General features: G+C 34.4%; 2 protein-coding genes across 2 annotated transcripts in view; both read left to right on the top strand.

The window, feature by feature from the left end:
* The first annotated feature begins 9,187 nt into the window (after positions 1-9,187).
* LOC138305654 (lysosomal dipeptide transporter MFSD1-like) lies at positions 9,188-27,353 on the top strand. Its single transcript, XM_069245951.1, has 11 exons — positions 9,188-9,203; positions 14,950-15,056; positions 15,828-15,937; positions 16,264-16,319; positions 18,763-18,912; positions 20,418-20,573; positions 21,283-21,404; positions 23,845-23,985; positions 24,554-24,693; positions 26,194-26,296; positions 27,252-27,353. The coding sequence occupies exons 1-11, from the start codon at positions 9,188-9,190 to the stop codon at positions 27,351-27,353; spliced, it is 1,203 nt and encodes a 400-aa protein (XP_069102052.1).
* A 42,311-nt stretch (positions 27,354-69,664) lies between these two features.
* The window catches only part of LOC138306152 (uncharacterized), a 90,869-nt gene continuing 88,444 nt past the window's right edge, over positions 69,665-72,089 (top strand). Inside the window, exon 1 of the mRNA XM_069246539.1 lies at positions 69,665-69,735. The gene's annotated coding sequence lies outside the window, so the exon portion shown is untranslated. The remainder of the gene's footprint in view (positions 69,736-72,089) is intronic.

Genomic DNA, 72,089 nt, shown 5'->3' on the forward strand with positions numbered 1-72,089 from the left:
TTTAAAACATTTAGGCCTACTATCAAAACTAATTTGAGGAAAGCTGAAATAAGGAATGTAATTAATAAGACAATTTTGTTGACAATGGCAAATTTGACTCTAGTGCATTAGATAGTATAGAGGAAACAGTCACTTTCAGAAATTCAAATTAAGACAAATGCAACTTGAACATGAAATGAAACTAAGACAAATGGAAATAGAGAAGGAAATGAAAGAGATGGAGTTAAGAGAAAAAGAAAAAGACAAAGAAAGAAAATTAAAAGAAAAAGAGATCGAGAGAGATCATATGTTAGAACTAGAGAAGCAGAAAATTCAAGCTGAAACAGAACTTAGAATGAAAGAATTAGAGCTAGCTTCTCAAGACAGTTCAAGTAATCTAACTTTTAGGGGTTTACAAGGAAACAGAGGTTTTGATGTCAGTAGAAACATTAGGTTAGTTCCTCCTTTTCAAGAGAAAGAAGTTGACAAGTATTTTCTGCATTTTGAGAAAATAGCTGATAGTATGAAATGGCCTGAAGATAAGCTTACAATGCTTCTTCAAAGTGTCTTGATTGGTAAAGCTAGAGACATTTATTCTTCTTTATCTGTTGATGACATTTCAAATTACCAAGTAGTCAAGAAAGCTATTTTGAAAGCTTATGAGTTAGTTCCTGAGGCTTACCGCCAGAAATTTCGAAACTCGAGAAAGAGAGATGAACAAACTCATGTAGAATTTGCCAGAGAAAAAAGAACAATTGTTTAATAGGTGGTGTGATTCTAAAGAAATTGATGAGGATTTCGGTAAATTGAGGCAATTATTGTTGATAGAGGAGTTTAAACGATGTGTCCACACAAACATAAAAACTCACTTAGATGAGAGAAAAGTTGAAACACTTAGTGAAGCAGCTACAATGGCTGATGATTACGCTCTTACCCACAAAGGCTCATTTGCTAAAAACAGTTCTCAAGACAAAAACAGTACCACAGGTACTAGTAAATTTGGTCAGCCTAGGAACCCAACCTTTAGTGGCCCTTCTAACGACAAACCTAAATTAGGTGACAAGACTAAGTCTGATTCTAAAACAGATCATAGGGCAGGTGTGGGGTCTCCTTCTGGTCCTGTTTGTAATTACTGCAAGAAAGTAGGACATATTATGTCTGAATGTTTTTCTCTCCAGCGTAAGGAGCAAAGGCGTAAACAGTCAGTTCCTTCTGTGTTAGCTATGTCAAAGCCTAGTCAGAAACTTAGTGATATTGTGGAAGATTCTAAAGGGTCTGTTGAGATTAAGAGCTCAGAGTCTGATAGTGTCTTGGAGATGTACTCTCCCTTCATTTCTGAAGGTTTTGTTTCACTTACTAGTGATATCACCAACTTGAAACCTGTGAAGATTTTGAGAGATACTGAGGCTTCTCATTCTTTAATATTAGATGGTGTAGTGCCTTTGTCTGAGGAGACCTCATCTGTGTGCTTCCACACGCTTTCCTGAAGCCATTCCACTAAGAAATATTAAGGCACCTAACATAGTCAAGGCTTTGGTTAAATTCTTTACATTGGTTGGTCTTCCAAAAGCTGTCCAATCGGACCAAGGTTCGAATTTCATGTCTGGTATTTTTCAACAAGTCATGTACCAGCCTAGATCAAGCAGTATAAGTCTAGTGCTTATCATCCAGAGTCTCAGGGTGCTTTAGAACGTTTTCATCAGACATTGAAGAATATGATGAGATCTTATTGTTTTGAAAACAAAAGAGATTGGGACGAAGGTATACACATGTTGTTGTTTGGCGTTAGAGAATCTGTACAAGAATCTCTTGGCTTCAGTCCCTTTGAACTTGTGTTTGGACATACAGTACGTGGTCCTTTGAAAATTTTGAAAGACAAAATTTTGGACGAAGATTCTAAAGTGAATCTCTTAGAGTATGTGTCTAACTTTAAGCAAAGGTTGACAAGGGCATGTGAACTGGCAAAAGAAAATTTGGCCGTTACTCAAACCAAAATGAAAACATGGTATGATAAAGATGCCCGTGCAAGAAGTTTTTATCCAGGTGACAAAATTTCGGCTCTATTACCAATACCGGGTCAGCCTTTGCAAGCTAGATATTTTGGACCTCATGTTGTTGAGAAAAAGGTCGATGATGTTAACTACATTGTACAAACTCCAGGGAGGCGCAAGAAAACTCAATTATGTCATGTTAATAATGCTTAAGAAATATGTAGATAGAGAAGAGAGCAAGACCTCTCAACCTATTGCTACTTTGGCCTCTGTACCATCACAAAGTGAAAGTACAGCTGATATTTGTAAATTAGACTTAAATGGTGGTGTACAAGATGTAGGTTTAGACTGTGGTCTTAAGTTACGGAACTCAGATGTGCTCGCGAACTTGGACAAGAAACTATGTCATCTATCAGAAAAGGAACGCAATGAACTGAAAGATTTGATACTTGAATTTAAACATTTGTTTCCGGATACACCAGGTAAAACAGATGCTATCTATCATAACGTGGATGTAGGCGATGCGGCACCTGTTAAGCAACATCCTTACCGTGTCAATCCTTTGAAAGAAGAACACTTACAGAAAGAAATTCAATACATGTTTTACAATGATATTATTGAACCAAGCAAAAGTGAATGGAGCTCTCCATGTGTTCTGGTGCCAAAGCCAGATAAGACATACCGGTTCTGTACTGACTTCAGAAAAGTTAACTCTGTCAGTAAAACAGACTCTTATCCAATTCCAAGGATTGACTCTTGCATTGACAAAGTTGGCAAAGCCAAGTATGTTAGCAAGTTGACCTGTTGAAAGGATATTGGCAGGTGCCATTAACAGAAAGAGCCAAAGAAGTGTCTGCATTTGTAACTTCACAAGGTTTGTACCAGTACAAAGTTATGCCGTTTGGTATGAAGAATGCCCCGGCAACATTTCAACGTCTTCTTAAACAGCGTGATATCAGACCTGGAAGGCTGCGATGGATACATTGATGACGTCATCAACTATCACGACACGTGGGAAGACCATCTACACGGGATTCGCGAATTCTTCGAGAGACTCACTACCATGAAATTGACTGTAAACTTATTGAAATGTGAATTTTGTCATGCAACTGTTGAATTTTTAGGCCATGTTGTAGGACAGGGGCAGGTTAAACCTGTTCAGGCCAAAGTAGAATCAATTATAGATTTTCCAGCTCCTGGAGGCAAGAGAGAGCTGATGAGATTTCTTGGTATGGCTGGATACTACAGAAAATTTTGTCAAAATTTCTCTGTTATAGCAGCTCCACTTACTGCTTTGTTGAATGTCAAATGTCAAATTTGTTTGGTCAGACGAATGTAAGTCTGCATTTGAGAAATTGAAAGCCATACTATCAAACTCACCAGTTCTGACTGCTCCAGATTTTAATAAACAGTTTAAACTGTTTGTTGACGCCAGTGATGTAGGTGTTGGTGCTGTTTTGATGCAGGTACTGAACAAATTGACCATCCAATTTGTTATTTCTCGAAAAAAATTGACAAACACCAGAGAAATTATTCCACCATTGAGAAAGAATGTTTAGCATTGATTTTGGCCTTGAACCAATTTGATGTGTATCTCTGCACTACAGTTGTGCCTGTGTTGGTCTTCACCGACCACAACCCTTTAACATTCATTGGAAAAATGAAAAACAAAAATCAAAGAATTCTCAGGTGGAGTTTGACTTTGCAAGAATACAATCTTGACATCAAACATATCAAAGGGAAAGACAATATTCTAGCTGATGCTTTATCAAGGATTTAAATATGACTTAATATGTCAAGAAAGTTTCCTTTTCAAGAAAACTTTCTTTTCTTTAAGGAGGGGTGTGTTATGTATGACACTAAATACATGTAGCTATGAGATAAGGGAGATAACTCCTATAGCTTTTTTATCAATACATCCTATAAAGGTCATATCATTAATCTAGGTTATAGAACTTTCTAGAATATAATCATGTATAAACAAATATGTTTGTAAACATGTTGATTTTAAGTAGAGATCTAGAATGATCTATTTCCAGAAAGTTATGTGTGTTTATTTGTTTACTGCTTTTAGTTAGATATATCTAGAAGTAGAAGGTTCTCCAATATTCTTGAATTAGGATTTAGCTATATATACTCCAGCTGTCCAAGGCTAATCAGAACTGTAATGAGACCTGTAATAAGACATATCAATAATTGTACAGCGCAATATAAGATTCTATTGGGAGAGCTATTGTGACTTTATCTGTGGATTATTACAACACTTTGTGTGGATTTATTCATATTGCCTGGAACTTTACAAATCATCGGTGGACATTCAATTTCCTTGTGGATTTGTGATTATTGTTAATTTGAAACCTGGAAGGTTCAAGGATTATACTAGGACATTCGCATACAGATAAGTAACACTTTAAATCATCGTACTACTCTTGTACCACCACCAATTACTTTAGACATTGTAAACCATCTCTGTATAATATTGTATATATAATTAAATTGTGTTTTGAATTTAGCTGCTGGTTTCTCATTTCTGTTCTTCGTTCATGTAACAATGTAATCATGGTTTGGCAGTAAATTAGAAATGAAAATGTCACTTATTAAATTTTTAATCTAATAACCTTTAGAACTACAGGGCCCTATTGTTAAAACTAATTTAATCGAAAAATTGTGTACTCTCTTTTGTGCAGCAGATGTCAGAAAATCATTTATGTAGGGGAAACAGAACGGGCGGTAAGAGAACGATTTAGTAAACATTTAAGGGACGTGCGGAATGGGTCTGACAAAGCAATAAACAGGCGTTTTGAGGGTCACTCAGAGTTTGACATCAAAATAGCAGTATTGTTTGTACTTAAAGATCCCAGCCGGGCATACAGACAGTTTCATGAGGAGAAGTGGATTCATATGCCAAATACAAGACAGGCATATGGATGCAATGTGAAGTTCATTTCTCCATAAAATGGAGAGTCCAGAGGACGATCTTATGTCTATTTTATGACGTCACAATACTTTTGACGCCATGATGTCTATGGCGTCATTATATCTATGACGTTATTGTCGTGAATTGTAACGTAAACAGATGCTAGCGAAATGTATAAAGAAGTCAACGATATACAATAGCGACGAGAGTTGATGTGTATGAGAAAGGGGAAATAACTCAGCATTAATAATGTGCTGCGAACATATTGATTATTAAACACAGCTATACATTAGACTGCAGCTTCATTCAAAGCTGACATTCTTCACTCATGTGATGTAAATTAATTTCCAATTTTAAGATTTGAGTTATTGATACATAATAGAATCAAGTACATCAAAACTATGCCCATAGATATGGTCCAAATCCTACCTGGTACATCCGTTCTGATGACCTCAACCCATCAAACGTTAATATTGCGAGTAAGGTTTTCAGAGACATGGATGCTTATACAACAATGGGAAATTACACAAACATCATAACCAATTAAAGGATGCGTTTTTGGTAAGTATAAGGTCACTTTTTAGGCAAGTATTATGGTCGTTCGAACAGTTCTGTGTATTTGGAACGTTTAATCGATGTGATATCTAGTGGATTATCGTTAGAACGAGTTTTTGTGTACTTAGATGATGTTACTACCTTGGGAGGAAAATTATCCATGTCACTCGGTGATTGTCATTTATCTGTTTTAAGGCACTGAATTGAGAATGGACCCACAGAATTGTGCATTTTCAAAAGATTATGTATCGCATCATGACAAGTACCAAAGGAAGGGATATTAAATTTTAACTCTGACAAAATTGAAACGATCCCAAACTTGGAGAAACCATACCTTGTGATACGGATATTGTTTGGCCGATTTTGAACCTCATTTTCAGATTATACATTTATCATTTATAAAGTATTATTTTCAGACTTTAAGACTTGAACGTTAATCTACTATTAGAATGTATGGCTTGTATGTATGGTAAAATTTATATCAAAAGAATCGTATTACGGTTCACTATGGTTTGATGTTGGGCGTGGCTCTTTCTCTGTGGTATTCAAAGAAGGTTTATGCAGATTTTTTCTCCTAAACTTCTTTCAGTGTTTGCATTAGATAGTTCAGTGGTGGATATAACGACAATGAAAGTAACCCCTGAGTACCGAGAATGTCGTTCCTTGGTTTCCTTTCTTCCTTTGGTCAAAGATTTGACTGCTCGCAGTACCAGCTGTATACGATTGTTATAAGATATTTAAAATGAAATATTTGAAAAATATACATTGGTAATACTATGAGACAAACAGCTTGTGACATTGCGAATACGACATGCGAATACGTTATGTATTCAATATCTCTCTTCGATAGTTCAACATTAATATTCATAAGTCAATGTAATGTAAATCCTTCCACTTGTAAATGGCGACATATGTAATCCATATATGAATTTCTTCTTTCTGCAACATTCTCAGCATCAGCCATGGTTAAACTGTTAGAGGAATATTAAGGTAATGAACAAATTTTGTATTAATTTTCTCTTAACATTGTTTTTGCATATATACATGCATGGGTGATTCTATTTGCTTTTATGTCAAGAACGTTAGCACACAGAATACATTCATACAATGTTTTTTTATCGCCAAATTCCTTTTTGTAAGGTACGTTATTACACAAAATGCAATCATGTGTTTTATCACCAAATTCTTTTTATGTAAGGTAAGTTAACGCACAGAATGCATTCATTCAATGTTTTCCCCGCCAACATTCATTGTTATACACTGAAATAGCTGAAAGTTAAATGTTAACTTTAAAAAAAAAAGATATACACTACGTGGGTGTTCAGTTCACAAATCGTTATTACATATATAAAAATACATAGGTGCTTTTATTTACTTTAATTTCGGGTAGGTTAAGACATAGATCCAGAATATATTCATTCGTTGTTTGTTTGTTTCGCCATTTTTTTTCTGTTGAAATTGCTTGAATTTTAACAGATGCTCTATATTAATATATAGATCAGTGAAATGTATTCAATCGTTGTTCGTTTTTCATTAAATCTATTGTAATCAACTAGCATTGCTTACATTTTAATTTAAGTTCAGCACGCTATACGACCAGCGAGTACTCAGTTTTGTTCCGTAAATCTGATATCCGTCCAGCAAAAATTAATCATGCGTTCGATATATATGACATTGATCCACCAAATATTCATTAAATATATCACATTAATATTTCCCGATAAAAAAAATATTTGCATATATAGCGCTTACGTTTGATTCTACATTCATATTAATATTTTGCACTTGCCTAGCACTTCTCATTTCATTTATATTTAACTATAAAGGTTTAGTGCGATGGCCCGTTTCAGTCTGGTTATTTAATTTTATAAATTGACACAATTTACAAAATTGTTTATCGTGGGCAGGGCAAGGTATCGGCGTGAGTTTTTGTCTGTAACAACGCGGGGACGTGACTAACAATGAAACATAGACCATCTCCCTCCGTTGTTTTCCGTATACATAAAATTATACCGGCTTTCAAGACAACACGTAAGTTTCATTTGCAGTAGTGGAAATGAAATTTGAAGACCAAATACCATATAACTGACTGTATTTACATTGAATGTCGAACTAATGTCTGCGTTTCATCACGTTATCGCTGCAATATCAATCAAAGCTAAACCATAGTTTAAGACTGGAATCTAAATAATCCATTCCCCAGTCTCCCGACAACTCACGCCCTGCTCACCGTAAATGGTCATTTATACTTTGTCAATTTACAAATGTACAGTTTCTTCAATAAGGTAAGTAGACAGCCCCAAACATGCAATCCTAGTATCGGCTGTACTTTGACTATTTATGTTATCTGAACAAAAGCGATATGTGAATGTAAGACGCGTTTGATATTTCGTAGAATCGCAAAAGGTATTAGCTTATCGTTGATAATATACTTCTCAAATTACAGTAAATCAAAATTAATTTTCATAACGCGGGTCATCTTATGTTTCTTTCCGTCGTCTTATTCAATGGGGTAGGGGATGGGCTACTTCATTATCATTGCATAAGACGGCGAAACAGCGAATTGAATCTTCATTGTTAACATAGATCACACCGGATATCTTGCATTTGTTTGGTATTGTAACCTTACCCTTGTCCATACCTTTCTTAAAGAACTTTATTGTTTAATGTGAGACTTTAAGTATTAATGCTAACTTCATGTATCCACACATGGGCTCTATCTATTATATTCTTCATATGAAGACATCATGCTACTAGTATTCATTATTGTATTGTCTTTTTGTTTTATGCTATACTTTAAGTATTCATGCTAACTTCATGTATTCAAATATGGGATCTATCTATTTATTCTTCATATAAGACACTTTATGTTTTATGCTATACTTAAGTATTATGCTAACTTCATGTTCAAATATGGGATCTATCTATTTATTCTTCATATAAGACACTTTATTGTTTTATGCGATACTTTAAGTATTCATGCTAACTTCATGTATTCAAATATGGGATCTATCTATTTATTCTTCATATGAAGACACTTTATTGTTTTATGCATACTTTAAGTATTCATGCTAACTTCATGTATTCAATATGGGATCTATCTATTTATTCTTCATAATAAGACACTTTATTGTTTTATGCGAGACTTGAAGGATTTATGCTAACTTCATGTATCCACACATGGGATCTATCTATTTATTCTTCATAATAAGACACTCTATTGTTTTATGCGAGACTTGAAGGATTTATGCTAACTTCATGTATCCACACATGGGATCTATCTATTTATTCTTCATATGAAGACACTTTATTGTTTTATGCGATACTTTAAGTATTCATGCTAACTTCATGTATTCAAATATGGGATCTATCTATTTATTCTTCATATAAAGACACTTTATTGTTTTATGCGATACTTTAAGTATTCATGCTAACTTCATGTATTCAAATATGGGATCTATCTATTTATTCTTCATATAAAGACACTTTATTGTTTTATGCCAGACTTCATTTATGCTATTTATGCTAACTTCATGTATCCACACACGGAATCTATTTATCTGTTCTTCATATTCAAGTTTTAAATCTTACGTTTATCGTTCAGTCAACGAAAATAATTAATGCATTAATTTGATAATGCAAATAATATACGTCAAACAAAAATTTCGCAGAAATATTTTGTTTTTATTTACAGGTGATCAACATCACTAAGTCATTCTCCAATCTGAATTCTATTCACACAAATATGAAACCAGAACAATGCAAGTATATCATTTAACTAATATTACTATTTATCATTATAATTATTTTAGTACTAAGCAGCCACTAGCCTTCAATATGTATATTTTGTGTAAAAAGTACATCGACATAATGGATTTAAGGTACACGGTTTTAAAGGGACAATTCGCTCACGCTAATTCTTTTACATAACCATGAAGCAAAATTGTGCATAAATGTATTTTTCTACATTTCTTATGAAACATATAACGTAAAACATTGACAAATTCCACGACATTGTTAAGTATTTTAATTATTATCGTTGAAATATCAAATCGTTGATCAATACAATTAAGCAGGTATAGCATGGACGCTGTACCCATACCCGAGCCAAAGTCACGCACGTTAAACAAATAAACTACATAACCACTGGGAAGGTGATAAAAAAGGATTTTTAGACAAGATAATTCACCTAATAAGGTAAACATACTACTGTCAGAGCGATTTGAGCTGTTCTAGACAAAAGTTGCATTACTCTACGAGCAAGGGACAGGGTTCGGCATACAAGAAGTTCGACCACAAGTTTTAATGGCGGACAGCGAGCGCGTTTGAACATCTACACACATGTCACAATCATGGGCTTTTCTGGCATATCACAGTAAAACCAACTGATCTAATTTCCATTAGAAAAAAAATAATGTTCTCTTAGACTGAATTGTTCCTTTGATTTTTTTGAGTTGGGCGTAGCTCTCTGTTAATCTTCAATGGTGATACCTATATATTTAGGTTTGCGATTGGTCAGCTAATTTGCGCTGAAAATGCCGTTGGTTTTGTTATGCCATAGACCAGAGATGGCTATAGTGATAGTGATAGTAACCCCTGGCATATCGAGAATGATAATGACAATTATATTAATCCTTTAGGTATTGAGGATGAGAAAGAGTAAGAATTGTGTTTGTTATTTTCTCTTATTTACCAATATTGAAAACAGATTTCTTTTACATCATAAAAAATATCAAAAATATTTTGATTACGTTCGGACACCTGTCAGTCCTACATTGAGTATGTTTATCCCATAATTACGGTTTAGTTAATATCGTAATTATCACTTAGCAACAAAAGAAATGTCCTTTAGGACGGTCTTCCCATCTTCTCTTTACAAGGTGTTTGAACATGTTAGGATATGTGTGAATGGATGTCGTATATGGTTGTTGTGTCTTCTTGGGAAAGTGATGTTCTCACATTTAAGATCCAATGGTCTTCAGTGATCATTCTTTACCTCTAAGTTGTTCTAAGTTAAATAACACTAATATAAGCTTAACATTTACTTGTATTGTAATTATGTATTTTCATGTTATAAAGTTATCTGTCCTTGCGATTCACAGGCAATATATATTCAGATCAATTTGACATAAAAAAATGTTTTAATGAAATTGAGGTCAAATTGATCTGAAATGACTTTTGCTCTTTTAAAGTAAGTTTGACTTGAAAAATGTCACCTGAAATTGACCTGAATTTACCTGTAGACATAATGTCTGTGTAGGTATTGATTATGACAATATGCGTTTGCGAATGTAAAATGCCGACGTCACAATCGATACCTAAGGAAGGTAATCATGTAAGACGGGATAGTCAAAAGCTATTTTGTAAAACATTCCTCAACAATATAAACTACCATCAGCCTAACAACACATTCATCGGTAATTTTCATCATTTTGTCGAAAATTAAAAATATTTTTTTAGCGAATACGATTTTTTATTCATTAAACATACTGAAATTATCATAGAGAGGTTCCAATGAAAACGTAAAAAAATGATGGAAAATGTGGAAATAATTTAAATCGTAGTATATATATCTACTGATCGAAAGAAAAATTGGTGTTGTTAGATGTCAGAAAATCGATAAAATGTGTTGCACGTTAACAGTTTGTTACGAACATTTTAATGAAATTAGCATCACGTTGAAAAATATTGTGAATAATTTTATCCTAATCAATATGTTTATATCGTGAGGTGATTAAGTCCTTACAATTTTAAAAGTTACTGTAAACGTGAATATATTCGCAAGTGTTTAATTTCGCAATTTAAAAATATTTGCGATGATAATATATTCGCGATAAATACATCTGTTCGCATCTTGTAACATTGTTTCATATCTACACCAAGAATTTACGCGAGTGGAATACTTGCGCTTATATATCCCTCGCGTAATTTGCGTCATTTATTCTCTCGCGTATACTTCCACGCTTTTACAGTATTTAATTACATGCTGATATATACAGTCAACCATCAAAATATAAATAATTGCAATCAAAGAGTTTGTGCTGAAGTATACTCAGCGACATCTTTATAAATATTCTTAATGTAGCACGTAATAATAATCAATATCTATTACATTTTTTGTAAAGTCGGCTATTACGTGGATTTCGCGATTTTGACATGTTATAATCCAATAATCTAACTCTCAGTCTCAAAAATTAACGATAGAAAGATTTTACAACATCATCAGTGCTCCGCGAAAAGCGAAAAAAAATACAAAAAGCAAAAATTTCATCCGCTTAAAAAACCCGACTGCACAGTATGAAGTGGTATGGTTGTATTTTCAATCTAGTTAATTATTCCGTGGTTCCGTGTGAGGTCTCCCTAGGCTATTCAAAGTAACACAAGCTATAGCCTATTCAATGGGACGAGATCGTTTCAACTAACGACATGAATTAGGTACATATAAGTTCGTATGTTACTCCATTACATTAAAAAATATCTATGAACTTTCAACTAATATGCACCTTTCAAATCCACGTTTAATCACCTGTCTACATATGTAATGTGCACACATATTTAACTGATAAATGACCATGAACGAACAGAGGCCACGCATCCTTGTTTCTGAACTAATTTTGCTGCATTGTTTTAAAAGACAAGTATCAGATCTCTACTTTATTTATATCTCCACACATAATACATGCAATGGTTCCTTATTTTAAGGAATGACCGTCGACACATGTTTTGCCAATGAAATCAATTCTAGGAGAAGATTGTTCATGTGCATCAATAAAAAAGAACTATTTCATTCCGCTTTCGTGACGGTGTGATATAACTTGAAAAAAAAATCATACACCTAGTGTAATTATATGATGTAAGATGTGTTCTAAAACTAAGATAAAAAAATCCATGATTGTAATGTAATACAATATTCTGAATATTGTGCCAGCTTTTATATCATATGAAAAACTTGAATGTGTAAAAAGGAACAGAAAAATACCCTGTCCAACAAACGTTCTGTTACATATGTTAAAATTTACTGACAATTTCTCTCTGAGAAAACTTTAGAGAATGCAATTATTGGGTTAGAGAAAATAAATAAGTGGATAAATAATATATACTGATGCTTGTATCAACAAGGTTTGCTTATTCTATGTTTTATGTATATTTGAAATATTCATGTTGTATAACAAAACTTTTAGAGGGAAGTGTAAATGATCAACCAGGTTCCCATTATATGTATTATACATGTATATATGCTAGGCATACTATGGACCAATGTAGTTCAAAGTTTGTTTAAATAATTAACGTCCTATTAACCAGCTAGGGTCGTTTAAGGACGGACAACCATTAATGTGGTTTTTAGTGTATATGCAGTGCGAATGTGTCCACTTGTAAAGTAGAACTGTTGCCGTTTCATAGTGTTATATCACTGAAGTATGCCGCTGAAGACACCAAGCAACACACTCCACCCGGTCACACTCCACCCGGTCACATTATACTGACAATGGGAGAACCGCGTCCCACTCCCTTTATGCTGAGCGCTAAGCAGCAGCAGAAACTACCACTTTATGATAAATAAAGGTCATAATGAAGTTTTTTTTCCACACACTCAAAATGTTTCAGGTTGGCAAATTTTCCATTGTAAAAACGACGGAGAACAATTTTGTACGCGGAAAACTCGACGGCCTACAATAACAAACAAGAAACTTCTTGTTAGCTGCTTCATTCTTAACCCCTATTTTTTTCCTTTTATCGTTTTTCAGCATCGATAGCTTTCCGGGTATAGTTGATGATTATATTGTCTTGATATTTCCTTTTCATGTATATGTTTATCTGCTTCCTCGTTTTGATTATGTAATAAAATAGGGTCCTTTTACTTTTAAGTAATGGCCGGAACCGGAGTCTGGAATTGAAATTCCGACTTTTAATAAAAAAAAAAGATAAAAATACGGAAAAAATAGGGTCGGGGTAAAAAAAATAGGATGGGTCGTCGGGTAACACTAAACAGACATATTTTTACAAAACGACCAAGGAAAAGAACGTCCGCATGCAAATTTGGAAAATGCAAATTTTCACATTCGTTTCGGTTCTTAAATCTGTATAAGGTTCAGGGATACTGGATATTGCCAGTTGTTGGAACTAAAAAAAGGAATAACATCACCACTGCTACCCTCTAGAAACCAAATACATGTATGGCAAGCTTCCATGCCTTTGAAGCAGTATGTAGCTAGGGGATTAACAGGGTGTAATCGGTAGATACGCCAAACCTTACATCTATATTATAACAGCTCATCCAGGAGATATAATTGTAGCTTACAGTACAACAGCGTCATAGTGACATAACCTTAGCTATCTCTCCATATCTGTTGAATATTATTTCCTGATATTCACAATAAATCAATGTGTTTAGCTACCTCCTGATAAGATTAATGTATTCGATATCATAATTCTACCACAACACTTCGTGTTATGCTAATCTCGGACCGTTGTATAAATGTGCTGGGTTATTATATTGATATTTTACTAGTGAAATAACACCTTTAAATATTCTGATTGATTATTATATAACCTCTATATATAGACATTACTCTTTGAAAAGTAGGAAAGGAAATATCTATATTTTTTTCATATTTTTGAAATTATTATATAGTGTACCAACTAACTATTGCAATACAATCCGACATCAAGCATATTATAACATATATACCTGTTAGTTACCTAATATACACCACACATGTAGATGATTCCGTCACATTGTTACGATTAACATATGTTGCTGTCTTATTTGAAGTTTGATCGGAGTAGAATTTGCCGTGACGAGCAATCCCGGCCGGATTGCTGTGTAACGGTCGGGACTTACTCACCGGCAGTATTTCAATATACTATTTTTTAATTAAGTGAGTCCCACTGTATATTCTTATGTGGATCCCACTGTATGTACTTGTTATAAAAGCAGTTAAGATAACAGATAAACATGAGAGCGGTTTCCAGCGACGAAATTGTCATCCCCCTTCACCCGTCAGACGATTGATTTCTTAAGAATATGTTTCTGTCTGTATTGTTAATTACGTGCAATCATTTACTGCTAGATGCCATTTTTATATTAGAATCTGTTGCCTTAAAGGTATATGTGCCGCAAGTTTCATACTGACGAAAATACAACAGCTTTTAATATGGTATTCACCAGCGAAACTTAGCAACATTTTGAGAAATACAAAATACAATACTTATAATGCACAGAACTTAATTTTACATGCACAAATAAGAATTCAATATGAATTTTACGTTTACAATGCAGTGAGGTAAGTACATACGGTCAGTCTATGATGCTAAGTTATGACAAACAATTTCATTTCCCATTCTGTACATTATTGTTAATTATTAAGTGATTACTGGAGGTATTATGGCGATTTTAGTCTAAACATGCTTAGACCTTAAATCAAAGCAATGTGACAGTACAAAAACAATTATTGATTTTCATCCTAAATGGAACTCCCTAAAATCATGTTTTGGATTCATTCACAGGGAGGTGGCGTAAAGTCGTTCTATTTTTAGACGGCGTGTTCGTGATTGGGATTTACTTCTTCATTGATATACCGAGTGCTTTACAAGTGGAATTTGTGTCTGATGAGGTACGTACAGAGATGTTTATGAACAGAAGTCATATAAAATATATTGATTAATGGGAATAATTCAAGTATCACGTGATACCTGATGACGTTTGTAGGGGACTGTTGTTTCTATTGGTGATGGAATTACGTCATTGGATGATATCCCGCCCTAAAGTCATTTCAGCGGGAAGATTACAAAGATATTAGTCCCGCACAAACGTTATCGTGTATTGCGTGGTACGTGAATAAGTTCCATTATAACAAAACTATGTAATTCCGTCATGCTGAATATTGCAAAATTCTCTACTCCTGGCCGAAATTCACTTTGTATTTTCTAAAAAAAAATGTAGCGTTCCGCTCGGAAAAACCTGACGTCACATGGAATAACCTAGAGCCGATACATGTAAATACACATGTATATATGACTAATAACTTTTATTAAATACTATTATAATAATAATAATATGCAATACAATAATAAAGTCAGGATGTATTGATGATCAAAACTAAATATCAAACAAATCAAACAACCACTAAGATTTACGGATCGTTGAAAGTAGCAACACTTATTATACATGTAGAAAGATTAACTTATTTTTTCATGCGTAAATGGATTAAAAGAGATTAAAACAAATAGTTAAATTAAATAAGCAACATACATGATTAAAAGTTTAGACTTTAGGTAAATTGCAAAATGAATGAATTGATATTGATATTATTCAATATTCTAATTTAGACTAAAGACATACTCATAATGTGAATATATGACTTAACTGGACCATTATTTTACAGGTGATGCGTTGTCATGGTAATGAAAGCATGCTAACGAGAGCGTGCTGTGAAACATGTCTTGGTTTGAGTTCTCGACGGTACAGTTTACTCTATGCCACGCTTTACTGGGGGTAGGTACAATAAATAAACACGATACAATCAAGTGGTTCAGATCAAACTACCTTTTCATGAGTTAATTATTGCTTTTTTTCTGGATTTCATAATTTCACGCTGATGTTTTGTAAATGTAAAACAGATTAATATGGTATGCAATTGCATTTCGTTTTCAAATACCAAAAATACTTCACTTACTTCTTCTTCAGTAATTTTAAGGATATGTTACACGGTCGACCATTGTCGTGAAATTATCTCGTTAATGGAGGACCTTTGATCCGGTAAGTATAGAGTTATATCAACCCGTAAAAATACTTTTGTTTTGGAACTTTTCTCTTCACAGATCTGCCGTACTATCTCTAATGTCGGGTTGTGTTATTGACAGGATTGGCAACAGAGGTATGTCACCAACCGCTGTCCATAAATATTTTTTAACCTCTTCCGATATTGCATATGAGACTATGTGTTGATTATTTCCGTACTTTGGACAAAATGAAAACATGGAGATAAAGAATAAAAATATTTTGCTTATTAGCTAAAGTGTAGTTTATTGCACATGGAAAAGAAATAAGAAATAAATTATAAAAAGCATACTTTGTCTCATCGTTAGAAACCTATGAGTCACTCCTCAAACGTTTTTCATAAACGACAGAGGAGTGACTCGTGGGTTATCGACGATGACTTTGTCTCAAGATGTAAGTATGATGCTCGTTACTGAATCAAAAAACTACCTTAAACAATACATGTCATTTTATCGAAGATTTTACGGGTATAATGCATTATCCACAGTATAAAAGAGACACGCATGTATAATACATGCTCATACGTATGTGGTTCAATTTCAATGGTTTAACCAAATATTATTAAATTTGACTAAAAGATATGTTTGATTTGAAAGACCGAAAAATATCGTTTAGTTCCTTTACATAGTGTTTTTCCTCCTTCGACCAGCGTGCTAATGACAACAAAATAAGGATCAGGTTACGCGACTTACACCGACATTTTAATTGAGTACAATAAAACATATGCCACATAGAGATGTAACATATATATCATGTATGGATTCGCAGGGGCAGTTTTGCACCACATATAATTCATTTAATAACATTTACAATGTGTCGAATGTATCGTAACTATTGCAAATACAGGATTTGAATTATTGGGCTGACTGGTTGTAACATTTTTTTTAAATTTATTTAGAGAAAAACAATTCATTTGCGATAGTGACGTCTTCATATTTCAGGTTTGGATTTAACGGCATGAATAGAAATTCTCTGGATGTTGTAATGAATCAATTTAATACAGGATGTTTCCGAAAACATGTCCCGACTTTATTGCTAAATAAAACTGAAACCCCAAAATGTCCAGATATAAATGGGAGACAAATCAGATAGGTATTCATACAATTTGGTGTTTATGTAACTATAGATGCAGTTTAATACATGCAGTTCATATGCTACATATAACACACTTTTGTAATTTCAAAAGTTTTCGAAAAAGACGTCATTTTCTGTGTAACGTCTTATGAACATAAGTCAATCATTTGCAGGAATGTCTCGTTATTGCAATAGGTTCAACTTGTAATAGGGATGAATGAATTTTTTTTCATTTTTGTGGAACATTTAGGGACATTTACCTTTTCGAAAGTCTCCACTGATGCAGTTTACATTTAGGGACATTTACCTTTTCGAAAGTCTCCTCTGATGCAGTTTTCATCGTTGAAATAATCTTACCAAAATGATATAAATCTTCGTGATCGAATGCACCTTGGTAACCACTAGTATACCATTGTTTTTAGTTTTTGTCATTAATGACGTCATAATGTATTATTATAAAGCGCTTGCTGTAAATTAATGTACTTCAACACATGGTGGTATCGATTGCTCTCCATTAGATCTTGGTACAATTACGATTTTTCGTGAAGAAGTTATAACAGTTTAAAGTCGGACATGTTTTCTGAAACACCCTGTACATTATGGGAATTGGTATTATAATTTCCCATTGACCACAAATACTGGTAAAAAGTACTCTGTATAAATAATGATACACAATTTTCTGTTTCGAAAACACGTATTATCAGGTCAAACTTCACTTTAAATATTAGTTTGAATAGAAAATTATTGTTTAAAGTGCAATATATTTTGTGTCACAACTCCATACCATAAATCTATGTCCAAATTAATCCTTATAATTCAATTTACTATCATAGTAGACCATCTCTTTAAAATTTCAAATTAATTGAGGGACTTTTTCTATTAAATTCTCACGCCGTTGTTAAAGTGTTACATCTCCATACCATACATTTGTTATGAAATCAATTCTTATAATTAAAATTACTATAGACAATTTCTTTAAAATTTCAAATTAACTGAGGGACTTTTTCTATGAATTCCTTACGCCGTTGTTTAAGTGTTACATCTCCATACCGTATATTTATCATCAAATCAATTCTTATAATTCAATTTACTATCATAATAGACCATCTCTTTAAAATTTCAAATTAACTGAGGGACTTTTTCAGTGAAAACCTTACGCCGTTGTTAAAGTGTTAAATCTCCATACCGTATATTTATTATCAAATCAATTCTTATAATTCAATTTACTATCATAATAGACCATCTCTTTACAATTTCAAATTAACTGAGGGACTTTTTCTATGAAAACCTTATGTCGTTGTTAAAGTGTTAAATCTCCATACCGTATATCTATTATGAAACCAATCCTTATAATTAAATTTACTGTTGTCTATGTCTTTAAAATTTCAAATTATTACAAACAAAGTTGTATTTTATATGGATGCAATACTACACTCGACATTAAAAATATTTTTGAATCCTAATAGTATCGACAGTGCTGTTTATCATTTTGGCCTCCCTCGGTTGTAATCTGTTCGCTTTGGCTGGGACTCCATACCTCCGGAATACCTCAGCAATGTTCCCCTTGATGCTAACTGGGCGGATATTGCTTGGCTTTGGTAATGGACCAATAAGAAGTAAGTTTGGTCATTTAGACCTGACTAATCCGTCACAATTGGGAGGAGGCAACTCTTTTTGTAGAATGTCGGAAAAGTCAGACATTGTTGTTGAACGTTATTGTAATAAAATTCGGCAGCTCAGCGTCGAAATTTAATAGAGTGTCGGAAAAGTCATGTGTCGGATTAAAAACATTTCACTGCAACGGCAAAACTTTATCATGGAAGGAAAAAAATGACTAAAATATACTTTTTCAATGTTATTATGATTAAGTTTTGATTTGATTAAAAATCCCAGTTATATTCAATTTTAGACTGTCCAGCAATCCTTATCAATATATACATTAAGTAAAACTTTTCTATTTGTCTATGGGTTCATTAACCCAAATGGTATTGAGACTAATGGTTATAAATTTGAATAACTCAATGAGGTACTAATTCGGTATTGCTTCCCGTATTTACTTACTTTTACTATAAAACAATTTCAGTTGTAGCATATTGATATGTTAAATAAACCAATATTTTAGTTTGGCCAATGACTGTACCGCTTTAAATATTCGTCGCGACATCGTTTTTATATATGACGTCATGATATGACGTCATGCTACTCCACACACCATGTTTTCGGTCTATGGAAAGAAATTATCTCAAACTCTAGAGAATAGGTGAACATATGAAATTAAAAGCATATATTCATAATAAAATAGCATAGCTCAAAAGAAAAGTTTAATGCACAATGCATGATTATGTTTCAAAACTAACTTTTAAATATCATTTCGTTATTGTTTCTATGTAAATATGTTCGTTATGATTAGATCATGCTTGTGTAGGCAAACACACGCATGTTAGAAACTGAGAAAGAAACGATACGTTACTTTCCATCTTGATATTTAAACAAAAAACATTAAAGTGAATAGTCGGGCAAAGAAAACCAGTCTTAATGCGTTCATTGGCCTTCCAAAAGTTCTCACATATTAATACGACGGTCAAGGTCTGCTTACGTTTCTCAGTTCTGACCATTGAAATAAAGAAAAGTTGAAAGCATTGAAAGCGAGGCTGCGTGGAAATGTAACCACGGACAAAGTCAGCCGGGAGGACATTTTAGGATTCCTATACTTTAAATTAATTTCTACGTACGCAGACAGATTTTGACGAGAAAGTTTATTTTTCTATTCCATAAGAAATTATACTGGATACATTCACACCATTATTTCCGACTTAAGCCATCCTTGTCCGACTGTTCACTTTAAAAAATAAAAAATGATAATAAAACACATCTGACCAATTTTACGTGATCCTCGGTCTTTAGATAGATTAACTTCTAAACCGCCTTTACTTGATACTTTTGTCACAAATATATATAATTTTTTAAATATTGATGTTTGGAGTATAATGTACTTAATCTGCACCAAATAAAATAACTTAGATCTTTAGGACAATGTTATCTTTGTTATCCTGTCACTATGCTGTCTGGCAGGTTTCGCAATGTACAACTTTGACCTTATGTAATATGTTGTTCTGTCCAGTCGTCCAAAACCGAGTGGTGTCTTACTGGTACGCCGGGGACTCATATGTAGCGGTTGGTTTTGTAACACTGACTCGGCGGCTGGGAGCGATTCTAAATTTTGCAGTAACTGCGAATATCGCGGTTCATTTTGGGTTTACTTGGGCCCTGTTTACCGGTGAGTACGATTTTTTTTCTTTATCTCCAAACAATCTTTTTATTATGAACATATGGAGTTATTTAGGTACATCATCCTGCATCCTCGATATTGCATGGGTTACTATCACTGTCGTTATATCTACTCCTTGAACATGCCATTGGAAAACTAAAGGCTCCGAATGCGACAGCATATGGGACATTTAATTTTGTCTGTCTTTTCATGTGGACAGACAGAATCAAATAACAGAATATTGCACACTGTGCTTGACTGCACGTATGAGTCGCGTTGCAGTTAGGTGTTGATGTATCCGTATTCACCAAAGGAAGTCTCTGCTGGCATGTAACCACATATCTGTGTAGCTCCCCTAAACTGCCTTGAGTTTTGCCTGAAATTTCCCAGGGGTTGATATTACGACAGTGATAGTAACCACTGTAATAACGAAAGTGATCGACCTCTGATCGCGTCAAGCACTGCTGTAGCCATGGTGTTTTTCCGAGTTTGTCGTTTATTACCATGACACGAGACATTTCTTTGTATTGGGAAGTCTGTTTTATATATTCATACTGTTACACTACCAGTTACCATTTTATATAATGTTCGTGCCGCTGAATGTTAATTTTTGCTCTTTTTAGGTAAATTAAAACTGAAAGGTTTTCAATTGAAATGGACTTGAAATTTACCTCAATTTACCTGACGATGTTTTGCCTGTTTGACCCTTTAATTGTAGGGGCGATGCTATGTTCATGTGGCATTCTAGCAGTTCTGGCAATGGTTTCCTTAGACTTCTATGGATCCAAGAAACTAGGCTTGGAAAAGAAACGGCGCCATGGACATCATTCATCCGTGAATGTAAGTAACGATAAACACAGGATTTTAATGTAGAAAATTTCGACACTTACAAAAGGACAATTAAACATAGTCGGGCCAAATATATGTACCATGCGTACCTTCTGTACTGTACAACATCGTTATATGTCTGAATTCTATAGCTACAATATTGCAGCTAGTTTGAGTGACGGATATCATGGTATTAGCAAGTTGTAAGTAATGCGCGACCAGGATAAGAAGACAAAGAAGTGGTCTCAAAAACACGCACATATGTGTCGCTTAGGTGATTACAAAATACACTGTTCACCAACCGTCCTAACACGTGTTGACAAATTATTTTTGAGAAGTTTATATACCCTCTTCAGTGACCGCAGAACTAAGTGATTGTCCAAAGCCGAACGACAAAGTCTAGTCCGTTTTAACTAATTTGGATCAAGGTAATTTCACACACATGTGAATAACTTTAATACCATCTTGTTAAATTTTCAAAGCAGGAGCTGCCGTCCTTTATAGAAATCCGCACCATAGGTTTGTTAAAAGTTTGCATAATTCATGTTGGTTATTTCCCTCAGTCAGAAGCAGATTTGAAATAACTTTAAATTTTCTTTATCTATTTTACAGATACATTTATTGCTCAACCAACATAATTAACTGATGAAGCATATATCCCCACACAGTGGATTCCGAAACAATTACTTTTCTATACAATTCTCGGTTAGAAGGGAAATTTCCAGAAATCTGTATTTGATTGGTTCTGCCGATTCCGTTATTGTATTTCTTTATTTATAACTTCAATCAATAATTATACTCAACCTCAACCATGTAGCTTTCCTACATCGTGTTCTCATTAAGATCTTGTATAATCCATTTTGCATAGGATCAAGTCATTCGTCATTGCGGGCAGATATCCATTGTGATGTCATTATTTCATGAGCGAGACTTATCTTCTTTTTCTCTGAAAAATATGACGTTACAGTCTTTAACACATGACGTCACAATCCCTACCTACCGGCAACAGCCGATTACTCTGTTATACCGAATTTGCATATTACAGAGTTATCTGCACTTGCGAGTAGGTATTGATTGTGACGTCATGTGTTTTGGAGAAAACAACGTGAATTGCACTCACAAAATAATGACGTAACAATTGATACCTACCCACAAGGGACCTAACTCTTTAATATGCAAAGACGGAATATACCAATGCAGAATTTTGTTGAAGGTTACCAGCATCTCTGATATACCAAACACATATTGGATCAATGTGTTGATGATGGCATTCCAAATCAGTACTTTCGTTTCCTTCATCGCAAATGCACCGTAAGTAAAGCAGACACATTCGTGTATTGTTGACACGATTTCAATGGTTATCAGAAATACCAGATTATTTGTAAAAACAACCTAGATCACGCTTAATTAAACATAATTTATAAAACGTATCAATATTCGTTAAGCGATGATTAATTTTGGTTTTTTAGCAAATCTATCATGTAATGAAATATGAAGTACACTATCACCATATTGGTGAACCATATTAAAATAGTTGTCAATGTAAAAAATATTTTTGCATTATAATGAGAAAATGTATAAAACTATTTCGCATAACTATTCCAAATGAAACATTATTTACAATATTCAAACTATCAACTGTCTCTACTTCAAAAGGCTTCGTCAAGCAAACACGCTACCATATAAATGAGTAAACTGCGGTATGTGCTACCTTGGCGAAGGCTATATAGCCAGAAATTTGGAGTAGAGACAGTAAATATTATGTATATAGTAAAACTAATGTTGTTTGATTATTAATTTTGCTACAGGCAGTACATGCAGTTACGGTATGGCTACTCAAAGGTAACTGCCTCCTATGTGACCGGAGCGACCTACTTAGGACCAATCGTTTTAGGGCCCTTTGTGGCTTTGTTGCTAGTAGGTAAAAAGCAGTTTAGGAATTATTGGTATTTTTGTTTTCTTCTAATTTTGTGCAATACGGAATTAAGATAATTAAAGATGATTCACTTAACATTCACAAATTTAAATAACAAATTCATTTTTCAACTACCGTTTTTACCTGTGTCAGGTAGGGAATGTATTGATTCTGGCGTCACGACTTGAATCATGATTCGAGAATGCCGTGCAAAATGGCGGTTTCAACAGGATGTTTCTCAGCCAATTGTGATGTTGAAACCTTTAGAATATATATTTTTTATGAGATAAAAATAATTGCAAATTTGTATTGATTTCATATGGAAATTAATAAAAATCGTATTACCGTTGATATTTAATTTTAAAAGACGTTTTATACGATCACAAATGAAATGAACACTTCTATCCTTTGACCTCCTCGTAGACTGGTTATCTGCCTTAGCTCTTTAGTTTCCGCCAGACTGAGCTGTGGGTAGTGTACATAAGGGAAGTAACTGAGTCAGAAACCAATCTTGACCTATTTGTGTATATTTTTTAGAGAAAGATAGACTGCGGTGGCCTTGTAGCATTGGCGATCACGACACTCTCCATACCTTCCTTGCTGATGTTGGCCTATTGTCCAAATATACCACCAGTGATACTGACCTTTACACTCGGCATCATCCAGTTATGTATTGTGGTAAGTGTCACGTCAGCTCAGGTTTTGTTTGATTTATACATTTCTATTTTTTGTCTACATCTTGTGACTTAGATTTTTCAGTTTTTATCGTGCATCCGCTTGCTGGAAGGTTTTACGTTAACAAGATATAAAACTTTTATATGATTAACAGAACCAATGAGGGACCAAGGGTTCATGCTTTCTTAAAAGTTACGTATTAGACATTAAAAAAAGTCATCTTTTAATAAAGTAAATAATAAAGAATGAAATAAATTAATTTTATGAAAAATGTTTATAACCTGTACAACATTAAACTTACTTTGATAAACACATATTGTGAAAAAATGCTTTTAACTATACAGTAAATATTAAAAACGAACTTATTTTTCCTCATCAACTGGTTACCTCCCCCTGCCTTCACAAGCCCCATCATTTTTAATTTGTTTGTTTGTATACAACCTGTATATAGACATTACTACCCCCTCCTTTTTTTTGTCAATAAATTATTTGGAAATTACAATTTAAATTATTCCCTTGTGAATATATATATATATTTTAATTGAATTTAATTTAAATTCTTCTTTGACAGACCATTAATGGTAAGATCACAATTGATTTGGTGCCTCAGTCTGTATTCGGAACAGTGTCGGGTATATCGTTATGCGTTACTCGTATATTGATGGGGCTTGTTAATTTAGCCGTGGGATTTATCATTCAAAGTACAGATGAGTAAGTATTCCTTTTCCATTCCATTATAACCTGTCTTTATTTTGTATATTTCACAGTTATCTGCCCCTGCGTGTAGGTATTAATTGTTACGTCACGGTTTATAAGTATAACGTCACAATTTTCGTTTTTACCTACAACGTAATGACGTCACAATAGATACATATCCGAAAGGGAGATTACCTTCCAATATGCAAAACGGGTGCTTGTACTTTATAGGTCGATGTCTTTTATGCATCAGTCAATGATATAATAAATTACACGAAATGAAATTGATGAGTAGGGGCAGGTGTCCCTTATGGTAGGTGAGAACTGTTATTTCTCTCATACCTACACCTGTAATACTGGCTGGTCTAGGGAAATACACCCATGTCGCTTGAAGCTGAATTGCAAGGCTACCCATTCAATAAAGCCTCGTAACGTCACACCGTCAACAAAATTACTATTTTCTAGGCACAATTTTAAAAAAAATCTTTTATAAATTAAACTGGATTTACTTTAAAAGATACAAAAAACGGGTTTGCGTTGAAAATATCACGCAATTTTTCATGTATGAAGATTTGACATGTAGTGTCGTTTTCTTCCGAATTTATTTCAAAATAGCGGAAAACGTCGAGGTACGAGAGAAAAATACTCTTTCATACGTGGATATGAAGGATAGGGATATTCTACACTCGAGATCACAAAATGTTTTAAAACCCTCGGCAAGCATCGGATTTTACTACATTTTGTGACCATCGGGTAGAATATACCTATCCTTCATATCCACATATGAAAGAGTATTATAATATGTCCTTATCGAAATAAAACGAAATGCCATCCAGTGAAATAAGTTTTATGTTTTGCTGCCCACAATGTCTCCCTTTAGTTATATACAGTCAAATTAATCGGCGATAAAAGGAAATCATCAACATTACTTTGGTGCATTAGAGTCCGCAGAACCAAATGATTTCCCTATATACGATATGTTAACGTTTGCCACTGAATTGAATTACACCTGCCTCTATATCACCACTTGTCCCTTCGAGATAGGTATGGTTGTACTCCGAATACATGTCTCATCATTTAAGTGTTGTGGAAGTTAACAGCGATCATCTTTGACCGACAACATATGATTCTTTGAAAATTGGGATCAAAATACCGCAATCGCCGATAACCACGCCAAAATATACCTCAGTATGTTATTAGACACTTACCAATTATATATCTTCGTTTTAATTACATTGTGCATACGATGTGTAGTTTTCTGTTCAGACAAATATTTCTTGGAAAAAAATGCAAAATATCACGAATCGCTCGCAAATATATGACGTCACAATCAGTACCACTAGAAAAGGTAACTGTAAAATGAAAATACATAGAAAGGAAACTCATTTAGCAAATACAGAATACATTAACATGCATAGGAAGTGGGCGTTTGTAAGACGAAACGGAAAATGTATACAAAAGCAATGCACCTAGTGTTTTATATAAATCTCTATGTTTTAATATACGATTTTTAAGGGTGGACCAAAAGGCGTACCAAAAGGCTCTTCTGCTGATGACAGCGATATCAACTTTAGCTGTATCGTTTGGGATTATACTCAACATACTAGATATACGAAATGTAAGTATTAGACATGATGTCAGTTGCTAAGGACTATGTTCCCTCTATCCCGCTATGATGCTGTTGGTACTGTATATCGACTACTGTTATCTCGGTAAAGCATGCTGAAAACAGAACAGATGTGACAGTGGTTGATACACTATCGGTATGTCCACCCCACTGAAGGCTCTGTGTGCGATAACAGATGAGACAGATAGTTTGGTCCTTTGATGTACATTACAGAATTGAATAACGGTACTTTGTAATTCTCTGTAAGGCTATGATTGGTCAGTTGATTTTCTTACGAAATATATTCAGCTTTGCTTTGGTAGAACCAAATGATTTTCGATGGACGGTAATGTTTAAATTGGGTTTTCAATTATTGTTCCTTAGTATTGTTTATGATGAATATCATATCTTAAAGATCTTAGATTTAGGAATGTCTTTACTATACATTTTACATCTAAATATATTGTTTGACTCACACATACAACTATTAAAACTGATGCTTCCTACTTTTACCTCTCTATGACTATTTGTGGTTTGGTTGTGAGGTAAATGTAAAACTGAGTATGTTTTAGTTTCATTTACCAAAATTGCATGCTACTGTATATACTATTACCAGTATACAAAATGTACACTTTATTGGCAGTAATGGTATCTCAAAAAAATGGAAGAAAATACGGCATACATACTCTTCAACAATTTATTTTCAATAATAACGAAATCCATAACATCACATAACTGATAATTGTTAACGGTTGTTGCAATGAAAACTCCCGAGATGTTCCGAGAGAGAAACTCGACATTGAAAATGAAAGGAAGTGGGTTCCGAGAGTGATACTCGATATGAAAGGAAGTGGGTTCCGAGAGTGATACTCGATATATTTGTCTCCCGGACACGTGACTCTGTTAAACCAAATTCCGGCACTGTTACATCGATAAAGAAAAATAATATGTTTTGGTGATGTTTCAGGGGGATGGTGTAAACCAAAGATTTGTCAGGACCAAATGTATGAAACATGCTGATACAGATGACAGAGAAGGACTTCTTAGCGAGGATATTAAACAGTCATAGGCCTTTAGTTAGTGAAAAATAAAAGTAAACTTCAAAAGATGTTGTGACTGACAATAATGTTAACGTGGAGAAAGGTCGGGTGAAGTTTTATTTAGAGTTGGTGCGTGATCTACAGAGTTACAAAATATAGATACAAGCCTCAGACCACAATAATACGGGTCGTTGTAAACGAATTTAGTGTATTTTGTTTGTGTTAAATATCACAATAAAACAATATGCATTTGCATTGGCGAAACAATAATATTAGTTACACAGTTTGTTAGTTACCTAATACGAAAAAAATTGGGTCTAAAATAAAATTGCATCGGGGGAATAGGAGCCGAGTCTGATACATGTTTATTTTGGACTCAATGTTGTTCGTATAAGGTCACTAGCAAACTGTGTAACGAGTTTATCCCGTCGAAGACCCTTTCAATGAAGTAACTGCAAAATGCATTGTGTATAGAAACCAAAACGACTTAAAATTTTAATAATTATAATTCACCTAATTGAAGACTCGAATGCGTTGTTATGGTCCATTTCTGTTAAATAATCCTAAATAAGAGTTGCCGATTTCGGTTTGCTTTGAAAGTGGTCATCAGCGCTATCATTCAAACATTTTGTCTCCATCTCTTTTGAGTGCCGTCGTCGCGAAGCGTTACTTGACCGCCATCTTGTTTCTAATGACGTTAGGGGCGAAGAACGAAAACTCTTTTGTCCAAATCTGATACGCTTTTTACTAACCTTACTATATCTTGGATATCAAGTGACGTCATTTTTACAAATAGGAATACAAAATTATTGTATGAGGCGGGATAAGATATTTATGTATGAAGAATGTGATACAAAATGCACATGCAGTACTAATAATACAAACAAAATGATATTGTATTGAGTCAAGGTGTTGTAATATAGTCAAGTAAAATTACAAAACAACATTTTACAATATGTTTGCAATGTTATCAGAGAGTAAAATAGCTTAATGTAGCGGTTTGAGTACTGAAGATATAATCACAGTATATCAACATAATAATACAGTGCAATTAATGATAAAAATAATTCTCGTGTAGACAGTTATTTTCATGGGTCAAAATTGTCGCGTTTTGGACTCGAAACCAGAAATTTTGATTTTAGTGTATATAAAAAATATACCTATTTGGCTATAAGGGTAATATATAACTCATTTGTTTCATGATATCTCGCGGATCAAATACTCGCGATCAATGCAATATGCCCAACGGAGAAAACATTAACCGCACGAAAATAACCGGCTATATAGGTGAAATATTGAATATTGTTCTATAATAGGTGAAATATTGAATATTGTTCTAATAAAAAATGAATGTGAGAAAACATCACAGCCGTATGACTCTGACTAATCTTGGCGACAAATCAGCCTGTCCCAAAACGGTTTATCACATGATTCTTTCGGTATCCATTGATGTCGTCCATGTTATATTTTTGCGTATGTCACTAGTGTAATGTAATATGGATAGCCTTTCAACGGCTGGAAATTCATTGTGACGTCAGGATTTGTCGGTGGACAATGATGTGACTTCTAGGTTCAAGGCCGTCGTGACAAAATTGCAGCCTCCGCTGGATTAATGCAACATATTTTTTTCACGTTGAGTTTCTTTGAAATGTAGGTTGTTGTAGTTATGTGATAAAAAGTGTCTTCAATTTGTCTTCATTTTATATGAGAATTTATTAAACGCGTCTTTTCAAAAACCTCTAAGACTCGTTTCATATAATGTCATATGGAATTAACACTAATTAATTTAATATTCTTTATGAATATACATGTAGAATAAACAATAAGGGTATGGCATAAGTAAACCCTTGGAATGGAGTAAAGGCTTTGATAACATAAAACCAATAAAGCAAAAAGTCGTTTAACATGTACCAAGCGCATATTCTGAAATAAAATAAAATAGTTACAATGTAACATTTAAATTATCAACAGTTCAATTACTTGGTACGGTCAAGAGAATGATTATAAATGTGGACAATTTCGCTCAGTCAGAACATCTATGGGAAAGTATGTACTCATCAAGATTTGTACGAATTAGTTTCCCCGCTTGAATATGATCGTAGAAATTTGATGAAAGTGAAAACAATTTCCACGTCGCAAACAATTTAGTAGTTTTACACGAGGAATAATTCTATCCGGACACTTGCATTACCATTGTAGGATTACTCCTATTAGTTGTATTATCATTATATTCGGCACTGACCGAAACAGTTGTATTCGAGCATTGGTATCACTTATTTTTAACTTCATTGGGTTATGAAAGAAATTTTGTTGGCAAACCGTGTGAATCCGCGTAAAAACAAACAAAAAATTTAGTCCATAAACCCGATGAAGTTAAAGAATAGTTACATCAATGCTTACAAGTAATAATAATAAGTTGTTTATACTACATGATAACATAAAATAGTTTAAACGTACGATTCATTGATTTTCCAAAGGATTATTATTTCTTAACCAATAAGCAAACGTTTTTTCTTTCTTTACCCTCGCCATAATACAGCTTACTTTTTACAGACAGGTAGTAAATTATTTTTGTCCTATATGATGTTTTCTATATATGTGTATTAGGTTGCCTCCCTTTGTCCAGTTTCCCTCTAATCGATAAGAAAATGTTATTTTTTCACAATATTTCTAGAGAAATGTCTATAAAAGTTAAATGTATTATTGACTAACGAGAACACTTACAAGTTTATAAAAATCAACTAATTACTTATCAATCCCTACTTATTTTGTGTTAATATGAGTACAGAGTAATATTTTATAAACGAAAAGCCATCATAGACAACTAAGTAACCCTGACATTTCCAGGTTGCCTCCCTTTGCACCTGAAAAAAAATATACAAAACATACATGTTTAATGCATGAGATGTCTATTGAACTCATTGTATAACTGATTGATAATTTGCAAAATACAAATGATAATTTACCATAACGTGTAGAATATTTATTCTAATATGACATGTAAAATAACGAACCAAATCAACTATGAATTACATTTGAAACGAAAAGGTACGTTATAAATGTGTAGGCGGTCAATAAGTTTAAAAGAACGATCTTCCCAATGTGTAATACATGTATGTCTAGTAGTTCTGGTGGATTTCGGGAGACTGTGGTATGGGGGTTTTAAGTAGAATAAATAATAACTGTCAACCGACTTCTGCAACAAAACAACACGATCTAATGGTATTGAACCCATAGTCGAGGTTAGGAAGATTCATCTTCTTCATTACGCACATTAAATTTCAAATTTACGTAAACTTAAAATAAATTTAGCAACATGAGCAATATGTTCTCCGAAAGAGACGTGTTATTGTACACATGAAGAGAGGAGCGCAATTCCCCTAGATCTTCCAACTTCAAAACTTCTTTTAGTTACGTCTTTTAAAAAATATATCTCCATAATTGTTCTACTTTTCCGACATTCCCTGTGCATACCATTATAATAAAGACATGATCTTTAATTTGATGAAGTAGGTCGAAAAGAAGGCATCCTCGATACTCCAGGGGTTCCGATCACTTACGATATCTACACCCCTGGACTATCTCATAGTGAAATTGAAGGCAGCTCAGCGGAAAACATTTGACCAATCACTGGGCAGCAAAGATTCCCTTTGAAGACTACAGAGAGAGCGACGCCTAACATCAAAGCAACACAGTCAACCACAATGTACCGTTATACGGCTCATTTGATGTACATCAAATGACTAAATTACCTGTTCTGTTCTGTTGCCTCCAGTTTTACTATGATATAGTCCAGGGGTGTAGAGATCGTAAGTGATCGGAACCCCTGGAATATCGAGGATGAAAAGAAGGAAGATGTAGATAAAAATAAACTGCTTTATTTTTTCACATCCATCAACTTATGCCTAAAGAGCTAAATTGGTCATCATAGAGAACACATAATTTATCAAACTCATTTATTCCTATCTATTCACCACATTTCAGATCTATTTCAGTATGTCAAATCAGACTTGGTGGAATTTTTCTCCTTATTCTGATTAAATTACAGATTTATATTATCATTCTGTTAACTGTGAGGATCTGGTAACATTCCGTAAGGGGTCATTTTCTGCTGGCCCATCGGATTGACCAATCGCATTGTTGCTTCCAGAAAAGCCAAATAATTTCCATTTCCATGGATGTCATTGAATCAGATTTTGAAAAGAAAGGAGATAACAGTAATTATGATAGAAAAAATCTAGCTTGGTAAGGTTACATAGTGGGACTGCAGTGAAAATGTAAATATTATAATATGAACGACACGGAAAGGACTAACAACACGCAATAATTACCAAGTCCACTATTCCACCAAGTCCACATGTACATTACTAATATAAAGACAATCCATTTTGCTGGTGTTTGAATTATAACTAGGCTATATCAGTTAATTTCTATAATGGAAACGGGATGGATAAGTGATGTCGTGTAAAACAAAAGAGTGAAGAAAAAACATACATGTATAATTTCCAATTCCATGAATATCATCGAATCAGGAAATATTAGTTATAATGATATGAAAACGTTGAATGGAGAAATGAAGAAAAGAAAACCTTTATTCAAGCCTATATTATTTTTATCCCACGGAATGAAGTAATACTATGCAATGCTTACCAAGCGAACTATTCCAGACGAAATTATTAAGACAACCAGATTTTGCTGGTTTTTAAGTTATTACTATGCTATACAAGGCAATTTTTATAATGCACACTGTATTGACTGTATCGATCCAAGTCCATGTCAGCATAATTATGACAAGTAATCTGATAAATAAAATGATATTAACATTGTAATACTTGATTTTAGTGTTAGCGTTATACATGTACGTGTATATAATCGATGTGCATAATAAAGTCGAAATAAATTACACTGTAGAAACTATTGCATAAACCAATAAGTAGAATTCCATATCGTTTAAGTCTTTAAATTAAGAATATAAACAATTATCTTTATTTTATTAAAGTAAGATTGGCTGTAACTTAGCTAGTGAGAGGACCGTTATACTAAAGCAAAACAAACAAAACATCACTCACATTTGTGCTTAATTTTATATCAAACAGTTAAAATATTTACTCCCTATACTAAAATATGAACCACCAGTAGAACTGCACATGGTATTTTTGTCTGTCAGTGTTTCTTTCTTTATCTGTTGTGTTATATCCCATGATCCTCTGTCAATCACGTGGTCTTTACTCGAGGGAATCTGACAGTGTTTGTCCTCAGACTTCATTTGTGAGTTGATACAAATCTCAGATCCTCTAATCTCGTCTTATCCGAGAAGATAACGAGAATAAACCACATCGGTATGAGCAGATTAATTCACTCTCATAGAAAGTCTTCTCGGGATTACCTGCCTTCTTTTCACTCTTCAATTAGGAAACCATAAAAGCTTGTTTTGATCCCTCGCTCGTAACTGACAACATCAGATCCACACCGAACGAAATATTGACTAATTTCTATCTCAACGCGCGAACAAAAAGCTGACACATTTCAATCTGTGCATAGAATTGATTTCGTTTTCAATGAATCTGGAGTTAATTAGCTATGTTCTATAGCCAGGAATCCAAAATGTTTCTCATAAATCCAAGATATTTCCTGAAGAGCTTAACGCTGCAATAGTAACAGGTTATTTGTTAAGCTTATAAATATTTGCCAAAAGCTTGAAATCCTGAACGTATTCCATTCAGTTGAATTGGGAGACAAATCATATACATCATTTATTTTACCTCAATTATAAAAATGGGCATTACTTTTGCAAATATAAATTATAATTGTAGTTAGCAGAAAACTAATCTTGGATTATGTAGGGGCTTTTAAATTGTTGTCTGTGGTGTTGAAAGAAACCTAATTAGTGGTTTGTTTACGTCCTATTTACAGTCAATATAGGTAACGCCGTGCTAGATATATCACGTGTGGTGTCATATTGACCGATCACATTGATAACGTGATAAAATTGTTCACATCGATGTTGTGCGTGTATGTATTATAAGGCAGACTTGATAACTTTAAGAACCACCTTTACCATACCCATCTTGTTGGAGGTTCTTCAAATAAAACAGGCACTTTTATATTGGAAATTACACGAAAAGGGTGATACAGTCTGGGAACTTTAAGTAAATATCGACAGTAAATTACAAAGTCTGCAAGAAAATACACAGGAAAAAAAATGGAATCCCTTAAATTCATTACCGTACTTCTGATTACGCGCGCCAGTAATAACATTCGAGATAAAACGGCAGATTAACGCAGAAGGAGATTCGTTATAGGGCAGAATGTGCGACTTTAATTATTTTGAAATATATCTTCCTCGTCTTAACGAGATTCATTTGGTATTTGCAGGGTTTATGTGAAATAGACTGCCAAGCCTTGCCTAAACCTAAAATAATTCGTACCTCTCTAGACATATTGAGTAGCTACCTAGACGAATAAACGGCTTTAAAATTCAAATAAAATACCCGGATTTAGATTTGTATAGAAACATCAAGTCTCCAGATAAAAGGGAAGGCGAGAAAGCCCATTACGCCGACACCTTTCGTTTTACTAATGTTTATTACATATGTTTTAAAGCTCTCCGGGAAAGTCTGCAAGTTTTTATATACGGAGCATAGCAACATTAAAATGCAGGACCATGGATTACCGTTTGAAACGTAATAAACAGATTCATTGACAAACACGACAGTCATTTACTGCGTGCCTGTCTAATCCCATAATTCCTTACTCAAAAACTGAGGTCTTTTCTCTGGCGACAGTTTCGTATTTCCTCTTTGAATGAATGGCGGAGAGTTTGCATTTGTATCAAGTAGCTCAGAGTAAACATACGTCTATGGATGATTACAGAATACAAATCGGACAACAGTTTAACTATTAGCTCTTAATTTTGCTCAGCAAACTTCGGGACTTTGTGCAGATTACACCAACAATGAGGTAAAAAGGTCACAACAAACGATAGGGATTTAAAGAGTTATGCCAACACAGATGGCCTAGATCAAATGACTTAATTCAAATCTAATTCTAGTCCAAATATCGTCAGGTATCAATTTTCATCTGAGTTATAAAGCTGCCGCTGATATCAGCTGCAATTCACAATGTTGATGATATTTCACTGTAAACAGATATTAGGAGTTTTGTCTACCTATCGAGAATACGTGAAATATAAATTGAATAGCAATTGTTAAATACATGTAGCGTTAATTAGGTTGAAAATAATTTGGTCTTCCAAACGGTGATTTATGTAGCATTCGAATTTTGATGAGGATGACGAATGGTAATTTCAATCTGGTAAAAACAGGAGCATATGCGTTTTTATTTTTTCTTCGGTAACAACATTTACTTTCTTTACACTATTACCGTCATTGAAACTTTTGAGCTTCTTTTGTTACTTTGATATAAAAGTATTTAAGATAATTTAATATGCCCTCTATGGAATGATGAACTGTTCGTGTAGAAAAACATATTATTTTATATGTATTTAATTGTCATTTGGACGTATATATACACGATTAAACATCAATTATTGCCTAAATGATACATATTATTTATGTACTGTTGGTGGTAAAACCTTGTAAGAATTTTCATTGATCTTAATTCAAATAACAGCTAGTGGTAGGGTATCATTTAACGCAATACGACAAATTTTGTTTCAAAATTGCACACCGACTTACTCTAGCATTTTAACTCTATATTGGAAATTTCCTATCGTGTGCGGTTTGTATTGCCTTGCTTTTATACATCGAAAGATATATTTTCGGCTATTTTTGGTGAAGCCTTTCTTTGTTCCTGTTAGCCATGAAGTATAGATGGCATGTCAATATAAGTTCATTTGAAAAAAAGGACTTCATAACGTGCTCCTTATGGATAGTCATTCAAAAGGCTTCATATGAAAAATACAATAACACATACCGTAATTGTATTTGAAAACCACATAATATTTTTTAAGGTATTGTGGCCCATGTTATAATAAAACGTGTCAAGACTCTCACTTAGATGCACGGCGTAGCCGTGAATCAGGCTGTAGATGTCACTCTTTAAAATCCCACAATATGAGAAGCCATTGCCATTATTGCATGAAATATCACACGACTGTATTACAAAGGTGTGCCTCCTATCATTAAAATCATCGCAATAACACAGCAGACGATGAAATAATGGAATTCGATAAAATCGGTACTGCGTCTGTGGTAATCATAGTTGTCAATGAATCAGATTTTCTCGCCTCCATCCAAAAACTCAACCTCGAAATTATACATCACGCTATAAAAATATCTCCCTCAAAAATCAAATTATGTGGGCTACCGCAAGGTGTTATGGATGACGATATGTCATCTGGTACTAGTTAAAATAAAATATTAACATCTCATTGATGTTAAAAAAGGAGAAGATGAATTACTATTTCTCTTTCTTTAGTCACACAAGTTACGTACGTACGTTACACTTTTGCCATCATTGAAAAGTTTAAAGCATCAAGTTTTGGGTTTAAGACATATAAATACACGGTTAAACATCAACCATTGCCCAAGTGATAAAGATTGTTTACGCTCCGTTGTCAGTTCAGAATCTCTAAATGACGTCATGTAGGGAGATGACTTGGTTAGGCAATGCCCGACGTTTCATCGTTTTATAGTGATGATCAAATCGTTGGAAATTGAAAACGAAATTATTAAAAATAGATATTGCACTCGTTTAATGAAGTTCATGGCCGCCTTTTCAAGATCATCTATATATATGATTTAATTCATATGGTTGTAAAAACACACGTCATCATTGTCTATCTATTTTAGTGATCCTGACTGAAGACTTTTAATTTAATTAATTATTTACATGTATCTCACATCAACTAATCAAAGTAACGAATTAGGGATCAATGGCTGCAAACGAAACTTAATACTGTAAAATCATAACATTTACATCTATTAGAATGCGTTTGATAAACCCTGATAAGAGTTATATATTCCAGTCAGAAAGCGATATTTTTTATACTTCAAATACCGATGTGATAGAAACCACGACAATTTTATCTCCATCCATTTTCATCCGAATCCACATTGTTACAAACTGTAAGAATGACAAATATATGCAGGGATTATCCCAAAGGTAAACAAGTCTCGTGACCCTGGACCAGACCTCGTGACGATGTTCCATATTTATAAGGCCAATTTGTCTCTTATTTGTTTGTTTTGTCTGACACAAATGGGACTTACAATTCGGGCTCTTGTATGTTTATTCCCGTCAGTTCTCGTTAAATCTCGTATATTACACATGAACAAAACGCTTGACATCTGTGGTGACATGATGAAGCTATTCAAACTCCTCGCGGATTCCTATTATAATGCTGTGGCATGTCTTGCGACAGTCTTTAGGATGGATAGACGAATTAAATAACAATCAGATTGATTTTGTTGCTCGTACAGACGCTCCTTCTGTTTTTGAGTAGTGTCTATACATGTACGCATGTAACTAGCTGCAAAAAAATCAGATTCGATCACTTTATTATTGAAAGTAAGCTATATCATAGAATATTGGTAATACTTTCATAAAAAATTGGTACAGCAGTTATTGCAAATCGATACTTTTAAACATGTCCCATTTCAAACTGGTCGTCATAGAAAGTACGATGGTTGCAGAACGGAAGTCTCGAATAACTTCGGCTTTTTTAAAAATAGGACACATTGAGCGATGTTCAATATTTATATTTTTGTTATCTTAAGTTTTTGAATTCTTATAGTTCATCTTGACTTCGATTTAGTCCTGTCGCTGCATGATCTACAACATATTTTTTCACAATTATTCTGGATGCAGAAAAAAACCAGAAACCTTCGTGTATTGGGACTTTAAATGCTACTATGTTTACGCATTTTTTTGAAGCCTGCTTTAGTGATCGCCTTTGTATAAATACAACCTGTGTATTAAGACAACTCTTGTAGGGTCCAAAATGGCCATTTATAACACGGTCTGGCCCGTGTACAAAGGCAAATTTGCTCTAGGGACCACTTCTCCCTGGTTGCTGTTTGTAGACAATTTAGACTATAAATCTAGAACTTTTTTTAATTCTTGGGTATAAATTCATTGGTTTATTTTGCTTATTATCAAGACGCTGACGTTATTTTCTTCAATGAATATATTACTAAACAGTTACAGCTTTGTTGTTTTCTTCTTCATATATTAAGATATTTCAAACATATAATGAACACTACCTATACATGTATATTAAGACATCTTTTGGCTTACTTTTTGTGGATGTGGTGTATTTCGCTTACGATTCATATTACTGTTCTTCTGAAGCTAGCATACGATCATTCTATAAGTTTTCGAACGGTTAGAAATTGAATCTGTGCATTTAAGTAGGTTTCGAATTCTTTTTTTATCAACCGGAAGCTGTCGTTTTTGATATCACGGGAAAACACACGACTATCGTATTTGTTTTTATATCAGAGATTACGACTGGCTTAGTCTAAATAACAACAAATACACTGGGATGTTATCTGTATAAAAGTTTACATGACACGATCATCAATGACTTGTTGAGTTCGAAATCTGTGTATAATTGTTCAGATATTTCAATGGGATCTGTGTTTTTCCTGAACCTTAACTTGTATATCTACTTTAAGATAATATCTAATAGACTGTCGGATATCGACACAACATGAACTCACTGAAACGGATCTATGCATGGACGTTAGTGAAACAAACTCAATCAGGTAGGTGAACTTTATCTTATCTCATCACATGTAATACTACTATAGAAATAACCGATACGTGAGGTAAAGATATAGATGAAATGTGCATGTGTATGATTTTCTACTTTCAGTTTACTAGTTAAATACATACAAAATTATGGCATGTTGACGAATTGAAGCATAAACAAGTTTGATCTTTAAACAGTTAAATTTCAAAACATTCATCTGGATCATATCAGTGTTGTTTTATTACCATGCATTTCTATTTTGAATTAAAATTGTAATATATGTATACATGCTTATCCTGCAACGGCCCCATATACTGACGGATATATCTACTGCTGGATAAACTTGTGCTTTATCCATCAATACAAAATGCTTTATCCGTCAATGCGATTTCTTGATATTTTTCTTACTTGACCATGAACTATAACCTTCTGGTGAATGAAAACTCATTCAACGCCACTAAAAGGTGACCATATATCCACCGGAAAGACGTCATTTTTACGATATCGAATATCTCGTATGGCATTGTCGTGTTTTTCTTGGCTCATATCAAAGGTATGTACTGTAAAGTAATTCTTTGATGTTCTTTGAGTATTTTTATATAGTGATACTATTAACTGAATACAATCACTGGTATTGTTTGCAAATTCTCTTATATATTCCCCACGGAAGTAAAACTAAGTAGATTACTGGCAATTTGCTTTTGTTATAAATGACATAATGGTTGTAGGATAAACAGAATAATGATTAGTATCTAATAATATTAGTTTTATTATGGTGCTCGACACGTCATCTCGGCTTTCCTAAGTCTCGCACAAAAATTAACCTTGCATTGTAAGATACTAACCATGTATTCTCTGTGTACCCTCCCTGATTTGTATAATATGGGTTAATCCGTAATACGTCATTCAGTCCCGCTAAAACGTGACGTCACATTCATCGAATGTATCATTTTTACGATATCGAAAATTTTCGTATGGCGGTGTCGTCTTTTTCTTGGCTCATGACAAAGGTATGTATTGTTAGTAATTCTTTAATGGGTACTGGTTGTTATTTCGTCATCTCGGCTTTCCTAAGTCTCGCACCAAAATAAACCTTGTATATAAGATACTAACCGTGTATTCTCTATGTATAATATGGGTCAACCAATCGAAACTGACTTGATCAGTATAACATTAAATTTTTGTTATTTTTCGCTTTAGAGTACTTTTAAAACTAGGGCAATATACGTGTAAAATAGATGAAAATAACTCAGTATGGAATAATATCCTTCTAATCTATCCACAATGTACGATATATAATCGATATATAGATTAATAGCATAAATAAGTCATCTTATACATATATCTTTTTTATACATATCAAATTCATCGCTTAGAATACTCTGTTATACATGTAGATCATTTTATCTTAGAGTAAACAGTAGTGTTCAAGGAAGCAATAGTTATAAGTGCACGTTGGTGTATTTAAATACACTGCCCTCCAAGAGTTCTGAAAAATATGTTAAAATTTGTTCAGGATTTATCTGTGAGAAAACTCTCGAAGGAGCAAATAGTGAGTTAGAGAAGATAAACAAGTTGATAAATAATATATACTGATGCTTGTTTTAATACGGTTAATATATGTCTGTAGTTTATGTATATTTGTAAAACTTCACGTGTAACAGAACGTTTGGAGGGCAGTGTATGCTTATAAGGGAAAAACAGCTTAAAAGGCGAGATAAAACAAGTAAAACATCCTTAAATTATAGTACATCACAAATCGCTATCTGCTTCCCCGTCATAAACACAAGGAAAAAATCTTCAGGGAAATCACTAAGGTTAAAAAAAAGTTACAAAGTATTGTTGTGGTATAACTCAAAAAAGTGGTTGTGTGGCATATTTGCAACAGGGCCGCATGGCTTTTAGTATTAGATTCACTGCATAAATCATGTCGTTGTTACTGTCATCGATATCGTCAAATGGAAAACACAATTGTCCTCCTTAAGTATATAACGAACACCTGCAGCATTTTTTCAGGAGTCGTTTTGGATGAAACTCATTGCAGTTTTTGACGCGCAGTGGAAGTTCACTACGTAATGTGTGGATCAAAACCTACAAGGTTTGAAGCAAGTATATGTCACATGAATGCTTTCCTTTAAGGTGAAAACTAGCTCTGGAATTTAATAAAAACTAGTCGACCATGACGAAAGAATTAAAACTCCTCAAGCATGACGCTTTCCACTTAAAACCTTCTCTATCAAAATTAATTCTATCGGTAGAAGATAAAGATTTATATCTTTTTATTACTGCCATTCGATTGTAAGAAATGTGATTTACAATATAACGTTTTAATTCCACTCCACACAAAGTTATTTTACACATTTTCCAAATACCCATGTACAATAGAATAACATACAGTTTGGATATTCCTGATAGTTTTTACTTGTGATGTGCAGGAGCATGAATGCTTTGCAATATGTGCATATTTGCTTTCATATAACAATTTTGTAAAACAAGATTAGGTGGAAAATGATACATCCGCAGCTGTTGAATTTAAATTAAATTGATGCATAAATGGTTCCTTCTGTGATGCATCTCATCATTTTCCATAACGCAAAAAAATATGTTTAGGGTTACCCGACCGAACATAATTTTGTACCCCTGACCCTATTTTTTTCCACTTTTCTACCAAAACAAACATTAAAAGGTTTGGATTTAGATTTCAGACTCCGGTCCCGGCCATCACTTTAGAATGAAAGACACTAAAAAATCCCGTACTACCGACCCTATTTATTTTGCCAATGTAACCCTAAACAGACATGCTTTTTGTCTAACACATTCTGTACATATATCCAGTGGCTTCTGCAATATGTCTTCATAGATAATGTAACATACATGGTTACACCCCTATAAAATAGTTTCTATATAAACTCTACGAACCAAAATGCTAATAAATTAACTATTCCGTCGAGCTGTCAAAAGATTTGTTAAAATCGACTGTTAAAAGGTGTTATTGGACCGGAGTGACGTCACAATGCGTATAACAAAACAGTTATCGACAGGGTTTTCGGGCTACAGATGATTTGTTGGGCCCTCACGCAAACTGTTGTCCTCGGCCGTCTACGTGTCCAACAAATCATCTGTTGCCCTCACTCCCAGTCAAAAACTGTATAATATTCGGACAAAGACAATGATATAGTGAAAGATGCTACAACGCTGATAAATAGTATTTTTTCTCTATCAAAATAAGAAGACGACGAAGAAGTATTTTCCTGTGGCTACAAAAGTTACTAAATTTGCTACATTAAATCATGGAAAATTACATTTGTATATTTCAAAATGAACATATTAAAATTAATCAACCATGTGCCGAACAAACTCCATTGCACTATGTCCTTTATCGAATGAAGTACTATTTCCATATGCACCAGAGGAAAAATAAATAATCTTACATTATGTTTTCTGTTAATTAGACATATTTATTCACAATTAAACACCAATTATTGTTCAAATACGGAGTATCCTTTATGCTCTGTTGTCGGTGAAGCACGGTGAAGTACAGGAAGTTGTTGAAATGTTTGACATTGGAAGAATGATATTGACCGCAGATTACGTCTAAACCATAGTAAAAAAAAACTAGTGGATGTGAAATCTGCCTGTTATTTCGATATAATACCTATGCATACCTACATAGATATTGGAAGGAAATTGGGGATTCCAAGGAAGCTCATCGCTTATATTCTAAGTACTTCGACACTTGATGTTGTATTTAAACTAAATACCTACGGACATTTGAACTTTCATATGCACAATGTAATTGTAACATGATTGAAATATAATTGCAATTACTATGTGAAACTTCGCTGTAATCGATAACCATTATAAATGATTGAAATAGGCTCCAGATTACTTGCGGTTACTTGTAAAATGTTATCTAACACAATCCATTAATAAACATAATTCTTCATGTAATCGAAAAGTAATCGAAAGTAAATCCATTGATTCTAATCGATTACAGGCTTATTGTAATAGTAATCGATTAGGGTATATTCACCCAAGTAATCGATTATTAAAGATGCTCCACCGCCGAAAGAGCATAAATGATATTCATCATTTGAACAATGATTGGTGTTTAATCGTGTATATATATGTATAATTAACACAAAAAATAATATAAAATAATTTATTTCGCCATTGGTGCATGCGCAATTAGTACTTCATTCCATATAGGATATAGTGACACGGTATTTTTTCGGGATGCAATTAATTATTTTTCATATTTTTAACTGAAAGTAAAATTAGAAGCTCAAACTTTTCAATGGTGGTAATGGTGTAAAGTAAGTAACTTTTGCAACTGAAGAAAAATACGAAATCGTCTGCTCCTGTTTTTGATAGTGAAAAAATACCATATGTCAGCGATGGAGCATCTTTAACTAACGATATTTTGAAATAATGTTTTCTTCAGTAACTTGTTGAAAACTATTATGTCTTGATGAATGACGTGATGAAGTATTCAAAGGCACGGACAAACCTGTATGATACCTTATTACACAGGTTACAACACAGACGCCATGCACCATTATACATGTAGTCATTTTTTCCTTATGCTTTAAGTATGTTTAGGTGAAATCAATTTCGAGGAAGTCATTTTATAGTTATCGATATCACTTTAGAAATGTGAAATACGATGGTAGACTACAACTTGGCGTCTTTTTCTGACCGTGTATACTCATTTTGTTACACGGTGGACGTAAACATCACTTTGAACACTTTTGGTCCTCTGTTGAGTGCTCGCCCCTGTGAGGACGGCTCGGGGTTCTGTCCATTGACCGAGACACGACTTAAAAGTTGTCGTTTCCTGCTTAGCGCTCAGCATAAAAGGAATGGAACGACTGGTTCACCCGTTGTCAGTATAATGTGACTGGTAGGGGTATGTTGCTTGGTGTCTTCGGTAGCATGCTTCAGTGATATATCACTATAAAAAGGGCAAGAGTTCCATTACACAAGAAGACACAACACGACCACTCGCACTTCATACACGCTACACACCACATACATGGGAGGCCGTCCTTACATGACCCTAGCTTTTAATAAGGCGTTAATTTAATCCATTAAACGTACAAACAAACTTTGAACGTTTATTTGTAAAATTAATATCTACGCATTGTTATTCTCAAAAGATTTGTAAGTTTGGTTGTGAATGGCATATCAAAAGCTCTTCTTGGTTCGTGAGTATGCAGTCCTTATGTCGAATATATTACATCTCAATGCATATCAATTTTAGATCAATTTAATTACCCGACCTCCAGCTAACCAAATCGTGTTAGTTCATGAAGTAACAACATACATCTGAACGTTTTCCACACTTTGGCCTTTCATGTCGACGTAGGACCGTATCATTTGATTCATTTTTATTCAATTGTCGATTAAAACCACGAACCGTGACAGATTACAGTGTACATAAAACAGATGTCACTGTAGCGACACCTGAACCCGGTTTTTAAAAGCATGATTAGCTTAGTCACGTAATTAGTGAAATTTTTATTTTTCATTTACTGCACAATTTGTGATTATATCTTCACTAAACTCCGCAATTAAGAGTAGAATGGAGGTCTTAAGATTCTTATAAAATTTTATAAAATTCGTACCACCAGAAATTATTTTAGCTTGATCTAAAGATTATCGTTAAACTGTGATTAACCTAATCACCTGTTGAACAACTGGGCTCTGGTCTATCTGCATAATTCAGTGAAATCTATTTTGATCTCATTTAAATAAAAGGTCAGGGAGTCTAAATAATAAATGAACCATTACATGCCATCGATCGGCTTTATTCTTTTATCCTTTTTGTTCTATCTGTGACAGAAGTGATTTTTACTTTTTCTCTTTGGGTTTGTTTTGTCTATAGATACTCAAAGGTAATAGGATTGGATTTTGTTTTATACCGTCATGGTGATGTATTACATGTAACAATTGTGTGATACTGATAAACTTGTCACAGTGACCACCTCCGTAGAAAGAACATCTATGCAATAAAATTAACTTTAATGGTCCCAAATGACCAGTGTACAATACAACCTGTATATAATGACCTACTGTACTAAATCATTGGTCGTTTAATTGACTGTATTTCCTCACTGTCCCTTGGGTGGTCTTCATTGACTGTATTTTTCCTCCGTCCACTGGATGGTCTTTATAGACAGTTTAACTATATTTCCCTCTCTTTATAGGATGGTCTTTATAGACAGGTTTGACTGTATTTCCCTTATGTCCAATGGGTGGTCTATATAAACAGGTTTGATTTCTCTCTATCCATTGGGTGGCATTTATAGACAGGATTAACGATATTCCCCTCTGTGCCTTGGGTGGTCTTTCTAAACAGGTTTAACTATATTTCCCCTTTTTCCTTGGGTTGCGATTATAAACAGGTTTGATTGTATTTTCCCTCTGTCCAATAGGTGGTCTTTATAGACAGGTTTTACTATAGTTCATTAGTGTGTGATGGTTAAATGTTATTGTATCTTTATTTTCCCACACAATCACACACAGGTTTGATCCAACGACAATAAATAAATTATCTGTACGATATTTGACCACTGTTGTAAACATGGCAGATTTCATGGCTGACTTTTAATACCCATTAAGTATATTTATAAAGGTTTTACATCCCAAGTCACGGTTATAAAGCTACACTTTATCCTGACTTCCATTCTCTGTTATCTATATAATGGTCAATACCCCGGGGGTCGGGACTTACACCGTAACATAAATATTGGCTTTATGGTCCATAAAATCACACTTGATAGGCACCCATCGATAGCTACCAGTAATAATAGTATTTTATTTTTATTTCTGAGAATCAGTTCAAACAGGTATACGCTTATCTCTACGTATATACTATTACCAGTAAATAGTGGTGGCGAAATCGTGACTATATTACCTGATCGTGTTTTGGAGACCTGTTTAAACAAGGCACATTATATTATCATCAACAAGTTACAAAATAAATTAAAAATCACTTGCTGACTTGACGCTTAAATAAATTGATTTCACACGATAATGTAACCATTAAAGCAGTAAATATTGAGAATTGTGTTGAATGTTTCATAGTTTGCGATTTATGTTAACCGAAAATTCAGTACGCTATGCCAAAAGGTCCATATAATCAGCATGTACATTGTATAATAAAACATCGATTGATCAAAAAACAATCACTTTAATCTCAGTATTAATTTAATTTCCATTTCTGATTGCTGCAAAATGTGTGATTATATTTCTTCTAAAATTGACAAATTGGTGAGGGATGGAATACTGCAGAAGTTTGTTAGGATGAAGTTGAATATGCTTTTATGTTATGGAGATATAACACAAATATCGGAGTATACGCTATGAGGAACGTGAACTTATATTGTTGTGTCTAATCTCTTAAGAATTGCAAATTAATTAAGGGGTCTATTATCTCTGAAATTATTACGCCGTTGTATCAGTCAAATGCTCGTTACAAGCTTAAATTATCAAATTTTGTGTAATCAGTTTTACTATAAATAATATTTTCTTGATATGAAAGTTAACTTTATATTACATTATAAGCTAAGTCAGCTTTTGAAAAACTGGACCCCGATACTTTGATAGGAACATAATATATAATATAATATTATAATATTACCATTAAGGCAAAGAATTAAACGCTGTCATTTGAAATGATATTAATTAAGTTCGTTAATCACCAAATCTCAGTTGAGTGTGTTTTCTTAACCTGTTGGTTATTTACAACAACAAAAATGGTCTAGGATGTATAACAAAGTACACGGAGGACTGTCGATATACAAGTACTTACTTATCGTAGACCGTCCCTTCTGTGACGTCATACATTTGTAACGTCGCTATCCGGATCCCGGCAAACGTATTTAATTTGTCCGTACCCATATGTTATAACTCGCTTCTGACATCGGCATTCGAGCAAATATTTCGCCTGGAACCTTTCCGGGTGTTTACTCGAAGTGTGTCAATCTAAAGGTGTGGCAATCGGTAAATATAGTATAGTTTTGAAGATTCGTGCATGAAGTAAAGTCCAAGAATCAAAATAGTCGCTAACAAGTATAAAACATACAAAACACCACACTGAATATCTTAATTGTTTGGCACGAATAATGAAGTTTCATTTGCTAGGTTTTGCATTGAGCCATATCTATTTATTATCTTAGAATCTTGTAATAATGTACAGCTGCTTACGCTTTTACCAACTTCGTATCGTTAAATTTCGTATTTTGCATTGTGTATAACGTTTAAGCAAACAAAGAATATAGCATTATTTACGACATGTGATGCATGTTTCTGATGAATCTATCAACGTCAAAGTTATGGTCCCCTGTATCCTTTTATAACGCAACTCAAATTTCATCTGACGATCCTGATCAACTTAACGATGACAAATTTCACATGAAAATACAATGAGGCTATGTATTGTACGTCAATGCGTCAAGCTAACAAGACTTAAGTAACAGAATACATTTATAGTGAACAACATCCACATATTTATGTGAAATTAACAAACACTACGACGGTGTTCCTATACAATGGGTAGATAATGAGAAATTCCACACGCTTTTGTTCAGTAGTGAAATTGCCCAAACAATCATAGCTCGAATGACATAATTTGATATGATTACGACATACATAGGTGTCATGATTTCTCGGGCGTTAGGTGTATACTTATTCAATAGCCTTTTATCCACATGTAATGATAGATTTGCAATCTGAATGGCGCAATTTAGTCAGATTTTAAAATATTTCACTGACTTCATTATGATTTATTCATGGTGTAAAAAAGATTAAAATCAATTTATAAAATAATTTCAGTCATATGGTGGCAAACTACTACAAAACTCTTCAAATTACACGCAATAAAGAAGAACAACGCATAAAAATATTAAACATGATAAATATTTTGATTATTCAATCAGAATTAAAAAAGGGGGAGACAAATGTTTATCTAAAATAATGTTCATTAATTCTAGTCACCTCAAACCTTTATTTTGAGTATCACGCGTTAAAATAAATACCTATAATGAAATGCGATGTAAGTAGAGTATTATAAATGTTTGTATGAAGTTAAGACAGATAAGTATAAAGGGCACTGGCGGGTGTTTATATATTTTTTATCACTAAACTATGATTATTCGGTTGATCAAAATAACATCCTATTAACAGCCATAGTCATTAATGGACGATATCAAATTTGGTATATTCATGTTGTGTCTTCTTGTCACAGATGAACTCTTTTTATAATGCTATATCACTGAAGCATGCAGCCGAAGACACCACGAAACACATCCCATCCGGTCACATTATACTGCCAAAGGGCGACCCAATCATCCTACTCCCGTTTTGCTGCGTGCTGAGCAGGAGCAGGAGCAACTACCACTTTTATAGACTTTGGTGTATTTAGGCCAGGGGAGAGAACACAGAGCCTACATCACAGGGGCGAGTACTCACCATTCGATCAAATGTGGGGCGGCGTTTAGGGAGACGTTTTGAAGAAGAAAGTCAGTTAGTTATAATAGAAAAAAAAGAGATCATTTTCAAACTTAAGTCACCTTAAAGGATCATGCAATGGGGACAGCAGGTACCATTCTAACGCCCTACGTGCAGGCAACATATGAAGGGTTAGTGTTATCGGCATACCGGCCACAGTGACATCGTGGAGTAAAAGTCTGTACTCAATACAAAGATGCATATACATATGCACATTATTTACGCCCCTTCGTCTTTCCATTTGAGAGCAACTTTATGAGTAAATGTCTGCGATCTAGCGTGCCTAACTTTCGTTTCAGAGCACTACGCTTTGTAGAATATAAATATGAATTTAAATGTCATTTCGTTCAGACTGTCGAACCGCTTAAAATGATTTATAAACTACAATTTCTCGATTTACATACTCCGTACAATAACAACAGTAGGCGAAGCTATTATTGTTTAATGGTGTGGAACCCATTACGGTGTTTTCTCGTAATCCCGACACAAGCCTCATCAAAAGCCGATTTGTTATATTGCCAGAGTGAGGAACAGATTTGAAATAGAGCTCAAGAAAGTCAGACCATTATAATGTCATTTAGAAAAATCACTTTCATAACGACATAGAGTAAAAAAATGTAGATATTATTTCATGAAAAGTTAAGAATCGATGTCATTGGGTATAATGGTGTATGTATTTATTTATTATGTTGTTTAGGGTAGATATATCAGGTGTTTATTTATGATAAATGTGTTGGTTTTGTCCTGTTGTGTATATCAGTGAGCTTGCTCTGTTTGTTCGACTGGCGATCGTGCGGGATATCACATTTCAACTGTTGAGGCTTAAATATTTCCGTCGTTTTATTTATTTGAAATGATTAATATTAAAATATATCTAAAATTTTGACAGTTATAGCACCATTTAATAACGCATGAAATCAAATGAACTAAACACTTAATAAAATATAAATATATAATGATTTCTTTTTAATTTGCATTCGCGCATAATTCATGCCCTACTTTACGTACACTTAAACCTGGGAACGTTTAGATGCTGAACTACTGGCTTGATGAATGTTGTTTTTTCTCTTTAAAAGTAGAAGCAGAAAATAGGCATTATTCTTTGGCTAAAAAGTTACTTACTTTACACAATTATCACCAACAAAGAGTTTGAGCTTCGTATTTTACATCAAGATAAAAACATCAAAAATAATCAATTGCGTCTCGAAAAAAGGACAATGGCACTTTGCTTTATACTAATGAAGTACTGATTGCGCATCCACTTAACAAGTCATTTTTTTATCTTAATTAAACATTCATTTACCAATCATGCTCTGTCGGCGGTGGAGCATCTTTAAATAAACATATACAAATTAAGTGGTTATCCACCCTTCCAAGTTGTACTCAGTCATTTACACAATGTAACTAGGAACAGCTCCATATACATTCTGATATGCCCTTGGATTGCCGGAGGTACATTTTATATAGTTTGTTTGTTTGATTTATTAACGTCCTATTAACTATCAGAGGCATTAGGTGTTTTGCGAATAAGAAGTGCAAGGCGCATTTTCTGGAAGACTATTCGTGTTATGCCTTCTTGTGTAATGGATCTCTTGTCCTTTTTATAGTGCTGTATCACTGAAGCATGCCACCGAAGACACCAAGCAATACGTTCTATTCGGTCGCATTATACTGACAACTGGCGAACTAGTCGTCCCTCTATTAATTGCCAGGACTACATTGTGTATAGACTATTAAATTATTCGGTAAAGACACTTCATATATATTATATTATATATCAGGAATGTTCGCCGATGTTAACCCGTCCACTAGTCAATACCAATTTGACATTAAATTTCAGTTCAGTTCTCTTTTAGTTTGAACTATTTGGTTCATCATTGCTGCAAATGAATAAAGTACAGTGCATACAATAACCCGAAAGTTAACATAAACACACACTCACATCTTGTAGTGTAGAGAGACACCTTACAGAAGTACCAGTAAACCTCTCAGCATCTTGTAGTGTAGAGAGACATCTTACAGAAGTACCAGTAAACCTCTCAGCATCTTGTAGTGTAGAGAGACATCTTACAGAAGTACCAGTAAACCTCTCAGCATCTTGTAGTGTAGAGAGACATCTTACAGAAGTACCAGTAAACCTCTCAGCATCTTGTAGTGTAGAGAGAGACATCTTACAGAAGTACCAGTAAACCTCTCAGCATCTTGTAGTGTAGAGAGACATCTTACAGAAGCTAGAAGTACCAATAAACCTCTCAGCATCTTGTAGTGTAGAGAGACATCTTACAGAAGTACCAGTAAACCTCTCAGCATCTTGTAGTGTAGAGAGACATCTTACAGAAGTACCAGTAAACCTCTCAGCATCTTGTAGTGTAGAGAGACATCTTACAGAAGTACCAGTAAACCCCTCAGCATCTTGTAGTGTAGAAAGACATCTTACAGAAGTACCAGTAAACTCCTCAGCATCTTGTAGTTAAGTAGGTTGAGTAAGGATTATATAGTAATGTCCTTTTAATGCCTATGTTCATTCAAAGATGACTGGGAGACAGGTATTGGTCAAAAGTATGATAAGAACATATAATATATAAACTCATTAACAGCCAGAGTCAACACATATGTATTGGTCAAAAATAGCACGGTAGGGACATTTAAGACTTCATAAAATATAGTGAACTAGATCTTCATTTTATCAGCATATTGGTGAAGATAGGTGAAGAAAGGAACTATACGTTTGTAATTTACACCTGTAACTGACACCTGTGACACTTACCTATAATCTACACCTGTATGATTTACTTGTACCCGGAGAACTTTGTATAATTAAATAGGGCTCTGTTACTGAGTTAGATCAGAGAGAGATAAAAATAATGGTTTTCTTCTAGACACATATAACATAGCATTGTCAGTTTCAAACACAAATCGATAAAACTATCGGTTATACATTATAAAATGATACATTTTTTATACATTAAATACATCATTTTTACATATTTTTAATATGAAATTTCTGACAATGATGAAACTCAATACAATCTATCTGGTATATTTTTAAATTAATATTAACATTTATTTAGAATAGAGCATGAACTTGTTTTCAAATGAAGATAAAATAGTTCTTCTATATACATTTGTACAAATACCCAAATGCAGTCTGATTTTAGGCGCTATCTTTAAAATAATAAATTGGTATAAGTTTAAAATCGTATATTTAGTATTCTTTTTCGGAAAATAATCGACTACTAAAATTTAATAAAGCTGAAAATCTATATTATATTCATATTTTCTCCTTGCATATTAAACTTTAAGAGGAAACAACAGTAAATATATGCTAATGTACGAGAAGTTTCTGTTTTGGTTACAGACATCTTGTGTAGCTGCTGCTTATCGCTGTGGTAACTTATACAGATTGGATAATTTATTGTAGAGGTGATGATGAATGATAACCCCTGTTAACTGTATGTTATTTTAAACATGTCAAACTTTGTCTTGTCAGCAATAAACCAGGAGTAAAAGGAACACACTGTCTGACACACTCACTCAGGGTAATATGTCGAGACAATAACAAAACCTCCCACTGTAGAAAATTCCTGGGCTTGGATTTTCACTCAGATATTGTTGTTTAACTGTTGAACTTGGATAAAGGAAAGTATACTAATTTCAGTTTTTAAAACTTCCATATAGTGGTATGGTTCCTTTTGAAGCCACCTCTAGAATTTCATGATATTTAATAAGATTGTTATCTTATCTACTGGAGTGGATAAACTTTGCCCAAATTATGACGAAACCTTTCGGAATGGTTCTGGTCAGAGTGCATGGTTCTCCACATGCACACTTGTACTCCAGTAGGTGGAAATCAAAGTGCCCGTAATGCGTAGTGGTAGATGGGAGCTGGCCTATAATGCACCACCACCTACACTTTTGTATAAACTATCAAATTTGTGCACGCTCCTGATATTGGGTCAACACAATTCTGGGAATGGTTCACTGTTTAATGGGTAAAGCCCAGGCCACTGAGACCGATGTAGGCTGACCAATAGTCTGTGATAATAGTGTTCTCTTCCTTCACATACTTCTGGATAATAGGAATTAGTGTGTCCCTATCACGTCTGTCCACTGGTTGCAGGAATATCTGCTTGTGTCGGCGACATATACCCAAATGCCCACTACCCTTCAGTAAACCTGCCTTGGTTGTATTTCCGTTTACAGAACTTGGCTTCGTCTATCTCGTTGATGCGATTTGGTCCATCTATTTGTTGCAATTTGTTGTTTTCGACCACTCTTGAACAAATTTCTCTATTGATAATACTAGTTGTACTAGTCACACATCGTTTCTTTAGATGTTTCTAGTTTTCGCGTTTCCCAGGTCCAACACTGTCTCCGTCACCCTCTGATGCTTAGCTTACATAAGTTTCTTTTATCGCTCTGTCGTAAGGAAATTTGTTAAAAAAACATTAAATAAGCAAGAAACTTTTCCTAAAAGACCAGGTGAAACCACAAAAATCATGTATTGTTATGAAGAGGCACTTGGTTTTTATGACTTACTGTGTTCACATATCTTTCGGTCACACTGAAATATGCGAGTCTCTCGACGAAGTCCAACACGTTCGATTGTATACAATCTAGTCGACGTTGGACGTCAATTTGGACTCTTCACTGATGTCGGTAGTAACTTATAATCTTGACAAAACTTAATACATTTTTGTCATCAGTTAGTACACTAACCAAAGAAAATAAGTTATGGAATTTCAATTTCCCTTTCCAAACTCCGGGAAACTACTAGTACCTGCATTTGTATTAGCGTTTTCTCAACTTCATTGTCCGTAGGCTTGCTTGCGTTAAACGATGCCTCATGATCTTTTAAGTCGGTGAACAAATCTCCACTGACATCATGACTCGCCCGAATCACGCCTGGAGCGCTCTGACCACAAGGTTTTGAACTATCTGAATCAAATGATATTCAATATTCCATAAAATCGAAAACTGTCATCTTTGGAACTAAAAAAGGTACCAAAAAGACTCGATGTATTTATGCCTTTGTAAAGCCGAATCCGTTCAAACGAGTGCCTCTACTACATGTTATAAACACTTGTTAACATAATAGCATGGTATGTTGACAGAAACATGTACTGTTTGTACCCTGGGGAATCTTTTGCATATTTTGCCAAATTACAAACAACACAACAAATTACGAGTCAGCAATACTACTAATATCTAAGATTAGGACATCTTTGACCCTTAAGATTAGAACGGATGACTGACCATTTACATCAACTAAGTTATATGTTCATGTACATCTAATACGCGATGTACAATGTATAGGCATATAAAAATCACTTGTTTAAACGGGGTCTTAAGTCTAAAACCTTAAACGCTACTTCTCAAACCATACCAAATTTTTTATTTCGATTTTTCCTTTGATTTCAATACGTGCATCCTTAAGTATTTCCCGTTCACCCCAGAACTATAAAATGGGGTCAACTTGTCTGACTGATTGCTGTTTATAGAAGAAAACGAACAACCATATTGATCAATTCAAACTTCTTTTTTACAAATATCTGAACCATGATATGGAGATGTAGTTATTTTATAATTCCAGATACATGTCGCATAACCCATTGTTGGAGAATTATGTTTACAGTTGGCAGGTCCAATATATTCATCGAATTTTTTCTGTATAACTGCAGAACACTGTGGGTTTACATGTAATAGAACTCATACAAAAATACCGCTAGCATAGCGAACACATCTGCGTCCCTAGATTTGCATCACAGCCTGTGACAAGGCATTACCAAATCAAGAGTTATAGTGATAGCGAATCCGTACAGCATTAGATACGGTTTTTACATTAAAACCAAATGTATATATGAATGTAATATACGACTTCAATACGAGGAACTTGACTCCGTGTTTAGTCAGCCATAGGAACAAAATGGAATAATTCTGAATCATTTTAAGTATGAAGCTGATGAAATATGACGTAGTCAGTATCGAATGACTAAATACACAGTCTTCTCCATGATTCAAGAACGCCATTACCAACTGACTGACTCTTGGATTTTTTGAAACATATTCTGACGTTGAATTTCATGGGAACGTATACTGTAGTTATATACATAAGAATTACCTGCAAAATAATTTCATATGATTTCTCGCCAAAGCTCACTAAAATAGAAACCTCTTTGATTCATTTCATAATTTGTTAATGTAATTAGCATTCATTTAAAATTCCTTATATGTATACACATGCATTAACAAGTAGATTAAAATGGAATTGAGCTTCGGATATTGCAGGAATTTTCAATATTCTGTGTCTCGTCTATGCCACATCCGTTTTCTTTTTAACAATTTGAGTTAATCATGGTTTAGCTATTGTATACAAATACTAAGAATAATTATGGTGGTATTGTGTCTATATAACGATCACACTCCAGTAGACACGTGGCCAGATTTGAGATGATCCGTCTCGATGGCAAATATCATTACGTCACTTTTATTGAACACAAACGTCTTCAAGATCTGTGCAGAATCAATCTAAGAAAGCGCGGGTCTGAGGGATTCTGACAGGTCTGTGACAGACGTAGTCGGAAGATCAGGCATACGTCTGGCCAGTTATGGAGTACTCTGTCAAATATGTCGATAACACGAGCACGCGAAACATGCATTCCACTTCTAGGGGTACCATGAGGGGAAATTATTTGGGATTTTAAAATGTATTTCGTGTTGAAGCCTAACCGCGATATCTTTCGGGTTTTTTTTGGCGCTTTTGGAGACGACGAATCGCTGTGATATTGATTTATTAGGTTTTCAGTATCATAGGGATCGCCTAGTGTGTATATAGAATATCGAAAACAGTCGTTAATCTGTGGTGCTAATTAAATGCAAACAGTGGACAAACATACACGAATTATAGATGTCTCACATCAGGTTATCAATCACCTGACCGTGACGGTTCAGATCACGTGACTGTTTGTTCCATCTGATGCTTCAGAAGACAACGTTCCATATCCAAGGGGATATTTATCAAACTCTGACGGGACTAAGGGATACTGTCAGACCTGTCAATAACGGAGCACGTGAGCACTTAAGACATGCATCGGCAAGTCGGGGTTTCCAAAGGGGTGTTACATCCATTTTCTGTTTGTCAATTAGAAATATTTTGTGATATCGGTCTTCAAAACAACAGAATGAAATGTCAAGTTTCTTTATTACACATCCAAACTACAAATGCAGGCTTTGTTGAGAGGAACTGAACATTAAAGAACCATTTTAAACAAAGTTCGGAGGGAATATATTCGAAAAACAACAGCGCCAGTAAATCATTGTTAACCCAACGAAAAGCTATGCCAATTTTACACGGAACATTTAGTTCAATTTGCGATACATCTAGAAACCCCCACTGGTGCACGGTGGGGGACTCGTTTATCTAGTAGTGGCTTTTGATCATAATGGCAACGAAAAATTCCACTAAGGCTTGAATACTTGAAATTCATTATTATTAGTACTTAGCTTGATGAAGGAGAATACATATAATAATGTAAACTGCTCGGAAAAATGTTGTACATAAGAAAACAATGATTAGATATCCTTCTCGGCCTTTACAGGACAGTAATGTTATCCGCCGTGCCGAAAGCAAGATCGAGAATCGATGTTGTAACAATATCAACACATAAACCATACTTTCCAAGTATCTTCGGGAAAATTTGCAATATTTATAAACAAATCGTTATGATCATATTCTGTTTATTTCACACTTTCAAGTGCAAACTAGAATTGTAAAATTCCACAAACATTTGTTTTCATATCTCCATAAGCAGGAGTAGTCTGATAAACGTGCCTAAATTATTGGACTTTTTAACCTAAAAGCTGAAACTTCCACTTTTTCATAAAATAATAAGGTGTGTAGCAGTCATGGGCTGTCTTAATAGTAGTGTTCCCCATAGAGACGACGGCTCAGGGGAGACGTTATGGTGTCTAATATTTGGGTGAATGCAACATGAGGGACATTCATACAAATAGCCTATAGTTTGTAAATGTTTGTATTTTGTTCAACCATACAATGTGTCAACATCTTCCCGATCGTGTAACTCACAAAATGACAAGTTAATTATAATAAAATACAGAATTATATCCCAGGCCTGCTATGTCTATTTACAAAACATCGTCTCGCGCCTGTCTCGGCGAACTTCCACACCTGGATGTATCCATGGTGTCACGTTCCTATAGTATTAACCTTTATGTTAATGATGTGGAGGACACAGTATCAACTTACGGCTTAATTACAGGTGTTCTGCTGATAACGAGGCTGATAATTACCTACCTGATGGGAATTGCTTTGAATACATAGATTCCCCGAGGAGGAAATTATCGCAATAATAAATTCCTCACTGATATGACACTGGTCAAATTTTATCATTTAGAGTAAATACTCGCAGTAAAGTTCAATGTTAACCACCATCGCAGTTTCTATAAATGTGTCTTCTACCATTTTTTACTATTCTTCACTTGTAAGATACATTGCATAGAGTGGAACTTGGCTGACTCGACAACACGGCTTAAAACGATGTGCTGTGCCTGACCCGGCCGAATTTTCTTTTTCCTTTATTTAAAAAGTCTAAGGAAATTAGAATTATGAAAATACATAGCAAAGATGCATTTTTTATGATTTCATTTGAACAATACCACACTGCATTAATTGGCGCTTTTGTATGTTTACACTATCAAATTTAATCCGTGCTATTGTAGATCTGCATACATTCGTATTGGGATGGTTGTTTTAAAGTTACCGGTAATCCGATTTAAACCTCATCTTCATATGAACGCTAATTGGAACCGTAAAGACATCCAGTGAGATAAGGGTAGCGGAAGGCATAATTTCAACATTCAGACTGACATAGCTATAAATGAGGAGAAAGTGACTTTGAATTTAACATGTATGTAATTACATTCTCTGTCATACTTGTTTCGCATCAGTACAAATTAGATTTAATGTTGGTGTGTGTTTGTTGTGAACATTCAAAGTAGCGAATGTCTCCCCTAGAGCAGTCTTTTTTGTGTGCTGTGACCTTTGATTGTGACCTTTACGTGTAACCTTGTTTTTTACATACTGTCAATAGTTTCCTCCTGTTTGCTCAACAGATTGGATGTTGTTTACCCTGAACCTCATGTAAACACTTGGAGTATGGTGTTTCTCACGGAATTAGCAGGCGGAATTTAATTATACTAAAATAGAGCATGGCGGTATTGTTCGTTGGCGGTATAGTTCCTTTTGGTTCAGCAACTCAAGAGTCATCCTCAAAAGTCCAGGGGTTCCGATCACTAGCGATATATATACCCCTGGACTATCTCATAGAAAAACTGGAGGTAATAGAACAAAACAGGTAATTTAGTCCTTTGATGTACATCAAAAGAGCCGTATAACGGTACACTGTGGTTGACTGTTTGGCATTGAAGTTGGACGTCACTCTCTCTGTAGTCTTCAAAGGAAATATTTGCAGGCTGCGATTGGTTCAGATTTATTCCTCTGCACTGCCTTCAGTTTTACTATGAGATAGTCCAGGGGTGTAGAGGTCGTAAGTGATCGGAACCCCTTGGGTATCGAGGATGCTTAAGAGTCAAAATTACGTGACAACTAAATATGGACATAAGGAGCAATTGGAGAATTTCTTGGATCTGAATAAGAAAACAAATCGTCATTTTTCGATCAATACTCCCACGTGGTTCATTGTTGTACCTTGATCATTTAAGAGATATGGAAATGGCAGTAAACTCTGGGGAGAGGTTGCTTTCGATGACCTATTTTTTAACCAAACATAAAATCCGGATTTAGGTACTCAATAAAAGGAAAAGGGATTGAGAATTAATAATTAAGCCGAATATCGATATGACATAACTGAGAAGACAATGGGTGATGCAGATTTAAAGAAATATTTGCCAACTTTGTTGAGAAAGAAAAACCATGGTGTGTAAATAGAAAGTTTCCAAAACGAATAAATATCGATTGCAAAAGCAAAACCGGAAACACTGTAAATATAGCGTCAGCCTGTCCGTGTTTAGACGACATCGCGAGTTACATGAAATTATATCATAGTAAATATTAAATATTGAACACACTTGAACATACACAGTTAATTCAATTTAAGTACTCGGTATGAAACAAGCCCTGGTCTGAAGTGGAAAACAAACACACATTGTTTACTGTGTTGTTGGGCTGATATATTGTATCAGAATTCGGGATCACTTCTGTAAACGTCAAACCAAACATTGAGTATCCGTTATACTAAATAAATATAAAGGTCGATATTCGAGTATCCGTTATACCATAGAAACACAGTTTCGACGACCGATTATCGATAATCGAGTGTGTTATAAGAGAGAGAGGGGGGAAGGGAGAGAAAGAGAGAGAGAGAGAGAGAGAGAGAATTGGTTGACAGCATACAACATTATATGTTGTTAAATATATCGATCACTCCATTATATTATTATTTATTGTGCTAACGTCGTGTTGAATGTGTTCCATCGTATCAAAATGCTATATGTTTATATGAACTCTTGTCACACACCAAAGTATGTTAGGAAACAATGATGAAATCTGAACCTGAAATCTGTAAAAACGCTAACGACTGATTCTAATTACTGAAAGTCCAGATTTAAGTAAATTATAGACAGTTATTCTCTCATCTTTATATACAATGTATATAGTATACATCGCGTCGGGTGACAATTGTATGATATCTGTATCAGTTTAATTTGGACGGCAGAGTCATTTATACCTTTTTACAATGACGGGAACATTCTACCCACAAATTAATGGTAATTAGTGCAAAAAATGTCAGATTCTATACCTAACAATGTCTTTTAAACTGTTTTAAAGAATATGATTACGCTTGCTTCACCGCCGACAAATGGATTTTTTTTCTCTGTCAAAAACAGGAGCAGACGAATTAGAATTTTTTCTAAAGTTACAGAAGTTACTTAATTTACACCATTACCGACATTGAAAAGTTTGAGTTTTCCATTTTATTTTAAGATAAAAATATTAAGAATAATTGAGTGCATCCCGGAAAAAAAAATCTGAGGCACTATTACCTATATGGAATTATTGCGCATGCACCAAAAGCAAAATAAATTACCTTATGTTGATTTTGTGTTAATCAAACATATACAAATGTATATACAGAATGTACGCGATTGAATCCCAATTATTGTTCAAATGATGAGTATCGTTTATGCTTTGCCGGCGGTGGAGCATCTTTATGGATTAACTTGAATATATTTGTTTTGTGATAGAAATGTATCACAGTAATTAAAGTAAATATAATAAATGCAACTAATTTGTATTATAATGATATACAATTACACGTTGTACAGATAATTTCTAAACGAAAAAAATTAAATAAATAAATAAAAAAGGCCCTACTAAGAGGCCTCGACAGTCACCTGAGTATGAATGTACCTTGGTATTATATAAGTCAGGACCACCAAGACTATTTAATATCTATTTGCTATACACAAAATACACAATGAAGAAACAATAAGATTTTTCATAACCATGTGCAAAGTCTTATCTAGGTATTAAATGACTGTCTTAAAATCTGTAAAGACTCGGTACAGTAAAATAGATTAACTCATTTGGAATGGACACAAAGACAAATTTTCTCACCAAAAAGACACCCGGCTTCCGACTTGAGAGAAAATAAATGAGTGTGTATTATTAACCCTATGTCCCTACGGTTTGTTGAGCAAACAGGTATTTTTAAACCACTCTTTACTCAGTCGTGTTTGAGTCTTGATTTTAGCAATGGTATAAGCGACATTAAAACATGCCGCTATTACCAATGAAAAAGACACGTATGCCGATTTGTTATGACAGACGGTATGGATTTGTCACATTTGAAGGTCAAAGGTCACCTGATATGTGTCCATGGGTCGAGTGTGGCTCCTGAGGGGGAGGGAGGTATATAACAGCATGTTTTTCTTCTTAATTTTGCTTTTTATTTTAATTGGATTCTTTTTTTATCGTATATTAATCATTGTATGTATTTCTCCATTGTGTTATTGTGAAATATTAGTTTAATTACGTCAACGTCCTATCAACAGTTAGTTTCATTTAAGGACGTGCCAGGTTTGTTGGAGGAAGAAAGCCGGAGTACTCGAGAAAAGCCACAGACATACGTTTAGTATCCAAACAACAAGTACTTCCCGGGCCTATATGGGATTCGAATTTGTAACCCAGAGGTGGTAATGGATGTCGAGACATCTTTTTTCTCAAGGATAGAAATAATTCTATTTCCACCGTCAATAGAGCCCCGGGGGTTGGATTCCATTAGGTGATAACAATGCATTACAGTATATGTTACTGATATGTAGATGTTCAATCAATAGTTTTTTTCACCCCACCCACCCGCACCCCCCACCCCTCACCCCCACCCCACCCCTATTGGGTCCTGTGTGTAGAGACTACGGAAAAGATTACCTGGCTGTATTTAATAACCGCGAGTTAACTTATCGACAAACTGTTCCATCAAATATTGACAGGTTTGTGTCTATCGACGATTTTATTTAACTCAGGACAACATTCAAATATTGACATGTATTTTCCGCATTGTTGCACGCACGCAGGTTTAGCCGAGTTAATAGATATATTTTATAGACTTGGTGCGATGTTTGTAAAATTGATCCCAAATTTTAATATAGACAACTAATTTACTTCATTCAAATATTGAACATTACTTTAGCCAGGTGAGCACGTTTGTCGGAGTTTATCTATTCCCGTCTGTACATATCTCAGTAAGTGGTTTGTTTGAAACATTTATGTTTGATCCTGTATCAGATGTCCTTAGGTATTTTAACAAGCATCTTCATTCTTTAGTTCTACTTAAACCCACCAGAGGGCGTTACTGAGTTCAGTAAAATTCGCCTTGGTGTTAATTCCCTCTCTTGGTCGTCAAAAATTCGAAATATTTATAATTAAATGTGTTGCTTTTTATGTCATTTAAAGTTAGGCAAGCTATCTTTAAAATGTGTTTATATGGCTAAGTGTAATACGTAATGTTCTGATATATATCGTCTTATTAAGCTTTGAATAAACCTTCATTTTACATATTCTTTTACATTTAATGTCTTTTCTCAGCAAACATTTTTATATACTCGATATAAACATGTTCTGCATGATGTCATTAAATTCATACGAATATCTGTAAATAGTGTAAGATTATCGCACGCTCTGTAACTCCGTGAAATTGTGCCATTTTATAATGCTCGACGTGAAATAAACATATACTTTGATTCTAGCCAATGGAATGTAAGTTTTATTCATTATTTCTAAAGAATTCGCAAAAAGTGCAAGATGAACTTTGACGTTTCATGGCGAACAAATAAAATGAAGTAATTACAGAATTTGTAAGTTACACTGTACCATCTGTACGTTGTATAAGACGAGAGAGGTTGATAAAATTCTAACTGTTCTCAACCAACACAGAGAGGAATAAAACAGATATTGGGAATATAACTTCTAAACTCCACAACAGGGCTAGACGGTGCATTGATTCATGATTTTTACGTAACTCATTCCAAAATATTTTTTATTTGACTTATTTTTGCATTGTAAACTATTTTTCTAGGTCTCAGTCATAATTTGACGCAGACGATATACGACCCCATATTAACCGCTGGATCACGATCATTGTGTACTTCCGGGGACGGCTCGCTTCCTCTTATGTTACAGGAAACGCCGACATATTGACCTCAGTCGTTCAGGGGTTATCGTCTCACGTGTGCGAATGTAAAGAGTAAAACAAAGAAATATATATGGAAATATAGAGAATTAGTTTGAATGTCAGAGGCCAGGCATGTCTTGATTCTTCTTGATAATGCAATACCCAGAGTTGTCTTTCCTTACTCTTATGTATCTTTGTACGCGCGCGGCACATGTAAAAAGGGGTACATACATAAACTCTTAATCATTTTCATGTCACAGGGATCTGAGAATTAGTTACAGATTATATAATCATGGACCTACCAGAGTGCCCTAAGACCATTTTTAGACGTTTTAGTGCTCTAGATAAAAAAAACGATAAAAATCCTACTCTACATGGTACTATATAATGGTCTTAGGGCACTCTTGTTGGTCCATGATTATATAATCTGTAACTAATTATCAGATCCCTGTGGTTCATGGTTTATCTCTAAGAATGGAATATAAAATAATTCAACAGAATTGCAGTTACATGTATATTGTATCTGTAGTTTGCATATAACGTTCAGTTATATGCCGGTCAGTCATTTTTTCTGGACAAAAAGACGTTACGTTCTCAACAAACCTGTTCTCACTATCAATATTTACTGACAAGGACAGATAATTTCACCAAAATTTGTAAATACTGGATATTTAAATCCCGCGTGAGTGTATGAACAGCTGATGAATGTTACAGCCATTACAATCGGATATATAATTACTCAATATTAACCACAGTGTTTTAATTCCACCTTGTTGACAACAAACAACCGTCTTTAGCGACTTACAATAAAGTCCATTATCTCACTGATCCCGCGGATACACACGTAAGAGGATATGTAGTTATTATATACCTCAACCCCGGGACAGACAATTAAGCACGTTATTGCACGTGGTTACGTCACACTGATCGGATTACAAGGTGAGGAAATCCCCCGATGTTTGTTGTAGCGTTCAGACCGTCTCGAGCCCTAATTCTGTTACCTAATGTTAGTCTAAAGCTCTCGATCGTGTCCACATATCTGTTATTTTGGAGAAGACTGACAAACGGCCGAACAAATGGTAAATCCAGAGCGCTATAACAATAGGGAATTTAGGTTTTTAAAAAAATTTACACTTAGGGAAAATTTCCGACAATCTTCGGAAATCATCGTGGTTTATTTCCGAAGATTTAGGGAAAAATTCCGACAATCTTCGGAAATCATCGTGGTATATTTCCGAAGGTTTAGGGAAAATTTTCGACAATTTTAGGAAATTATCGTGGTATATTTCCGAAGATTTAGGGAAAATTTCCGACAATATTCGGAAATCATCGTGGTATATTTCCGAAGATTTAGGGAAAATCTTCGACAATCTTCGGAAATCATCGTAGTATATATTTCCGAAGATTGCCGGATATTTGTCCTTGATGTGACGATCGGGTACTACAGGTACAACTAAATTTACAAATTGTGAGACGGCTTGAGCTTAGATAGGGATGCATTGCTATTATTAATTTTGTGTATTTCTAAACATTATTACCTATGGGGCCAATGAACAGCTTTATTTTGTATGTTCTCGAAAATAATGAAAGTGTTTTGCTGTCATCTTCCTCAGGGTCCAGTTTCATGAACAATTCCTTAATTTTAAGCAAGTCCCTAACTTAAAATTTCTGTATAGGAAAGCATTACATACGGTAAGGAGCGCCTTAGAATCCGTATTGTATTCTCATGGAGAATTTTCAGTAATGGGATTCCTTTAATTTCAGGAATGTTCATAAAACTTGGTCCTGATGGCATAAATTAGAATAGTTAATATGTGTGTACATATCGGTGTATTGCTCTGGCTGAACTCCTTCTTTCTCACATCACCATGGTCCGTCCCCATCGCATGATCGTAAACGGTTGCTAGATTTGGGATCTTTATATCTTTTATGACCTTTCAAACGGAAGCCATTGACACCGCCTCATTTTTGGTCATGATTCGAACGCCAGTCCACGTGAAGAAGGCTCTTGGTTGTGTCCCCTGGTCACAACACACCATAGTCTATAAAAGTGACAGATTCTGTTCCTACTTAGAGCCAAGCTTAAAAGAAGTGGGACGACTGTGACTATTTCACCCGTTGTCAGTTTAGTATCTTTCACAGCATGCGTCATTGAGAAAACTTCCAACTTTATATTGAGTTTTTTTCTGACTGACAAATCTTTGAGCTGAAACTACGTGTACATGCTGACCCTATATAAACTTTTCAGCAGCATTGTAATTGCAATACCTCGACCTATTCCGTAAATCTCCGGAATCCAACGACATACATCGAAAATTGTTGACATGGTCGACTGTACAGTGTATAATATGAAGTTGCTGTGGGCTACTGTTAACTCTGGAGGACGTCACATACAAAACGTGTTGACAAGTTTTTATCAGATTAACTGCCACACGAATGATGTTTCACCTGAAGAAGCGGATAATGATAGGGATATCGTCACGTGAATACTGATTACAACCCCGTGTGCCATCTCTACATAGTAATAATAACGTTATGTTTTAATAATTAGTTTTTCTTTGTTTTCATACTTAATCAGACTTTCTGATTGGCTGATTCTTTACATCATAGCTCTATGAAAAAAAAAATTATCAGAGAATGACCCGAAAACCTGACTTTATCGTGACGTCACAATAAAGACATCGACGTTGCATTTAGACTTGGAAAAAATAATTCATTGGAAAATCAATGGAACCGAACATTTAAACGTATTTTATTTATCATGTAGTCTGGAAAATGAGCGTATTTACACAGTTTGCGAACAATGTTTTTTTTCATACCCCGATGAAACTGAAAAAGATAGTGACATCAATGCTTAAATGAATGGCAAATATAACATTAGATGGTTGTGTTTGTAATTATGTACGGTCAAGTAAATCATTAAGCAACATAATTAGCTATTTAAGCATACTGGCCTATGTATTCATTGAAAACGTCCGTAAAAACGATAAATTTCAGGTGATTAAAATTAAAAGTTACGCGTTGTAACATATTACATTGGTCGGTGAGAATCAAGAGTGTATATCTATATAGATATTGTTGTGGTGTCAGAAATTATAAAACATTACACTAATAACTTGATTATTTCACAAGATACCGTGTAATTGTACAATGTTAAATAACGGATATATTTCGAATATAATAACGTTATACAGGATTTTTTATAGTGTAAATACCTACTGTAATCATGTACGTATATAATTATATACATATCAAATTATCCGTTTACGGTACTGTACGTAATAAACTAAATATAAGATGGTTTTACTTAGGTATTATAACACAGATGTCAAAATGACACTAATACGGACTAATGGACACGACGAAGTGTTTTAAATACACCCCGTAACAATATCATGTGGCAGTTCATTACACCATAATTAGCATAACTAACATAATAACCACACAAATATGATTATTTAAAATGATATACGGCGCGTCAATAAAATTATATATAATGATTATATAAAGCGGCCAATTGTCATTAAAAGTCGATGAACTCTAGGTATACATGTAACAGCATAAGATTTCTTCCTAGGTGGCTTATACTTTCTACACGTAGTTATAGTTTCATTCCCTTTTGAAATGTATTTAGATTTATTGTTACTAAAAGTACAAATTTTTGCATAAAATCGCAAATATTGTTTAAAATAATGAAATTCAATATTGTTTCAAATTGGAACTTCTTCTTTTTTAAACCTTGCCAGATAGTTTAATCATGTTTTTTGTCATCTGGGCGAATCTAATTATAAACATAAGCAGAACTTGACCGTCGTTTTAATATGTGAGAACTTTTGGAAGGCCAATGAACGCATCTAGACTGTGTTTCTTTGCCGACTAAAAATCCAATATTGTTTCAAAGTTAAACTTCTTCTTTTAAACCTTGCCAGATATTTAGTCGTGTTTTTTTTTCATCGGACGAATCAATTAAAAAAACTTGAGCTAGAAAGCTTGAGAGTTCGAGAGAAAAACAAATTAAATGAGAAAGAAAGAAAACCAGAGAAGAAACAAACAGGAATTAAAGAAAAAAATAATTGATATGAGGAACGAGTTTTAAAAAGAAAAAAAAAAGAAAAAGAAACGAAAGAAGGAAAGGTAGAAATAAAAACAGAAAGGAATGAATGAAAATACAATGAGAGAAAGTACGAGTTTAAGAACAAAAGAAAAAGCAAAAATAATGAAAGAAAAGACTGAAAGTCAATCAAGAATGACAGAAATGACATTGAAAATAGGGACGAGTTGAAGAAAAAAGAAACAAAACAAAAAATGAAAGAAAAGTTGAGAGGGAAATGAGATAAGAATCAAAGAAGGAACGAGCTTTATAATGAATGAAAATAAGAATACACAAGCACAGACCCTAACAGACAGTCCATCACAGCTGATTGATACTATATCCGGCCATCGCCATGCTTCTATACTTTGTCTACTTTTTATACACTTAGCAACACCAGTGTGTTTTTCTCTACATCGCCTTTGTTGTCAGACACTTTGTTTGGTGACAAATTTTCCCGACACTTGAACAGGCGATACATCTCTTTAAACCTTCACAAAGCCTGGCCAGCTTTATCATCGACATCGCTCGGCAAAACATCAAAAACATGACTATGTTTCATCATTAACCGAATAAGTAACGTGATTTAGCCATCAATCGTTTCTTTAAGAGCATTGCACATAGCTCTGTGACATTAGCCACACAGGTTTGTTTTTATTCCTCCCTTTTATCTTGACACAATTTCAATTTTTCTCACTAAATGTTTGTAATTTGAGATTAAGCTTGCTTCATATTTCAGCAGTCCGACCATGAGGATGTTATGGGCGGCCCAATCAAAGCCAATTGTCTGATAATAATCACGAAGAATCGCGTTGCGAACGAGAGGTCGACCTTGTGTATGCAAATGACCCTCATGAATATGCATACTCATGTTTCAAAGATGTATTCAATTACCATAGTTTTGTCACATTCCGGAGATTAATGTAAATCTTGGCCAGGGTTTTACCTGAATTGTTGAGTTACCTGTTGGCGATGAGTACGTGTATTGTATTTTGACTTCAGGTGAGTCATTAAAGATGATCCCGGCCTAGTCACGTGATATCTAATTTCAGTCTGACATGGTTTCTATGGTAAACTGCAGTTTAAGTGCACACAAAAAAGCGTATGTAGACATTATGACATTGGGATACATTTTCATAAAAGTACAATGTTTAAAGATCAAAGAAGAACAACAATAGGTCAAAAACGATTAAGTTTCATATGCAAGTAATTTGTTCCTTTTTTATTCGCCTGTTTTCAAATTCGAGGAATACTTAACTGCAAATAAAGCAAAATTTAAGCTCCTCACAACACTCTCTCCCCCTTGTATATTTGAGGATTTTCGAGTCTGAGGAAAGTTCGAATATAATGAAGTTTAAACGATCGCTTATAGAACCAATTATACATGTATAGTATGTAAATCGAATTTCAAAGTACATGTATGTTATTTGCACACCAGCACAAAATCAATCGGTATATAACACGTTATTCATTAATCTCATCATCATTACTGAGCTTTAAAAAATTCTGTAAGTTTATTTCCAATATTTAACGTTCTTTTCATCTCTGTAATGTTTTGAATTTTCATGAATGACAATGCTAACTTGAAGTTGATCATTTATTCACGACATGGTGACTGTTCCCATGCTTTAAACTGATAGTTGAGACATAGGTGACTTTTCAATTCATCATTATTTTTGTTGTTTTGTTATTGTTGTTGCTGAGTTAAAAATTACTGAAGATCATAATATTTGGCCCCTTATATAATTATTATCTTATATTGAATGTTATGTTTTGCAAATCGATTTTTCTTGGGTTTTTTTTTATGAAAATACGGAAATATTTGTTTACAGAGGAATTCCATCAAACAAATGTCGCAGGAATTTATGTAACATTTGGAGCGTCTCCTTGACATTGATGTTCAATAATTGATCTAATGCATGCAAACGCTCTTTAACAACGGAGCAAGCTGTTGCTTCACCTGTGTATGGGGCGGAGCTCATTAGCTGAACATTTAAACATTTCATCATAAATTCCAGGGTCATTGATTGCTTAAACATCTGTCGTGCAGTGGTCAATGGTGATTATACATCCTCAGTATAGTCATTACAACAACATTAGACATAGCTTTGACAGTATCACATTGTGTAAAATGTCTTTATAAGTCACCTAAACATGCAAACAACCCAAACCTTCCTTAATCATAGTTTCTGTACTTTGTTTGTATCATGCTATTTGGGCGATAATTATTTGAAATTTCATAACATCATAAACATGTGTTTGACAAAATTGTGACACATGGTATTGGATTATGCTCTTATTTCATTGTATGTGGTTGCGTGAATTTGACGGGTCGAGAGCATACAATTGGACTCAATAAACAATGTCCTGTTTTGACAATTGTCGAAAAGTCATGGCGACTCTTTGTTCAGTAAACAACTTATAGACAATCTTATCACATAAACACATTAGGACTGATTATTGCGAAGTCATCATGTATTGTGTAAAAAAACAAAACCTTTCGCCCCCGGGATCTTGTTTACTCTAACAGAGTCCACGTTTTCTCACGATTCGGACGATAGTATCCCTATGGTGTTCATAAATCCGACAATTGACCCTCACCCTAACTCCCAATAAAGTACACACACTGTTCCCGCTAGGTGTTATGTTACAAAGTTACCTGCATTTAAAGACAAAAAGTTATGGCAGTTTTTACAATTCGGAACAAAACAATCCTAGTTTGGTATACCGCGTAAATCTCAGATCATTATCGAACGTTAAAATGGTCACTGAAGCATGCGTAATGAGTGGGGTATTAACGTCACGCGCTTTTGTGAAACTAAGACAGTGATTCCTTCATTAGGCCCAATTAGGGACTAAACACCGTCACACGTTATTCAGGCATTGAAAAGGGGCCAATAAGGGTCAGATTTACGAGGTGATCTGTCTGGTGTTCTCAAGATTACGTGTGGGGTCGAGTATCGTGTCACGTGACTTGGTTTTGTCTATTCGTCATACACTGTTGCCATAAATAGTATTATTTTGTTTGGGGAGATGGAAATCTACGAATAAGGTTTTATACGCTTTAGGGAAGGTTTTTTATTTAAATATTGTACTGCGAAAAGTTAAGCCATACGCCAATTGAAGGAAAGAGTCTCAGAAAGAGAGCTGGGATATTGTAGAATGTAGATGTACAATCCGATGCACCTTTACTGAAACGACAACCAAATCGATATCCATGACTAGATTTGAAAAAAAAAATGGATGAAAACGTAAACAAAATATTGGTTTTGATATTGTAAGTCAGAATTAGAAAGGATAACCATTTCCTTTGAGGTAAATAAATTACGTCAAGAACACTTACCTATTCATCAACGCCAACAGTGTAACAGAAAGGGAGAATAAATGTCTGCTTTCTCAAGCATCTACAAAATTTCATACATTTTAAATTATACCTTAAGGATCAAAATGGTCATTTTTAAAATTGTGTGTGTTGGATAGACTCGGTAAGGTGTACTTTATTATATCAAATCTATTGTGATCCGACAGACCATGACGTTGTATATGTGATAAAAGTACCAACCGGCGGTATAATTAGAGAGTTGTGCTATTTCTGACCGCCCATCTATCCCCTAACGTCCCTTCCCGTATGTATCATGTTACGGTTCACGACATAAATCTCGGGGTAAGGAGCTCCGGGGGAAGTGGACAGGCCAACACAACCTCACCACCCGCATAACTACGTGCACGTGCAACTGTATCTATTTCAACCACAATACCGCACGTGGGTTGCCTAATTCGGAAGGAGTACATAAATCAATCCTCGTTACCAATGATTCAATGGGAAAAGGTATCGAGTTATGACTCAACAAACACACTAGATATAAGGGTATCATTAACTTTAGAAGTCCAAATTTTAGACGTTTCGATTTTTTAACATGCCATAACATGTCAAAACCTTTAGAGGAAACACAATATCAGCCATCTTGGGCACCTGCGTTTGGTATTGTATACAAGCAACACACCTCTGAAGATTTGTCTAGTAACACAACGCACCAATTCACTATCCCCGGGCAACTTCACTTCAGATCATGTGACATTCCTCTTTCCCTACCCCCTCAAGCAGTAAAGCTACCCGTATAAGTCATTACCCGTTGAGCGATGATATTACGTGATGGTGAAATGCTTAGCCTGGTACAGACAGATCATCAACCCGTTATGCCTCATTATGCCGGGTGGTTTATGATGATCCGGAAATAACATTCCGTTTGCGGTTTGCACATTATACGTGACTTGAATTCCGTCCGAATTTGTCATTGTTAGCGACATAGTGTAATGTGGGTAGATTCTCTCTGTTTGTAAGACATCCGTGGCAGTGTTTTACAGGTTAGATTTATTGGGTGAGTATCGCATATTGTTAGAGCTGATTTTGTTTTGGTTGTTTGAATGATTAAGTAGCGCGAATGAACTCAATCCCTCCCAGAGTTTATTGCGGTCCCCTTATTTCAAATGTTGATATACCCTGTGCACTCCCTGTGGACACTCATTTCTTCCTGTCACTCTTGAGATACTATTAGACATTACAAACAGCGATAAACGCAAACAAACATTACGATTATTTTAGAGCGTCATATATAAACATCCTTATGAATTTAGTAAATGCTCATTTTTTGACTACACAAGTATCTGAATAGTTTGTTAGCGTAAAATAAAGCAACTTCGCTAGCCAAGGGTATTAGTCCGATTCTCTTTCGTAGGAAATTCTCTTTCGTAGGAAGAGAATCGTACTTAATACCTTTGGCTAGCGAAGTTGAAAATAAATTTGAGTTTACGTGTGTGTTTCTTGAACTTAAGGTATTATATATACATGTAGTGTTAAAATCACGATGGCATCGTAACAGACACAACTTTAACTTATTTAAGAGTTGAGTTAGCTCCATCACTTTGTATCACAGTTTTAATTTTAAATCTTTTCAAAAGCTACACACAATGAAAAACTGCAATTGAAATCCTTCATCCACATCATTGACGCTCCAACATCGACGCCATTGGTACGGCTAATTTTAGATTATTCAAAAGTATGTTTTCCCTTTTCTCTCTTTCTAATTTGTTCTGAATCTCCCTTTCATTTCATTTCCCTTCCCCATTTGGCATTATTGTTGGCATGTGTTATGCAGATATGATTTGTATATATGACTTTTGGACATTTATGCCATGGGAAGAAGAATGAATCATGAATCCATCACTAAATGGTCATTTTGCCATTTTATCTTTTTTGAATGTTGTAAACAATCTACCTTATTGCCAATAAACTCCGGGCTTATTGTTGCATATGTAGCTTTCATTATTAGGAATTGTAGTATATGATGAATGAACATTATTTTGTTTGTGATTTTGACAAAGTCTAAATGGGTTAAACACTGGCATTTCGAAACTTTAAATTTCAAGGTTTAGTTTTTAGTACATTGCGGCCCTCTTTAACCTTATTATTCTTTTATTTTCTTAAAAAAAACCCCAAAAAACAACATTCTATACCCAATCTCAAACTTTAATGACAGGAGAAGCTAACTCTCTTCAACATGTGACATATTTGTTATATCGCTTATGAACAATACGGTGAATACAGAAATAACATTATAAGCTGATAGCATCAATGTACTAGGTTTACGGCCGTGTACACCTGTGTATTGCGATGTGTATCTGTAGACTTAGGTGTGACCAGGCCATTAGCGCGAGGAGGAACAATAGGGGAAGTGGTATTGTGGTTTTGTTCTGGAGTCTTCACAGAGTAGTACGCGAAATGTCGATAAACTTTGAATGGTACCTTCATTTAAATGTATGTAACACGTAAAATGTTGAATGAAAATACTTTGAAGATACGTGTATAATAAACTACTGTACCTTTTTTATGATTTTAGAAATTACTATTTTGTCAAGAAATGACCTTTGCAGTTGACTCAAATTCAATAGATATATTGTTTAATTATCATAAATAAAATAAGAAAGACACTCGATACTTTATATATATATATATTTTCATTTGAAGGAGCTGGATTTTCTACTGCCTATATTTTACTAGTCCTTTTTTTATAAACTTGTTTATTTTTCTATCATTAAGTTAAAAATAAGAAGCTCAAACTTTTCTATGGTTGTAATGGTGTGATTGTTATTAACTTTAGTAACTGAAGAAAAATACAAATTCGTTTGCTCTTGTTTTTGGTAAAGAACAAAATACTATCGGTCAGCGGTGTAATTATAGATTCATATATATTGATTTCCATTTCTTTAAGATATACTCTAAAGTTATGCTGTCCTTTTTATCGCTGTGTGTGTTGCCTGAACCTCTGCTTTATACTCATACACATATTTTATATTAGATGTGACCTTAAGAAAGGTTGTGACACATACGAGCCCTTTTAACCCTTTACACAGTACCCATTGACTTTAACACGGCGCTGAGTTCTTCTATAGAAACAGGCTAGACTAATCGATAAAAGTGGTCTAATTAAAAATCAGTCTCAGCAAGACGCTTGGACCAAAATAAAGAAAGATTCTGCCGCGGAAATGTATATACATTATTCGAAGGGATTAACGGTCACGGTTGGCGGATTCCGTAAAGATGCCGCGTCCGAACTCTGTTTTGTTGGTTACTTTGCCCTCGGCATGTGTCATGACGGCACACGGTGCATTTTCACATTCTATGAGAAATAGTGGGAAATTCCGGATACAATAAAACCAGGACCGTTACAGGTCC

This window comes from Argopecten irradians, chromosome 13, assembly GCF_041381155.1.
Source record: "Argopecten irradians isolate NY chromosome 13, Ai_NY, whole genome shotgun sequence".
Taxonomy (NCBI): Eukaryota; Metazoa; Mollusca; class Bivalvia; order Pectinida; family Pectinidae; genus Argopecten; species Argopecten irradians.

Coding starts and splice junctions, on each gene's coding strand:
- LOC138305654 (XM_069245951.1), top strand. Junction 15,057..15,827: donor TGGAATTTGTGTCTGATGAG/GTACGTACAGAG, acceptor ATTATTTTACAG/GTGATGCGTTGTCATGGTAA. Junction 20,574..21,282: donor TACTTGGGCCCTGTTTACCG/GTGAGTACGATT, acceptor CTTTAATTGTAG/GGGCGATGCTATGTTCATGT.